We start from the raw sequence: 72089 nt of genomic DNA on the forward strand, positions 1-72089 counted from the left end.
TGTTATCTGACATTTACATATCAGGGAGGTACGACCATTTGCAGATGCCCCACCTACTCAGTTTTTAGCCTACATGTAATGTATACATTATTCTTGATTGACAGCAAGTACAAAAAATATCCGTCAAGCGGTTTAGTTTTAATGCCCTTCGGAAGAGAGCGGTCTACAAAATGAGTGATAGTCACTAAAAGTGCATTCGATTTACACAGGGAATTTCGCAGGCCATGCCGTGCCCTTCCTTACTAAAACAAAAAAGTACGAATATTTCCAAACATCTATATTAGCTAAAAATGTAGGACATGTTACAAAACTATATCTTCTAGAATTTCAGACAGTACAAAAAATATTGGCCGGTTAGGTTTTACACAGTGACGTTAACTAGGCAATGCCCTATACTTCTAACATACACTGTTTGTAGAGGTCACACGTCAATGGTGAGAGCACTGTGTATTGTGTATAGGAAAATGGACAGTAACTGCAGTATGTTACAGGTTGTCGCTGACCACTACGGCCCACATCATTCCATAAACCATTAAACAATAACACAGGGACTTGCAGCTAAGAAGCACGCACCATAGGTATTCCACAATACATTAAACACACACATTCCACTAGACATTCGCAGCCAGGATCAACTCCCCGAGTTTGGTACGTGTTACAATGGCACAATTGGCAGTAAGCATGGTAAGTTTCTTGTTCAGGGGAATGTCAAGCTATGGTCAAGCTAACTCAATTTTTACACGAGAGCGTACTAACCACCGCAGGGTTCCAACCCGCAACCTCTCGAATATTTCATATCGGCATTATGCTATTGGCCCCTGGCAACATGGGGGGAAATTATAGCTATGTAAATAATGAAAGAAATGGTCAAAATTGGAGTATCATTTTTTCGCTAAACTGAACGCAAGGAATGGTCCCAAGATTAGCTCAAAGTCATTTTGCTCGCTATATTTGAGCATTTTAGAGCACTGCACATGGGAATTCTATTAGAAGGGAGAGGGGTAAGCTCCAAATAAATACTAAACTGTTGAGTAAAAAGGGAACAGAGCAACAAAATGAGTGAATTGAACTCAATATTGAGTAAAGTGAACTCATATTGAGTAAAACATTTTATCATTATCGAGTTCCATTTGACTCATTTTGTTGCTCTTTTCTCATTTTTACTCAACATTGAGTAATTGTTACTATATTTTATTTAGAGTGTAGAAGTTGTTGTCATACACCTACGCATGCATTATATACTCTGGTATATATCCACACACACAATACATAACCAAACAAAATAGATCTGAAAAGCAACACTGATGGTACTGTAGGTTTTCCCAAATTCTTTAAAAGCATTTTTTCTCTCTTGAAACCCTTGAAGCCTAAATATCCATTTCATAAACTAGAGTGTCAAATGGTTAACGTTTGGCCATCCATAGTAATAAATCAAATACTTTGTAAGTGTCACTAGAAACTAAAAAATATAAAGACAAGTCAAACATTTTTGTCAAAATTTTGCTACCTGTCCGTTGCTCAAACTTTATTTTACTTGAAATTGGCCAAATAGAATAAAAAGTAGCCTAGAGCGTTAAATATGATCAGAATGTTATGTATCCCTTGAGAAGTTGATATCGGATGGCTGAGACTTCGATTAATCTAGACGAGTGTGATAACAGTTTCCAGAATATTGAATCTAAGTCATCCGATATTAAAAGCCTTCAGGAAAACGGCTTATTTATATTAAATAATTCATTTTTTAATAGTTGCATGATGAAATGATAAATGTCTCCAAAGATTTCAAGGCCACCGTACTCAAGTCGTCGCTAGGCTACGTGATATCATGAACATGGTAATTAAGAGGTATTTCATGATTATCACTTATATAAATATAATTCAATACAAAGCCTCTTTCTTAGAACTTGTAAAAATAAAATTCAGGTATAGTCAGCATCTCTATCTCATATCAATGGAAATGGCGTCTCTGAAACGAAACGTTTTCATTTCAACTACTCTTGACATTTTGATGACAATTTCAGATTATGTAGATAACATAACAATGACCTTTAGAATTTAACCTGTTCAAATGCTCATTGTCTTGTTTTAAATACCCATTGTTTAGAATTAAACATCTTAAAAAACATTTTTTGTAGGCAAAGAAAGCGTATAATACTCATTGATCTGTAAGCTGAATGGCACCAATGTTCTGTTTTATTATAGGTACCGACTGAAAATTCACGGTGGAATGGTTGGCCTGACACTAAGTGGTATGGAAAGATGGAAATAATGGGCTCGAAAGGAGCTGATTCTAAGTTGGTTTTTCAATGCACTAAAGAAAGCTGTTTTTTATAGTAACTATATTATAGGTTGAGGAGTTGATTTACCTAGTAATCATGGTACATACGCCAATGTACTTGATTGGCATGTGTTATTGGATGCTTCTTCCTACATCGGTTAATATATATTTTGTGTAATTGGTTATCAGGGGCGTAGCTGCCCTCATTGTTCTAGGTGGACAGGGCTATCACAATTTCCTCAAAAATGGATACTTTGAATCCTTATTCTTTCCACCTCCTTACTTTCTTTTTCATTTTCTTCCCCATTTTCATCTTCTCTATTTTGATTTTCTTCCTTTTTTGTCATTTTCCCCTTCCTTGTGATGATTAAGCATGAGGATAAGTATTTCGATTACGGGGCGATTCCATAGATGTGTATAAAAAATCAATAAATGAATTGTATTTGTGTGCTGATTGAAATTAAATTATCATTGTATTGTTCATGTATCATGTGGCTTTGGCTATAATGCCTATCTGCCACATTAAAAAGGTTATTATTTCAACGTAATAAGTCAATATTCTAAAAGATTGTTCCATGTCGTGATTTTTCAACATTATTGTGACATCCCTTGACTTGAATTTGGGAATTTGGGAACACAGAGAATGGAAATTATATCAACAATTCCCTAGATGTCACATTCAATAAACAACCGTAAAGAAACCCACGAAAAGAAATAGAGTAAAAGTCTGCTCCTACTTGGCCTATTTCCATGTGCCGGAAGAATTCTCAAAACTCCGGATTGCGAACATTGAAAGCGGAAGAGAAGGATAGTATCTTAAGAGTTGCCGGCACACAGAAAGACTATTGAGTGATGCTTGTCACCGATTCACAGGTTCCTGGTATAAAATGGCGCGTTTTCTTTGTCAGTGAAAGTTATACTTTGGCAAACACGTCTCAAGCTCAGGGCAATACGATGTGGTTGGAGATGTCTCTGATTTATTCATACATCATTCAATGTAACAAATCTTCAATGTGAAATAAATATCCGAGTTGTGGAAAACCTGCATAATAAAACTAGTGAATAAAACCAAAAGTGTTAGACAATGTTCCTTTTGTTAAATATCTTAAAAAATTGAAATTGAATTGCCACGGTTGTTTAAAATAAGTAAACATTATTGTTTCACCTGTAAACAAGATACATAATATTATCTCATAACTATGTTTATCTAGTAAAGCTATAAAGGGTGGAATAAGCCTCCGTCCGATGTTGTATTAAAATGAATGTTACGTTTATTTACATAGCTACATAAGAATCGTAAAATAAAAATATTATACAATTTGTAGGATTTCTAGTTATTCACAAATTGTATTTCATTGTTTTGTGCTCCGTGATAATAAAAAAAAGCCACCCAGAGGCATGCTATGTGTATACGAGCGTGTATGGATATGCTGGGAGGGTGGGAGCGTCCCCTACCTGTTTACTACTAAGGTGTTTTCTATTTGTTATTATTTTGTATAAAAAAAATTCTACTTTGGCCCAAAAAAGCTTGAAATACTATCCAAGAATAATCAAGTCAGGTTAATCAAGGCTGGTTGAATTGAGCAGAATAAAGCCGTTGAAAAAGTGCATAGAACAGAGAAACCTGAATGGTTATAATGGACCATGCATATTGGGCGGATAAAATTCTATCTTTAAAATTCCATCAATTATAACAAGCAAAAGTAGAGCAAATTTGGTCTATGGGATGCTCTCATAAGCTTTTTAATCCTTACGCTATATGTTGATATAACCACAAAAAAATTAATTAAAGATTTCAGAATCTACTTTAACATTTTCATGTTTGATTGTTACAGCTTTTAAAGTCGCTTCCCAAGTGGTTATAATTACATGTAGTTTCCCATTATACCCACACAGTCATGCATAAAGCATAATAAGAAACACAAAGTTAACAATTCACAAGATTGTTAGCGTATTTGAAATATTACTATTATCATTAAGCATTTTACTTTGATTATGAATTATTGCATATCAAATATTCCTTCTGATAGACCAAATGACAAGAATGAAATTGCCTTTAAAACTAGGTTTCGGTAAATTGACAGGGCATCTGAAAGTTCAATTACATTTGTTAAAAATTTGTACCAATTGATTGTAAAATGTTGGGCGGATAAAATCTTTAAAATTCCATCAATTATAACAAGCAAAAGTAGAGCAAATTTGGTCTAAGGGATGCTCTCATAAGCTTTTTAATCCTTACGCTATATGTTGATATAACCACAAAAAAATTAATTAAAGATTTCAGAATCTGTAAAATGTATTAGATGTTTGAATTTATTTGAAAACACTAGGAGACATTTATCCGTAAAAATCTTTGACTGGTTGAAAAATCTGTGTTAGATGACAGATTTTCCTCGGATTTTTGTCTCCTAGTGAGAAATAAAATAACAGATCGTCGTTATGGAAGATAAGCACTATCATCGTAGGTAACATTATGAAGCAATAATGATTATGCTAGCAGATTATAACTGAAACAACATAAAATGTGTAGCCAAATATCAGGATAACCACTTATTAAAAAAATGCACTTTATCTTTAATAACTTATCCCAGTAGTTTGCTGGAAATTGACCAAATAGAATAAAAGGTAACCAAGAGCGTCATGATTTAGAGGTTCGACTAAACGGTTGTTTATGAGACCCTGTTCAAACATACCAGAACATTTTGTTAACTTAGACTTATAAAACTGATCAACTGGACTCAATGAAAGCAAGTTCACTACAGAGAGAAAACTGCGGAGCACAATGAAAATAAGTAGCATCACAGGACAATAGGGTATTGTCCTAATTGACAGGATGTAAATGTTAAGAGAGCTTGTAATCAATAGAAGAGGAAGAGAATAAGCGGACTGATGTCACTCAAACTTTAAAGATATAATTAGCAAAGTCATGAAAAATACAAAACAATTTTTGCCGGTCTACAAAATACATGTGTTAAGAAAAGAAAAAAATAAGCCACAAGAAAAGGCGAAGAAGGCCTCAAATATTTAACATGTATAACGTTCTCTCATTATTCACCCTGACACGTCTGCCAATGTCAGAGTTATAAGTTATAATTCAGAATTTTTCAGGGTGAAAGAAGTGAAAACAAACGAAGGTAGGTATTGGTGAGAGAGTGTTGGGCGCACGGGGTGTATGTGCTATGTGTCCGTGTTCGTCTATGTCGGGGTGTGTTTATGTTCGTTGGGTAGGATTGTTGTTCTTGTGACGTAGTCCTGAGACAGTAAAGTCCACATTGCTATCACAATTGCTTTTACACACACATGAAATGGGCTGTGACATGTCCAGGAAGCTGTTCCATGTCAATGCATTTTGCTGTTGCGCAACTGTTTGGTTACTGGATGTGTTTAGAGTAGAGTATTAAAGTAATCTTATGTGTAATTTTGTTTCATTTTGATGAACAGGATTTTAAGATATGACCTTGTGAAATATTATAAGTTTCTTTTTGAGTCCAGTTATATGACATTTTATAGTAATACGAGATCCTTTGAGTTTTGCCGAATAATAGGGTGGGGCATATCAACATTTATGCCACACTGTTACTGTAAATAATTATGCATGTGTCAATTAGCTTTAACATATAAAATGTCATTTATACAAACTGTCAGTGAACATTTTATGTCCCATTTGGGTCAATTTAGATCAGAATACACTCCAGGCATTGCAATTAGGACAGCGATTCATAATGCATGTAATACAACATTTGATTATAAATAATGTATAATACTTCGTCATAATGTTTAATATCAAGTGTAGCATAACATACGTTGTGTAATGTAATACTGATTATAATAATCAATTTTGGTGGAAACATTTTAATATTTTCGGTAGCTTAAATGGGCGACATGACATAGCTCATACGTAATCCGATAGCAAACTTGTATTTTATCATTTAATTCATACACTACACTGAATATACATGGAAATTAGTATATTTTGGATAAACATAATAAGAGAAGCGACGTTTTGCACATTGTGGAAATTACGATTGTTAAGATAATAGTAGAAGTTCGTATAAAAGCCCTCTCCGCAAGTCGGGTTTGTGATTGTGCGATTCTTGTAAAATGTGTTATATTATCATTATAGCGTAACCATTTCCTTTTATATATTAATTCCAGTGCACTCACCGAAAAGATATGTGTTCAGTGTACTTTTTCCCTTCAATAACTCCATAAGATCACTCAGGCAAATTACTACTGCCTTCCTCTGTCATAAGTGTTTAAGAGCCTATTGAAAAGTATGATAAATAAATAAAATATATTCCCGTTATGCTCATTGCACTGGAACAAACAAGAGTGAATATGTTCCTTCCAGTAATAAACCATCTCTTTCATCTCTTCGTGCCGAGTTACCGTACTTTGCTATCGTAAAATAAATCAAACCCTCATAACATGATTTCATCATTAGATTATAGATGAACATGGTAAATAAATTGTACAATCATAGTAAATAGCTATTCAACAACTGTTATTAACCCAAATACAAACTGTAATCATATTATAAACAAGTGTTGGAGAGACTGCAAGAAAGCGTGCCAACGAGTGACGAAGACTGAGGAAGAGAGAGAGAGAGATATGGAGAGGGAGGAAGGGAGGAAGGAAGGAATGGAGGGAAGGAGGGAGGAAGGGAGGAAGGGAGGGAGGAAAGGATGGAGGGAAGGAGGGAGGGGTATATTGAGATGATGGAGAGGGGGAAGAGATTAAGAGAGGAGGAATCAAATGGATAAATATCGGAATAAACTAATAGTATCTCGTGAATATACTAGTAAGTATTGTATTTAATTTGTAATCAATCGATGCATTTACAATATCACGTACGGCCTTTGACAGGTTTTCTTTGACATTGAAAGTACAACGTTGAAATGTATGTGCATACCATCATTACCATGAGAGGACGCGTGAATCGACTCCTCAATAATAAGACTGTAAAAGTTGGTGCATAACGTGTTGCTAAAAACTCAAAGCATCTGAATTAATCGTCTCGCTTATGTATTTTTCAAGTCTTTATTATTTCTATGAATTGTACATTCATTTTATTGCTCTACATGCAATGACATGAGAACAAAAGGACGACAATTCAAACGTTAAAACACAATTTTTTCGTAAACAACATGCATTAGTATTGATGTTGCATTATCTTATTTTATTATTACATATTTACATTATTACATAATTTATCATTTACGGCCATTAGAGGCTTTTCCAACGGCCTGAATGAGTTCAATAATGTGCAGCTAGCTTAGGGAAATAGGGCAAATAGATGCGTAATTCTAGTTTAATTGGCCGAAAATAGGATCTAAGGGTTGAACTTAAAAATGCTTATCTTATTCTTTAATACTTGGTATTAGCTGTATCAACTAATGCCTTTACACCGCGCATATATATGTAAGAATATAAGTCTTAAATAAATATACTTTAATATGCAAACGTGCCTTTTGATTATGATGAAGCAAATGCCTCTTGTAGCAGTACGACGGCAACTTCGTGACCTCTTTTGTTCGACAGAAAATTTATACGGGTTGGTGAACACGAGTTACGTAACGCAATGTTGAAATTTTAGCCGGCAAACACGTTTTATCAAAATAGCTCCAGAAATGGAAGACACGGGTCGTATATTGCTCCATTTATGTACCCTAACCACAGATAAGATATCAAACATTGTGTAAAGCAACAAATAACTTGTAAAAGTTGAATTAAATGGACAATAAAGAAGCTTGAACATGTCCAAAGTAGCTCGGAAAATGAGAAAAATTGCATGTCACGAACACAAAAATGTTCATATCATCAAGCAAGAAAAAGCGCCGGAATCAAAATTGGGTGTCATGTTATAGAATAACTAAAGTGAGCTTGCCTGAAAATTTCATCAATTTTGGTTGGGGTATATTCCGAGTCGTATATTGAACATGTTGAAATGTTTATCTTTGTGCGTGACTACTGTTATGTCACGCGATATATTGTAAGGCCGATGTTTTTCCTGCAAAGAAACTTGCATTGTCAATTGTTCGTTGTTGGTTATTTACCTTGAAAATAATACTCCCAACGTTTAAACAATTTTAAAGTCACCATAAAGGTTTGTGTTACATTATTTGGACGGTGTTAATTCATTCCAGAAATAGAATATACGAGTGAGTCATGAGTGGGAATAACATTGCTATTATTACCGTATCTTTCAAATCATTGGTATGGCTTGGTGGTAAATACCGGGGGTAAATTAAATTTTTGGAAGTTCGATCTTGGTTCGAACCCCGCTAGCACCTCTCTTTGATTTTTGATTTTATTTTAACTAATTTTTTTTTAAATCCTAGTTTTCATATTTTTTATTAAATTTGAAGTTTTGTAATTCCAAAAATTATAACAATAGGCTATTTATAATATTAATAAATAACTGTCAGGAAGGTTTTCACATTAGGCCTACATTTGAAGCAGGAGTAGCGAGATAAAAATGAAAGAAAACACCTAATGGGGGATTAAATAAAACATCAAAGCTCTATCTGGAAAACGAACTTCTGCTGATTCCAATTAGGTGTAATCCGAGGTGTAAGTTAGACATTGTGTAAAAATGACAAATATGCCAAAATATTAGGTTTGAAATTCGTGCATCTCGTGATTTAATATGAATGCATAAAAGCTCATAAAATATGTTGTCGATGGGGAGGGGTCTAGTCCAATTAAAAAATCGTGAAAATCTGTGTTGATGTTCCTTTATTTGATAGGCCTATATATAATATTGAACTAAAAATTACTTAAGTTTGACATGCTTTATTTGAAATTATTTCATGAAAGCTACTGAACTTAAATGCAATTTAAAAAAAGATCAAATCGAATGTAGGATTAGGCCTAAATATGAAATACTTAGCAACAAGAAATAAATCATGAAAAAGGTGGGCCTTCAAGCTGCATTCATTAGGCCTATATTATTAAAGACAAAAGGAGAGAAAAAAAGAAAGAAAAAACAAACTGAAAAATTCTAAGAATAACATGATGGGAATCGAACTCTCAACCTTCCGCACTGCAGACCTTCGCTCTGTCCACTAAGCCATCGCATCTTGTTCTTGCAACGGGTACTATTTTGCTATCTTATTTCTCGTTCAACATGTTCAAGTATCTCACTCATCATTTTAAAACTGCGTGTACTTCAGTTAAATGAGATGATACTACCTTCTTTGACGACTACAATATTTTGTTACACAATAGAGTATTTTGCATTAATAAAATATATAACAATAGACGTTTTTAATTGCTATATTGATCAATATAACATGCATAATAGACAGCGCCGGCTGGGATCCATTTCGTGAAGCATCGTGACACTTGCAACGTGCGCTACGACACGAGAACTCAAAGAACACAACTTTTCAACCTACGAAAATTTAATACAAGCTCTGGTTAATTAATGTTTATCATAACAGAAAAGCATTAGACCGGCGTTTCCTCCAAGCTGTAGATATAACCATTTTAGTGATCGTGACATGCATTTTCTCTCATTTTTTAGGCTAATTCGCGCACCAAAAGCATTCATTTTTCCACAATAATTCAACTTTTACACGTTATTCTTTGCCTTATACTCATGTTTCATATCTTATCTATGGGCTCAATATGGAAAGGAAAGGAGGAACGACTCCTGTATTCCATTTTTTTGATGTTTTCTGAAAACCCGTATTTGCCACCTGATTTTCAACATTGCGTTACGTAACAGCAGAGGTCACGCCGGTAAAAATTACCGGAAGTGAGCTAAGTTGCTGTCGTACTGGTAGGAAACATTTCAAGTATCACTGCATTTCCCCGGGCATATTTCACTCAATGTCAACAGGTTTGTGGACTATTATTGTGGCTGTAGGTTATGTGACTCTTGAACCGTGTAAGAAATACTTGAAGTTAATAGGCAAAATGGCATAACATAACATTTTCAACATAAGGAACTATAACAAGTCCTTTGCTTTTTTCTATGGAATTCTTGTTCTTACTGGGCTTTGTTGCCTGTTGTTTACTATCCATCTTGCGTTTGACATGATTAAACGTCCACTCGGGATAGCCACATTGTTTAAGTGCGTGCTTGATTTTGTCTTCTTCCTGATCTTTGTCCTCCTTTTCAGATATAACACTATTCATTCTGTCCAATAATGTGCGGATCACGCCCAACTTGTGGTGAATAGGGTGATGTGAAGCAAAATTTAAATACTGGTCTGTGTGTGTAGCTTTCCTGTAGACCAGTAGCTTAACCGAACCATCGGGTTTGCGCACAATCAAAGTATCAAGAAACGGTATGGATCCTTCTCGCTCTTTCTCATACGTAAATTTGATGCTGTCCGTGGGGTCCGTTTGATTGAGATGTGTGGTGAGATTTTCCACTTGGTCTTCCTTTATAATTTCTAAAATGTCATCCACGTAACGTTTCCATAAGCGCGGTTTACAATCCAAGGGGGCTGTTGCTATAGCTTGTTGCTCCAGAAACTCCAGATACAAGTTCGCGACAACCGGGGACACCGGGCTCCCCATGGCTGCACCAAAACGCTGCTTATATATTTTTCCACGAAACAGAAAATATGTGGTGGTTAACACAAATTTAAGGAGATCAATGATGTCATCTACCGCGAGAAGAGTCCGTTTACTCAGAGTCTTGTCATGTTCTAATCTGGCTTTGATGACATTAAGCGATTCATCAATTGGCGTGTTTGTAAAAAGTGAGACGACGTCATGCGAGTTGAAGATTTCCCCCTCCTCTATCATGACTTCTGCTAGACTTTCCGCTAAATGCTTAGAGTTAGTGACATGGTGTTCAGTTCCTCCCACCAAAGGTGACAGAATGTCCGCTAAGGCTCTAGATGTTTGATAGCCTATAGTCCCTGTATAGTCTACTATTGGTCTCACTTTATTACCAGGTTTGTGTATCTTAGGTGTGCCGTAAATTCTTGGTATGTTCTCCGCCGTTGGGAACAGAAGATCATATTGATATTTTTCGATCTTCTTATCTTTTTTCAACCTACTAAGAATGGCTACCAGTTCTCTTTTGTAGCGTTGAGTGGGATCAGATGGCAACTGTTCATATGTGCGTTCATCCGACAGCATTTCATGAATTTTGTCCTCATACTCAGTGGTGTCCATAAGCACCGTTGCTTTGCCTTTGTCTGCTGGTAAGATAAGAATAGATTCTTCCTTCTTGAGATCTTGAATAGCACGTCGTTCCTCAGGTCAGTAAAACAAATTGGTTTTGTCAAGATGAAATATTGTATTTGAGTTTCTACAAACCTAATGAACCTCTTCAAGAATTTTAATGTCAATGTTCATAAGTGTACAAGTTAACATACACAAATAATATGCAAGAAAAAATACGTCATTATCTGATGTTTAGTGAGTGTTACATATCATATTTTGATTGGATGGAGATGATTTTTTAAGAGTTCCAAAGAGCAGCTAATATTAATATGGAAATGAAGAATCAGAGCGTTTGAAGATGTTTTGTGAACCTAATTTTCGTTCTACCACTTGATAAGGAGCCAATAAATCAGATTTTTGTGAAGAAAGTATTAGTTTTACAAACGCGCTCCAGGAATTATTACCGACGTCAAATGGGAAGTCCGTCTCCTCGACGTAGTGTGCAGACCAAGTATTACACGTCTAGGCTAAAATGAGGACGGGTCAGTGGGGATTTACTTCAATAAATGGACTGTTCAATATGCCTATTTATTGCGAATTTGGCTGCTTTACTGTTGAGGCAAACGTCTGTCAGTTCGAGTTGAAAGTCTATGACACCTTAATGAATCCAATCGTAAAGATGGCCTTGCTTGGTAATCCCCAACATGCATTTTTCTAATGTGTTGTGCTACTCGCAGTTGTTGCTCCATCTGTGTCATGGACCAGGTCTCTGCACCAGACACTTCAAAACTTTATGAGAAATAATGGTATATTGCTTTGCATCGTCTAGTTCATTTCCCGAAGTGTGCTCTTTGATGGACGTAGATGATGTCGTCAGAAACTCTCAGGTTATTCAGTTTCTCCCCATTGATGTTAATCCCATTATTACGGATAATAAATGCTTCCAAAGCGGAATTTTAAAGTTTGGGGGACATTGTGTTCCACTGTCTTACTCCTCTGCCAATACTGGATAGTGGCTGTGCCCTTGCAGCTATAGATTACTGATGATGTTGATGTAATTGTGTCAATTGCCTGGTCGATCAAGGCTGGGAGTATAGCTGATATTTCTCGGGTTTTTCTAGTACTGCTATTTTCAGCTTTGTAGCTCGTATAACTATTTTCCTCCTTTTCTTACTTCGTTGAACCCAACTATTATGCAAATAAGTATGCTCCAAATGTACTAAAAAACATACGCTGTTCTGTCTGGCCCTAAAAGATCACATTAATATTATTGTAGTTATGAGGCACTAAAGGTCGGGAATATGGTTCGCTAGTCCGAAAAAAGGTTTCGATAGTCATAAACATAAAAAGGATTTACTAGTCTGAAAGTGAGGCTAGAGGTTATGGTAAGGTTTAGGGGTAGGTTAGGGTACTAACAAATTTTTCAGACCAGCGAACCTTTAAAAAAGAAAAGAAAAGCGTAGTGATTTATACTGCGCTACGTACAGGCACAACGTTAGTCGTTGATTTATACGCCTCTGCACACTTCATAGTGCAGTTATGCTGCACAGCAAACATGATTCGACTTTTGCAGTACTTAAACCTGGTTAACTCCAGCAAAATCAATCGATAAAGTCTAGTCCATCCTCCACATTGAATGGTGGGCTGCACTTATGCCTAGATACGTCACTTGCCAATCAATAATCACCCACTTGAAATCCCCTGACTCTGTCCACTGACCAAAGTTATGGACAGATTTTGGAGTTGTTTTTGCTGTTATTTGACATTTACATATCAGGGAGGTACGATCATTTGCAGATGCCCCACCTACTCAGTTTTTAGCCTACATGTAATGTATATATTATTCTTGATTGACAGCAAGTACAAAAAGTATCCGTCAAGTGGTTTAGTTTTAATGCCCTTCGGAAGAGAGCGGCCACAAAATGAGTGATAGTCACTAAAAGTTACATTCAATTTACACAGGGAATTTCGCAAGCCATGCCGTGCCCTTCCTTACTAAAACACAAAAGTATGAATATTTCCAAACATCAAAATTAGCTAAAAATTTAGGACATGTTACAAAACTATATTTTCTAGAATTTCATAGAGTACAGAAAATATTGCCCTATACCTCTAACATACACTGTTTGTAGAGGTCACACGTCAATGGTGAGAGCACTGTGTATTGTGTATAGGAAACTGGACAGTAACTGCAGTATGTTACAGGTTGTCGCTGACCACTAAGGGCCACATCATTCCATAAACCATTAAACAACAACACAGGGACTTGCAGCTAAGAAGCACGCACCATAGGTATTTCACAATACATTGAACACACACATTCCACTAGACATTTGTAGCCAGGATCAACTCCCCGAGTTCTGTACGTGTTACAATGACACAATTGGCAGTAGGCTCCTTGTACAGGAGAATGTCAAGCCATCGTAACGCTAACTCAATTTTTGCACGAGAGCGTACTAAACACCTCAGGTTCGAACCCGCAACCTCTCAAACCATCGAATAAGCTACTTGACTACAAGGACTATCGCACATTAGGATCAATGCACCTTAGGATTTTCGCATTAATAGGGTGACAACAATTATATACTATACATTTCATATCGGCATTATGCTATTGGCCCCTGAAAACATGGGGAAATTATAGCTATGTAAATACAGAACGAAATGGCCAAAATTGGAATGTCATTTTGTCCTCGCTATATTTGAGCATTTTAGAGCACTGCACATGGGAATTCTATTAGAAGGAAGAGGGGTACACTCCTAAAACTGTTGAGTAAAAAGGGAACAGAGCAACAAAATAAGTTGACTGAATTGAACTCAATATTGAATAAATTGAACTCATATTGAGTAAAACATTTTATCATTATCGAGTTCCATTTGACTCATTTTGTTGCTCTTTTCTCACTTTTACTCAACATTGAGTAATTGTTACTATTTAAAAAAAAATTTAGAGTGTAGAAGTACAACGAATTACTAAAACTTGCAAGAACATAAGGATGGCTGTATATTGGTGTCGTACACCTACGCATGCATCATACATTCTGCTACCCCTATTTATATCCACACACAAAATGCATAACCAAACAAAATAGATCTGAAAAGCAACACTGATGGTACTGTAGGTTTTCTCAAATTCTTTAAAAGCATTTTTTCGCCCTTGAAACCCTTCAAGCCTAAATATCCATTTCATGAACTAAAATGTCAAATGGTTAACGTTTGGCCATCCATAGTAATAAATCAAATACTTTGTTAGTGCCACTGGAAACTAAAAAATAGAAAGACACAAACATTTTCGTCAAAATCTTGCTACCTGTCCGTTGCTCAAACTTTATTTTACTTAAAATTGGCCAAATAGAATAAAAAGTAGCCTAGAGCGTTAAATATGATCAGAATGTTATGTATCCCTTGAGAAGTTGATATCGGATGGCTGAGACTTCGATAATCTAGACGAGTGTGATAACAGTTTCCAGAATATTGAATCTAAGTCATCCGATATTAAAAGCCTTCAGGAAAACGGCTTATTTTTATTAAATAATTCATATTTTAATAGTTGCATGATGAAATGATAAATGTCTCCAAAGATTTCAAGGACACCGTACTCAAGTCGTCGCTAGGCTACGTGATATCATGAACATGGCAATTAAGAAGTATTTCATGATTATCACTTATATAAATTTAATTCAATACAAAGCCTCTTTCTTAGAAGTTTTAAAAATAAAATTCAGGTATAGTCACTCAGCGGGTCTGTATCATATCAATGGAAATGGCGTCTGTAAAACGAAACGTTTACATTTCAACAACTTTTGACATTTTGATGACAATTTCAGAATTATGTAGATAACAATGACCTTTAGAATTTAACCTGTTCAAATGCTCATTGTCTTGTTTTGCATACCCATTGATTAGAATTAAACCTGTTAAAAAACCTTTTTACAAAAACTTAAGGCAATGTAGGTAAAGAAAGCGTAGAATACTCATTCATCTGTAAGCTGAATGGCACCAATGTTCTGTTTTATTATAGGTACCAACTGAAAATTCACGGTGAAATGGTTGGCCTGACACTAAGTGTTATGGAAAGATGGAAATAATGGGTTCGAAAGGAGTCTAAGTTGGTTTTTCAATGCACTAAAGAAAGCTGTTTTTTATAGTAACTATATTATAGGTTGAGGAGTTGATTTACCTATATAGTAATCATGGTACATACGCCAATGTACTTGATTGGCATGTGTTATTGGATGCTTCTTCCTACATCGGTTAATATATTCTTATATATTTTGTTTAATTGGTTATCAGTGCTCTAGGTGGACAGGGCTATCACAATTTCCTCAAAAATGGATACTTTAAAATCCTTATTCTTTCCACCTCCTTACTTTCTTTTTTCATTTTTTTGCCTATTTTCATCTTCTCTTTCTTGATTTTTTTCCTTTTTTGTCATTTTCCCCTTTCTTGCGATGATTAAGCATGAGGATAAGTATTTGGTTTACGGGACGATTCCATAGACGTGTATAAAAACTCAATAAATGAATTGTATTTGTGTGCTGATTGAAATTAAATTATTATTGTATTGTTCATGTATCATATGGCTTTGGCTATAATGCCTATCTGCCACATTAAAAAGGTTATTATTTCAACGTAATAAGTCGATATTCTAAAAGATCGTTCCATGTCGTGATTTTTCAACAATATTGTGACGTCCCTTGACTTGAATTTGTTTAACGGGAACACAGAGAATGGAAATTATATCAACAATTCCCTAGATGTCACATTCAATAAACAACCGTAAAGAAACCCACGAAAAGAAATAGAGTAAAAGTCTGCTCCTACTTGGCCTATTTCCATGTGCCGGAAGAATTCTCAAAACTCCGGATTGCGAACATTGAAAGCGGAAGAGAAGGATAGTATCTTAAGAGTTGCCGGCACACAGAAGGACTATTGAGTGATGCTTGTCACCGATTCACAGGTTCCTGGTATAAAATGGCGCGTTTTCTTTGTCAGTGAAAGTTATACTTTGGCAAACACGTCTCAAGCTCAGGGCAATACGATGTGGTTGGAGATGTCTCTGATTTATTCATACATCATTCAATGTAACAAATCTTCAATGTGAAATAAATATCCGAGTTGTGGAAAACCTGCATAATAAAACTAGTGAATAAAACCAAAAGTGTTAGACAATGTTCCTTTTGTTAAATATCTTAAAAAATTGAAATTGAATTGCCACGGTTGTTTAAAATAAGTAAACATTATTGTTTCACCTGTAAACAAGATACATAATATTATCTCATAACTATGTTTATCTAGTAAAGCTATAAAGGGTGGAATAAGCCTCCGTCCGATGTTGTATTAAAATGAATGTTACGTTTATTTACATAGCTACATAAGAATCGTAAAATAAAAATATTATACAATTTGTAGGATTTCTAGTTATTCACAAATTGTATTTCATTGTTTTGTGCTCCGTGATAATAAAAAAAAGCCACCCAGAGGCATGCTATGTGTATACGAGCGTGTATGGATATGCTGGGAGGGTGGGAGCGTCCCCTACCTGTTTAATACTAAGGTGTTTTCTATTTGTTATTATTTTGTATAAAAAAAATTCTACTTTGGCCCAAAAAAGCTTGAAACACTATCCAAGAATAATCAAGTCAGGTTAATCAAGGCTGGTTGAATTGAGCAGAATAAAGCCGTTGAAAAAGTGCATAGAACAGAGAAACCTGAATGGTTATAATGGACCATGCATATTGGGCGGATAAAATTCTATCTTTAAAATTCCATCAATTATAACAAGCAAAAGTAGAGCAAATTTGGTCTAAGGGATGCTCTCATAAGCTTTTTAATCCTTACGCTATATGTTGATATAACCACAAAAAATTAATTAAAGATTTCAGAATCTACTTTAACATTTTCATGTTTGATTGTTACAGCTTTTAAAGTCGCTTCCCAAGTGGTTATAATTACATGTAGTTTCCCATTATACCCACACAGTCATGCATAAAGCATAATAAGAAACACAAAGTTAGCAATTCACAAGATTGTTAGCGTATTTGAAATATTACTATTATCATTAAGCATTTTACTTTGATTATGAATTATTGCATATCAAATATTCCTTCTGATAGACCAAATGACAAGAATGAAATTGCCTTTAAAACTAGGTGTCGGTAAATTGACAGGGCATCTGAAAGTTCAATTACATTTGTTAAAAATTTGTACCAATTGATTGTAAAATGTATTAGATGTTTGAATTTATTTGAAAACACTAGGAGACATTTATCCGTGAAAAATCTTTGACTGGTTGGAAAATCTGTGTTAGATGACAGATTTTCCTCGGATTTTTGTCTCCTAGTGAGAAATAAAATAACAGATCGTCGTTATGGAAGATAAGCACTATCATCGTAGGTAACATTATGAACCAATAATGATTATGCTAGCAGATTATAACTGAAACAACATAAAATGTGTAGCCAAATATCAGGATAACCACTTATTAAAAAAATGCACTTTATCTTTAATAACTTATCCCAGTAGTTTGCTGGAAATTGACCAAATAGAATAAAAGGTAACCAAGAGCGTCATGATTTAGAGGTTCGACTAAACGGTTGTTTATGGGACCCTGTTCAAACATACCAGAACATTTTGTTAACTTAGACTTATAAAACTGATCAACTGGACTCAATGAAAGCAAGTTCACAACAGAGAGAAAACTGTGGAGCAATATGTAAATAGGCAGCATCACATGACAATAAGGTATTGTCCTAATTGACAGGATGTAAATGTTAAGAGAACTTGTAATCAATAGAAGAGGAAGAGAATGAATAGATATAGAATAAGCGGACTGATGTCACTCAAACTTTAAAGATATAATTAGCAAAGTCATGAAAAATACAAAACAATTTTTGCCGGTCTACAAAATACATGTGTTAAGAAAAGAAAAAAATAAGCCACAAGAAAAGGCGAAGAAGGCCTCAAATATTTAACATGTATAACTTAATATTTATCGTTCTCTCATTATTCACCCTGAAACGTCTGCCAATGTCAGAGTTATAAGTTATAATTCAGAATTTTTCAGGGTGAAAGAAGTGAAAACAAACGAAGGTAGGTATTGGTGAGAGAGTGTTGGGGCGCACGGGGTGTATGTGCTATGTGTCCGTGTTCGTCTATGTCGGGGTGTGTTTATGTTCGTTGGGTAGGATTGTTGTTCTTGTGACGTAGTCCTGAGACAGTAAAGTCCACATTGCTATCACAATTGCTTTTACACACACATGAAATGGGCTGTGACATGTCCAGGAAGCTGTTCCATGTCAATGCATTTTGCTGTTGCGCAACTGTTTGGTTACTGAATGTGTTTAGAGTAGAGTATTAAAGTAATCTTATGTGTAATTTTGTTTCATTTTGATGAACAGGATTTTAAGATATGACCTTATGAAAAATTATAAGTTTCTTTTTGAGCCCAGTTATATGACATTTTATAGTAATACGAGATCCTTTGAGTTTTGCCGAATAATAGGGTGGGGCCTATCAACATTTATGTCACACTGTTACTGTAAATAATTATGCACGTGTCAATTAGGTTTAACATATAAAATGTAATTTATAAAAAAATGTCAGTCAACATTTTATGTCCCATTTGGGTCAAAAATAGATCAAAATACACTCCAGGCATTGCAATTAGGACATCGATTCATAATGCATACATTTGATTATAAATAATGTCGTCATAATGTTTAATATCAAGTGTAGCATAACATACGTTGTGTAATGTAATACTGATTGTAATAATCAATTTTGGTGGAGAACAGTTTAATATTTTCGGTAGCTTAAAGGGCCGACATGACATACCGTAGCTCATACGTAATCCGATGTCAAACTTGCATTTTATCATTTAATTCATACACTACACTGAATATACATGTAAATTAGTATACTTTGGATAAACATAATAAGAGAAGCGATGTTTTGCACATTTTGGAAATTACGATTGTTAAGATAATAGTAGAAGTTCGTATAAAAGCCCTCTCCGCTAGTCGGGTTTGTGATTGTGCGATTCTTGTAAAATATGTTATATTATCATTATAGCGTAACCATTTCCTTTTATATATTAATTCCAGTGCACTCACCGAAAAGACATGTGTTCAGTGTACTTTTCCCTTCAATAATTCCATAAGATCACTCAGGCAAATTACTACTGCCTTCCTCTGTGATAAGTGTTTAAGCACCTATTGAAAAGTATGATAAATAAAGAAGATATTTTCCCGTTATGTTCATTGCACTGGAACAAACCAGAGTGAATACGGTATGTTCTTTCCAGTAATAAACCATCTCTTTCATCTCTTCGTGCCGAGTTACCGTACTTTGCTATCGTAAAATAAATCAAACCCTCATAACATGATTTCATCATTAGATTATAGATGAACATGGTAAATAAACTGTACAATCTAGTAAATAGCTATTCAACAACTGTTATTAACCCAAATACAAACTGTAATCATATTATAAACAAGTGTTGGAGAGACTGTAAGAAGGCGTGCCAACGAGTGACGGAGACTGAGGAAGAGAGGGAGATAGGGAGAAGGAGGAAGGGTGTAAGGAAGAAATGGAGGGAGGAAGGAAGGAAGGAAGGGAGGGAGGGAAGGAGGGGGGGGGGTGGAATATATTGAGATGATGGAGAGGGGAAGAGATTAATAGAGGAGGAAGCAAATGGATAAACATCGGAATAAACTAATAGTAGCTCTTGGATATACTAGTAAGTATTTCACTTAATTTGTAATCAATCGATGCATTTGCAATATCATGTACGGCCTTTGACAAGTTTTCTGTGACATTGAAAGTACAATGTTAAAATGTATGTGCATACCATCATTACCATGAGAGGACGCGTGATTCGACTCCTCAATAACAAGACTGTAAAAGTTGGTGCATAACGTGTTGCTAAAAACTCAAAGCATCTGAATTAATCGTTTCGCTTATGTATTTTTCAAGTCTTTATTATTTCTATGAACTGTACATTAATTTTATTGCTCCACATGCAATGACATGAGAACAAAAGGACGACAATTCAAACGTTAAAACACAATTATTTTTTCGTAAACAACATGCATTAGCATTGATGTTGCATTATTATTACATATTTACATTATTACATAATTTATCATTTACGGCCATTAGAGGCTTTTCCAACGGCCTGAACGAGTTCAATAATGAATTAATGTACAGTCTAGGGAAATAGGGCAAATAGTTGCGTAATTCTAGGTTAATTGGCCGAAAATAGGATTTACCATATGGGTTGAACTTAAAAATGCTTATCTTATTCTTTAATACTTGGTATTAGCTGTATCAACTAATGCCTTTACATCGCTCAAATATGTAAGAATATATACTTTAATATGCAAACATACTTTTTGATTATGATGAAAAAAAAAAAGCTCGTGTAGGAAACATTTCTAGTATCACTGCATATTTCGCCGGGCATATTTCACTCAATATCAATAGGTTTGTGGACTATTCTTGTGGCTGTAGGTTATGGAACTCTTGAACTGTGTAAGAAATACTTGAAGTTAGGCAAAATGACAAACTTAACCACCATGGTGCTCAACAAAGAGCAGCTGTTTACATCATCACGTACCTCGGTTATTATTATCATTATATTAGCATCAAGATTCTCTACCATTCATTGTAACAAACTTAATTCCATCAATGCCGTATACCTTCACCACAGGATAGATCAATATCTCAGCTCTTCATATTCAAATAGCAAATACTGCAGCAGGCACATCGCATATTACGCAAATCACACCGCTAGTTTCCAATTACTACTTTTGTCAGGGGACATTCATCAAAACCCTGGACCTCAGTCAAATATAAACTCCAGCTTTTCATCAAATACGGTACTTCAAATGAGGAAAGGGTGCCTCACTGTTCCCAGAGTATTTCTGGTATTTTTTGAATACCCGCAGTGTTAAAACAAACTGTTGGATTTGCAGACTTATGTTTATACCCGTGGATTTCAAATTGTTGGTATAGCCGAAACATGGTTAGACTCTCATATACCCAGCTCATCTGTACTTAATGACTATATTATTTTTAGAAATGACAGAAACACTAATGGCGGTGGGGTTCTGCTAGCCCTCTCTCCTAATTTGGATCCCGTTGAATTAACATCTCGGCACAGTTACCCGAACACTTCATCACAATCTGTTTGGGCTTCAATCTGCATAGCAAATAAACGATGGCTGTGTGGGGCTTTTTATCGCCCGCAACCCAGGGATATGGAAGCTCTCGATTGTCTTGAAGAAACTATTGCAAACCTTTATCCTGAACGTTTTGCCGGTACCTTGCTTCTTGGTGATTTCAATGTAAATTTTGGACCTAATCGCATTCCCAATAGCAATTTCTATGAGAAGCTCACTGCCATCTCTGACATTTTTGGTCTTCATCAGCTGGTCAACGATTACACACGCACGCCAGAAAATGGTCCTCCCTCGATGCTCGACCTTGTGTTCGCTTCAAGATCTGATCAAGTGTTTGATGTTCAAGTAACTGAGAAACTTGCTACTTCGGACCATCATATGGTAACTCTTAAAATTAGAGGGAAACCGCGGGGTTTACCCAGCCTTCGCAGAACATTTTATCAATACGATCGCGCTGATGTAGAGCAATTAAATTATCTGGTTTCAAATACTGACTGGTACAATGTTTTCAAAGATGACTGGCCCATTGATCGGGTCTTGGACTCCTTCACAGAGACTTTTTCTCTTATATAGATAAATGTATACCTAAGGTTACTAAAAACGTAAATTTAAACCATGGTTTTCTCATGATCTGAAGCGTATGAGTACTAAAAAACAGAAAGCTTATCATAAAGCTAAACGTAGTGACAGACAAGCTGATTGGGAAACTTATCGTAAGTTGAATAATGAATTTACCTATGCTAAGAAACAGGCTTACAATTCTCACTGGGAAGTCAAGTTTGCCAAAAATGATAACTTAAAAAGTTTCTGGTCATTTGTTCGCTCTAAACGTGCTGAGCCAGATTCTTGTTCTTTTGTCATTGATGGTATTCAATCATCCAACCCGTCTGAAATTGCAAATGGTTTCAATCACTTATTTGCCAGTTATTTTACCAATTCCAGTCATGTCAGGGAGGTAACTTCTCCTGTTCTTGATGTCCCCACCATAAGTCATATTAGAGGGCACGGTGGCTCAGTGGTTACGGCCTTGGACTCATAATCTGAGAGCTTGCTCGACGTGCGTGGGTTCGATTCCCCGTCCCACCACCGTGTTGTGCCCTTGGGCAAGGCGCTTTGCCTCGCTTGGCTCCCCCCACCCAGGTGCAATGGGAAGCTGTTAGGGGTAGTCACAGTCGTTGTACTGATGGACCCTGCGCCACTTGTAGGCTGCAAACGTGGTTCCGACATATTCTAATGACGGCGGAATAAATGTAAAGCGCTTAGAAGCTGTTTACGGCATAAAGCGCTATATAAATGTCTACATTTTTTTATTTTTTTATATTAAAATATCTGATGACATGGTTTTCAAAAAACTCAGGAGTCTCTCCCCTGACAAGGCAGTTGGTCCTGATGAAATCTCATGTCGTATGCTCAAATTGTGTGCAAACCTCATCTGCCCTGTTCTCACTCGCATTTGTAACATATCCATTTCAACTGGTAATCTTCCTTCATGTTGGAAGACCGCTAATATTGTTTCTGTGTATAAAAAAGGTGATCGGAGTGATTTCAAAAATTATCGTCCAATTGCACTTACATCAATTATTGTCAAAATGTTGGAGAGTATTGTTTCTGACCACATCCGTAATCATCTTTTGTATAGATCAAGTACCAACTTGGCTTCTTAAGGAGAACTCAACTCTCTTCATTCCGGTTCTGACTAATATGATTAATGTGTCTTTTACGGCTGGAGTGTTTCCGACTTCCCTTAAACAGGCGATTATTTCTCCAATAATAAAGAAACCAACATTGGACGCAAATACATTACAGAACTATCGGCCAGTGTCGAACATAAAAGCTGTGGCAAAAATCATGGAAATGGCAGCGGCAACTCGCTTAAATGAACATATCAACAGAAACAATCTTTCTGAAAAGTTTCAATCCGCTTATAAACCAGCTCATTCAACTGAAACCGCTCTCCTCCGGGTAAAAAGCGACATAACGTCTGCTATTGACAAACAACATGCTGTTCTTCTTGTAATGCTCGACCTTTCGGCGGCGTTTGACACGCTTGATCATGTCATTTTTATCAATAGACTTCGTGAGACCTTTCATATCAAAGGTAACGCCTTGAACTGGTTTGATACATATCTCAGGAATCGCTCAAGCAGAGTTTGCCTATCTGGTACATTTTCTGACAATCATATCATGGAATTTGGAGTGCCACAGGGATCCATATTGGGACCGTTGGGATACAATGCCTACACTCACCCGATTGGAGAACTTCTTCGTGCAAACGGTGTCTGCTTTCACATTTACGCCGACGACACACAGATTTACATAAGCTTTGATCCGAGAGTAGACGGAGCGTGTCAACTTGCCTTGAAGAAACTACAATCCTGCGTGTCTGAAATCAAGCAGTGGATGACTTTAAACAAATTGCAGCTAAACGAGGCTAAAACCGAGTTCTTTGTTGCTGTTTCTTCAGGGTTTGCTGCCCGACTCAATAACATCACTCTGACTCTTGGTAATGTAACAATAACACCTACTAAGTCTTTGCGGAACCTTGGCATCGTATTCGACCCTCCGTTGAGTATGAAAGTCCAAATTTCTTCCATCATTAAATGTGTTAGCTATCATCTCCGGAATTTGTCACGCATCCGCCGTTACTTAACACAAGATGCTTGTAAACTTGCTGTTCAGTCGCTCATTTTCTCCCGGATTGACTATGGTAATGCTTTGCTCTATGGTGCCAATGAAGGTGACTTAACGCGTTTGCAACGCCTTCAGAACAGGGCCGCCAGATTAATTATGCTTGTTGGCCGAGACCATCCCAGTGCTCCTTTACTACGTCTCCTTCATTGGCTACCAGTTCGCGAACGTATCAAGTTTAAACTACTGGTCTACGTGTTCAAATGCCTCCATTCACAATCTCCATCATATCTTCAAGAACTGATCTCGGTTAAAACATCTGCTTATGCCACACGTTCGTCAAAGGACAAAACACTTCTATCTCAGCCAAAAACCAAGACACGTACCGGTGATCATTCATTTGAATCATGTGCACCCCGGATATGGAACACTCTACCTCGTGACATCAGGGAAGCTGGTACACTCCAGCTTTTCAAAGCAAATCTGAAAACATACCTATTCAAGTAGTTTTTATCATGCTCTTATCCAATTGTCTTGACATATATTATGCTTTGTATTGTTTGTATTAGTTTCATGTAGCTGTATATATTCTTTTGTAAAGCGCTCCGTTCTTTGTGGGGCGCTCAATAAATGCCTATTATGTTATGTTATGTTATGTTATGTTATAACGGTCTTCTTTACACTGACCAGCATGGATTTTCTCCTGGGAAATCATGTACCACTGCTTTAAATGAAGCTGTTTGTGAGTGGAACAAAATTTTGGATCGTCGTACATCCCCGACACCGCGTATTGACTTAGTTTCAGTTGATTACAGTCGCGCTTTCGACTCTATCTCGCATGCAGTTCTTTTGGCAAAGCTGCATCGCACTTATGGTTTTAGGGGTCCACTCCTCAGCTGGATCTCTTCCTTCATTACCAACCGCAAGCAGAGGGTTGTTTTCCGTGGTCAAATGTCCAATTTTGTTTCTGTCCTCTCAGGTGTGCCCCAAGGGTCGGTGTTGGGGCCACTGCTTTTTAATATTTATGTCAATGACCTCCATCTTCACCTCTGCTCCAAGATTTTTCAATACGCTGATGATACCTTTTTATTTCGCACAATTACCAATGATTCTGATATTGAAATTCTTCAGAATGATCTTACTACGCTTCACTGGTGGTCAGAGAATAATGCTCTCCAACTAAATCCCCAAAAGTGTCAGGTTATGTGTATTACCCGTCGTAAAAATAAGCCTTCTCCAATTTATCTTGTGTCCAATACTAAGCTTTCTGAAGCGAACAGTCTTCGTCTTCTTGGGGTTCAGATTTCTTCTGACCTCACATGGAATGTACATGTATCTTATGTAACCAAAAAGTGCAATAGATTGTTAGGTTTTCTTAGAACTGTGGTTGGAAATCAAAAACAAAATATTCTCCTTACACTGTATCGTTCACTTGTTTTACCTATTATTGATTTCTGTTCCCCAGTTTGGTTTGTTTATCGCAAAAATCACATTAGCACCCTGAAACTATTCAACGTCGTGCCACCAGGTTCATATTGGGTCAACGGCGGGGGATCAATCATATGGGGAGCGTCTCAAACAACTCAACATCATGGATCTTAACAACAGAAGGAAATATTTGTCTATATGTTTTGCCTGTACTTGTATATTAAATTGTAACACTTTTGGTTTCAGCAATTGGTCTGTAAACACACGTCACTCAGAAAACTTAGTTTTTAATCATAATATCACACCCAAAACTGACAGTTTCAAATTTACCATTGCTGTAAATTTCCCTCGCCTGTGGGCTGGTTTGCCAAATTCTGTAAAGGATCATTTTATCTTGTACATGGGCACAAAGTCTTTTAAAAAACATTTGAAAACTTATTTAGTAAATAATAGTACTGAAGAGCAGGACTCTTAAATTTTGTTGTCTCGGTGTTCTGCTCAGTGACCTACTTTATCCGTCTTTATGGCCTGTGTTGGTCTGGTGGGTGGGAGTGGGGTGTTGCTGGGTGGGTTGGTTGGGTTCAGGTGGGCCGGGAGGAGGAGGGGGCGTAAAATCCATGTGTCTGATAGGTAGGGGTCACTGAGCAGATTTCCATCTTGTAATAATGTAATGATGTGTACATCCATATCGGGAGGGTGGGCTTGTCGGCTGCTGCATGTGTCTCTTTTCATTTGTTGGCCTTGGGTGGATGCCGGACTCGTCCCGGGTCCCGGTCGCTTGGAGTCGTCACCGGGTTGCCTGGTTTGGGAATGTTTTCTGTATTCCTTCATGTAGGCAATGTGGCTTTGGGATGATTTGGAGTGGCCTCCACGTGGCATGGGTCTGGTTTTTGTTCCTGGCTGGTGGGTGGGGGAGACACATGTGGTGGCTGGCGGGTGCATCCTTGTAATGTGGATGTACACACAATGTGTTTAAACAGTGCAATAGTATATCTTTTTATGTAATTGCCCCAATGGGTTGGAGGAGTCACACCTTTTGGTGACAGTGTCTTGATGCTTCTGACTCTTCCTGGCTAGCCCATTGGGTCTATTTTTACTTTTGTTTCCTTTTGTATGTATTGCGTAATTTTACTTTGGTTTTTGATGTATTTTTAGCCGAATTTGTAAAATAAAATAAAAATAAAAACTTACCCAATGTTCTTACACAACGACCACTTAAGACATTTGTACGTCATTATCAGATGTTTAGTGAGTGTTACATATCATATTTTGAAATGAAGAATCTGAGCATTTGAAGATGGTAATTTTTGTGAACATAATAAATCAGATTTTTGTACAGGAAGTATTGGTTTTACAAACGCGCTCCAGGAATTATTACCGACGTCAAATGGGAAGTCCGTCTCCTCGTCGTACGGTGTGCAGACCAAGTATTACACGTCTAGGCTAAAATGAGGACGGGTCAGCGGGGATTTTCTTTAATAAAAGGACTGTTCAATATGCCTATTTATTGCGAATTTGGCTGCTTTATTGTTGAGGCAAACGTCTGTCAGTTCGAGTTGAAAGTCTATGACACCTTAATGAATCCAATCGTAAAGATGGCCTTGCTTGATAATCCCCAACATGCATTTTCTAATGTGTTTTGCTACTCTCAGTTGTTGCTCCATCTGTGTCATGGACCAGGTCTCTGCACCAGACAGTTCAAAACATTTGAGAAATAATGGCATATTGCTTTGCATCGTCTACTTCATTTCCCCAAGTGTGCTCTTTGATGGACGTAGATGATGTCGTCAGAAACTCGCAGGTAATTCAGTTTCTCCCCATTGATGTTAATCCCATTATTTTCAGAGATTAGCTTACGGATAATAATTGCTTCCAAACAGGAATTTTAAAGTTTAGGGACATGGTGTTCCACTGTCTTACTCCTCTTCCAATACGTATCTTTTTCCATCGCTTTATGAAACTGGATAGTGGCTGTGCCCTTCCAGCTATAGATTACTGATGGTGTTGATGAAATTGTGTCAATTGCCTGGTCGATCAAGGCTTGGAGTATAGCTGATATTTCTCGAGATTTTCTGGTACTGCTATTTTCAGCTCTGTAGCACGTATAACTATTTTCCTCCTTTTCTTACTTCGCTGAACCCAACTATTATGCAAATAAGTATGCTCCAAATGTACTCAAAAACCATTAGCTTTTCTGTCTGGCCCTAAAATATCACATTAATATTATTGTACACGTTATGTAGTTATGAGGCACTAAAAAGTGGGGAAAAAAGTCATAAACATAAAAAGGGTTTACTAGTCCGAAAGTGAGGCTAGAGGTTATGATAAGGTTTAGGGGTAGGTTAGGGTACTAACAAACTTTTCAGACCAGCGAACCTTAAAAAAAGAAAAAAAAAGCGTAGTGATTTATAGTGTGCTACACAGTGACGTTAACTAGGCAATGCCCTATACCTCTAACATACACTGTTTGTAGAGGTCACACGTTAATGGTGAGAGCACTGTGTATTGTGTATAGGAAAATGGACAGTAACTGCAGTATGTTACAGGTTGTCACTGACCACTACGGCCCGCATCATTCCATAAACCATTAAACAAGAACACAGGAACTTGCAGCTAAGAAGCACACACCATAGGTATTCCACAATACATTAAACACACACATTCCACTAGACATTCGCAGCCAGGATCAACTCTCCGAGTTTTGTACGTGTTACAATGACACAATTGGCAGTAAGTTCCTTGTTCAGGGAATGTCAAGCCATGGTCAAGCTAACTCAATTTTTGCACGAGAGCGTACTAACCACCGCAGGGTTCGAACCCGCAACCTCTCGAACCATCGAATAAGCTAACTTGACTACAAGGACTATCGCACATTAGGATTAATGCACCTAAAGATTTTCACATTAATAGGATGACAACAATTATATGCTATACATTTCATATCGGCATTATGCTATTGGCCCCTGGCAACATGGGGGAATTATAACGAGGCCTATGTAAATATAGAACGAAATGGCCAAAATTGGAATTTCATTTTTGGTCCCAAGTTTAGCTCAAAGTCATTTTGCTCGCTATATTTGAGCATTTTAGAGCACTGCATATAGGAATTCTATTAGAAGGGAGAGGAGTACACTTAATACTAAACTGTTGAGTAAAAAGGGAACAGAGCAACATAATGAGTGAATTTAACTCAATATTAATTAAATTGAACTCATATTGAGTAAAACATTTTATCATTATCGAGTTCCATTTGACTTATTTTGTTGCTCTTTTCTCACTTTTACTCAACATTGAGTAATTGTTACTATTTTTTATTTAGAGTGTAGAAGTAAAAAAATTACTGAAACTTGCAAGAACATAAGGATGGCTGTATATTGGTGTGACTGTGTCATACACCTACGCATGCATTATATATACTCTGCTACCTCTATTTATATCCACACACACATTACATAACCAAACAAAATAGATCTGAAAAGCAACACTGAGGGTACTGTAGGTTTTCTCAAATTCTTTAAAAGCATTTTTTCTCCCTTGAAACCCTTGGAGCCTAAATATCCATTTCATGAACTAGAGTGTCAAATGGTTAACGTTTGGCCATCCATAGTAATAAATCAAATACTTTGTAAGTGTCACTAGAAACTACAAAATATAAAGACACAAACATTTTTGTCAAAATGTTGCTACCTGTCCGTTGCTCAAACTTTATTTTACTTGAAATTGGCCAAATAGAATAAAAAGTAGCCTAGAGCGTTAAATATGATCAGAATGTTATGTATCCCTTGAGAAGTTGATATCGGATGGCTGAGACTTCGATAATCTAGACGAGTGTGATAACAGTTTCCAGAATATTGAATCTAAGTCATCCGATATTAAAAGCCTTCAGGAAAACGGCTTATTTATATTAAATAATTCATTCATTTTTTAATAGTTGCATGATGAAATGATAAATGTCTCCAAAGATTTCAAGGACACCGTACTCAAGTCGTCGCTAGGCTACGTGATATCATGAACATAGCAATTAAGAGGTATTTCATGATTATCACTTATATAAATATAATTCAATACAAAGCCTCTTTCTTAGAAGTTGTAAAAATTAAATTCAGGTATAGTCTATATCATATCAATGGAAATAGCGTCTGTGAAACGAAACGTTTTCATTTCAACAACTCTTGACATTTTGATGACAATTTCAGATTATGTAGATAACAATGACCTTTAGAATTTAACCTATTCAAATACTCATTGTCTTGTTTTAAATACCCATTGTTTAGAATTAAACATCTTAAAAAACCCTTTTTACAAAAAATTAAGGCAATGTAGTTTAAGAAAGCGTAGAATACTCATTCATCTGTAAGCTGAATGGCACCAATGTTCTGTTTTATTATATGTACCAACTGAAAATTCACGGTGGAATGGTTGGCCTGACACTAAGTGGTATGGAAAGATGGAAATAATGGGCTCGAAAGGAGTCTAAGTTGGTTTTTCTATGTACTAAAGAAAGCTGTTTTTATAGTAACTATATTATAGGTTGAGGAGTTGATTTACCTAGTAATCATGGTACATACGCCAATGTACTTGACTGGTATGTGTTATTGGATGCTTCTTCCTACATCGCTTAATATATTCTTATATATTTTGTTCAATTGGTTATCAGTGCTCTAGGTGGACAGGGCTATCACAATTTCCTCAAAAATAGATACTTTAAAATCCTTATTCTTTCCACCTCCTCACTTTCTTTTTTCATTTTCTTCCCCATTTTCATCTTCCCTTTCTTGATTTTCTCCTTTTTGTCATTTTCCTCTTTCTTGTGATGATTAAGCATGAGTATAAGTATTTCGTTTACGGGGTGATTCCATAGACGTGTATAAAAACTCAATAAATGAATTGTATTTGTGTGCTGATTGAAATTAAATTATTATTTATTGTTCATGTATCATATGGCTTTGGCTATAATGCCTATCTGCCACATTAAAAAGGTTATTATTTCAACGTAATAAGTCGATATTCTAAAAGATTGTTCCATGTCGTGATTTTTCAACAATATTGTGACATCCCATGACTTGAATTTGTTTAACGGGAACACAGAGAATGGAAATTATATCAACAATTCCCTAGATGTCACATTCAATAAACAACCGTAAAGAAACCCACGAAAAGAAATAGAGTAAAAGTCTGCTCCTACTTGGCCTATTTCCATGTGCCGGAAGAATTCTCAAAACTCCGGATTGCGAACATTAAAAGCGGAAGAGAAGGATAGTATCTTAAGAGTTGCCGGCATACAGAAGGACTATTGAGTGATGCTTGTCACCAATTCACAGGTTCCTGGTATAAAATGGCGCGTTTTCTTTGTCAGTGAAAGTTATACTTTGGCAAACACGTCTCAAGCTTAGGGCAATACGATGTGGTTGGAGATGTCTCTGATTTATTCATAGTATATCATTCAACATGTTCAATGTAACAAATCTTCAATGTGAAATAAATATTCGAGTTGTGGAAAACCTCCATAATAAAACTAGTGAATAAAACCAAAAGTGTTAGCCAATGTTCCTTTTGTTAAATATCTTGAAAAATTGAAATTGAATTGAAACGGTTGTTTAAAATAAGCAAACATTATTGTTTCACCTGAAAACAAGATACTTAATATTATCCCCTAACAATGTTTATTTAGTAAAGCTTTAAAAGATGGAATAAGCCTCCGTCCAATGTTGTATTCAAATGGATGTTACGTTTATTTACATAGCTACTATAAGAATCGCAAAATAAAAATATTATACAATTTGTAGGATTTCTAGCTATTCACATATTGCATTTCATTGTTTTGTGTTCCGTAATAAAACAAAATAGCCACCCAGAGGCATGCTATGTGTATACGAGCGTGTATGGATATGCTGGGAGGGTGGGAGCGTCCCCTACTTGTTTACTACTAAGGTGCTTTCTATTTGCTATTATTTTGTATAAAAATATCTACTTTGGCCAAAAATAGCTTGAAATACTATCCATGAATAATCAAGTACGGTTAATCAAGGCTGGTTGAATTGAGCAGAATAAAGCCGTTGAAAAAGTGTAAAGAACAGAGAAACCTGAATAGTTATAATGGACCATGCATATTGGGCGGATAAAATTCTTCCATCAATTATAACAATCAAAAGTAGAGCAGATTCGGTCTATAAAGGGATATGCTCTCATAAGCGTGATTAAAATCCTTACTTAGTTAGGGGAAAAAGTTCACTTTGGTGACCACTCTCTGGCTAGTAAGGTTTGACGATTGATTCGACTTCTATGGACCATTTAGAGAAAAATAGCCACCATGTCCCTCGCGAAAATCCCGGCATTTTTTGCTAGAGGCCAAAATCCAAAATGGCCGCCGCCACCATTTTGAAAATTTAAGTTTTGAACCAGAGCACCTATAATCATGCACAAAGACACTTTTTCGGATATGTCGACTACAAGGATTGCGATTCTGACATTAGTTTGACATTACGGCATCATTTTCCCCCAGAAATCCAAGATGGTGGCCGGCACCATCTTGAAAAATTTAGTTTTGAACAAGAGGACCTTAAAAAGTTTTGAACCAGATTACCTAAAATCGTGTACAAAGACACTTTTTCCGGTAAGTCTACCCCAAGAAATCCGAATCTGACATTAATTTGACGTTACAAAATAATTTTGCCCAGAAATCCAAGATGGCCCCATTTGGTAGAGCGTAAATGTGATTTTTGAATGAGAGCAGAAGCATAAGTGTGTCATTTCCGCCTTATCTGGGGTTCATGTCTCTTATATGGGGTTTCAACTGCCTTATCTTGGGTTTACATCCCTTATCTAGGGATAAGGCGCCTTATCTGTGGTTTAGACAGCCTTATCCTGGGTTTACGTTCCTTACCTGTGGCTAAGATGCCTTAACCTTAGCATATCGCAGTCTAAACCCAGATAAGGCATATAAACCCCAGATAATGCGCCGTAACCCCAGATAAGCGACGTAGACCCCAGATAAAGCAGTCTAAACCCCAAATAAGGCGCCTTAACCCTAAATAAGGAACATAAACCCCAGAAAAGGCATCTAAACCCCACATAAGGTGCCTTAACTCTAGATAAGGGTTGTTAACCCCAGATAAGGGTCGTAAACCTCAGATAAGGCATCTAAACCCAAGATAAGGTGCCTTAACCCCAGATAAGAGACGTAAACTCAGATATGGCAGTCTAAACCCCAGATAAGGCGCCGTCTGGTTTTTACTTCTCTTATATTAGGTTTATGTTCCTTATTTATGATTAAGGCGCCTTATTTGGGGTTGGGACTGGTTTATCTGAGGTGTACGTCCCTTATCTGGGGTTATGGCGCCTTATCGGGGGTTTAAACTGTCATATCTGAGTTTACGTCTCTTATCTGGGGTTAAGGCGCCTTATCTTGGGTTTAGATGTCTTAGCTGAGGTTTACGACCCTTATCTGGGGTTAACGACCCGTATCTAGAGTTTGGGCACCTTATGTGGGGTTTAGATGCCTTATCTTAGGTTTATGTTCCTCATTTAGGGTTAAAGCGCCTTATTTGGGGTTTAGACTGCTTTATCGGCTGTCTACGTCCCTTATCTGGGGTTACGGCGCATTATCTGGGGTTTAGATGCCTTATCTGGGTTTAGACTGCGATATGCTAAGGTTAAGGCATCTTAGCCACAGGTAAGAACGTAAACCCAGGATAAGGCCGTCTAAACCACAGGTAAGGCGCCTTATCCCTAGGTAAGGGATGTAAACCCACGATAAGACAGTTTAATCCCCATATAATGGACATGAACCCCAGATAAGGAGGAAATGACACACTTATGCTTCTGCTCCCATTCAAAAATCACATTTGTGACTGGACACGGCGAATCAGCCGTAAAGTCGGCCCCGGTCAATTTTGTTTTATTTCGTATAACTTACAAAATATATATCATAAGCTTTAAAGCTTTGACTTCAAACGATATCCAGAAGCGGGGTTATGAGGTGCTGAACTCTGAGACACCTATGAATACGACCTTCACACATATTTTACACTTAACTCAGAATACAATTTGCCGAGTTTACGGCTTATTCGTAGTGTCCACTCACATTTAGCCTACGCTCTACCAAATGGGGGCCATCTTGGATTTCTGGGCAAAATTATTTCGTAACGTCAAATTAATGTCAGATTAGGATTTCTTGGGGTCGACTTACCGGAAAAAGTGTCTTTGTACACGATTTTAGGTAATTTGGTTCAAAACTTATTTTTTTCAAGATGGCGCCGGCGGCCACTATCTTGGATTTCTGGGTAAATATGAGTTCGTAATATCAAAGTAATGTCAAATTTGAAATCCTTGTGGTCGACTTATCCAAAAAAGTGTCTTTGTACACGATTTAAGGTCTTCTTGTTCAAAACTAAATTTTTCAAGATGGTGCCGGCCACCATCTTGGATTTCTGGGTGAAAATGATGCCGTAATGTCAAACTAATGTCAGAATCGGAATCCTTGTACTCGACATATCCGGATTTTGGATTTTGGCCTCTAGCGAAAAATGCCGGGATTTTCGCGAGGGACATGGTGGCTATTTTTTTTTTCTAAATGGTCCATAGAAGTCGAATCAATCGTCAAACCTTACTAGCCAGAGAGTGGTCACCAAAGTGAACTTTTTCCCCTAACTATACTTGTCCCATTTTGAACTCTATGTTGATATAACCACAAAAAATAATTAAAGATTTCAGAATCTACTTTAACCTTTTTATGTTTGACTGTTACAGCTTTTAAAATCACTTCTCAATTACATGCAGTTTCCCATTATACTACACAGTCATGAATAAAACATAATAAGAAACTCAAAGCTAGTAATTCACAAGATTGTTCGCGTATTTGAAATATTACTATTATCATTAAGCATTTTACTTTGATTATGAATTATTGCATATCAAATATTCCTTCTGATAGACCGAATGACAAGAATGAAATTACCTTTAAAACTAGGTTTCGGTAAATTGATAGGGCATCTGAAAGTTCAATTACATTTGTTAAAAATTTGTACCAATTGATTGTAAAATGGATTAGATATTTGAATTTTTGATTTATATGAAGATACTAGGAGACATTTTTCCGTGACAAAATCTGTGACTGGTTGAAAAGTCCGTGAAAAATCTGTGTTGGATTACAGATTGTTCACGGATTTTTGTCTGCTAGTGAGAGAAAAATAACAGATCGTCGTAAATGGAAGATACGCACTACATATCCTCAGCGTCGTCAACATTATGAAGCAATAATAATATATCTTTCAATACAAATTCACATCTGATTATGTTTTCCATATAAAGTAAAAAATAACAGTGAAAATACATCGAATCAAGTGATGCATAATCTAAATGGGGTAACATGAAGCCATTTTGGAACATTTTCATAAAAAGTAGTATTTCTTTTCCACAAAATGCTTTTACTGTCAGATATATCCCCTTTTAATTTAAACAGAACAACTGAAGTAAAACAAAGAAAATTGGAATTTACTACCAGCGCGAATGTTGCCAATCCGTGTCATTCCATCGGTCGTGCTACGGCACAATCCTTTGATGTGCGTATGACCGTCCCGCACGCCATCTACGCATTGTGTTGTGAACATGGACTACGCGTTCGTCTAATATTTCCATCGTAATAATAAAACGACGGTTCCTGCGCTTTATTCAAAATCTCGGATTTTGACAAAGCTACAGCACCTCAAGTCTTGATTTCTGCAGAGTATATTAATTTAATTAAATACATTACAATCGTGTAAAAAGCAGAATTTTGAAAAATATTGAGGGCGTCCTCCTCAGCAAATGTTACAATATTGCTGGTATGGTATGAATTTTGGGAATTAGCATCAAAACATGTATAACAATGGGTCATGGTGCACTGTTGAGATAATAATAAAAATAATAATGGAGGGTTCTTAGTAGGCGCACAATCTTCAAAAGAACTCAAGGCGCACAAACGATAAAGACAAACAAGTTACATATGTGAATCCGGAAAAGCACGAAGAAAAAGATGCGTTTTTTAAAAGCAGCTTAAAAGCTGCTTTTTGAATGAGTAAGCGAATGTATGTTATGGAGGCTGTTTGGAAGCGAATTCCAAACAGCCGGAGCAGCGAAATGAAAGGAGCGCTCACCAGCCGATTTAAGATTAACACGGGGAGATTTCAATAATCTTTCAGTAGAAGATCGAAGTGATCGAGCTGGTTTGTACGTGCAGAGCGTAGCAGACAGATAGGTTGGTAATGTATCTTCAAAGTGCCGAAAAGCAAGAACAGCTAACTTATACTGAATCCGAAATTCTAAAGGCAGCCAGTGAAGCTCATATATGACGGGGGTGATATGCTTATACTTCCTTTTCTTCATGATTAAACGGGCAGCGCAATTTTGTATTCTTTGAAGTCTGTTAAGTTGGTCGGTGGTGATACCAGTCAAGGACGAGTTACAGAAGTCAAGACGAGATGTTATAATTGAATTGACAAGACATGATGTAGCTCTATCAGACAGATCAGCCGAATACACCCAATACGTCTTAAAGACAAAAATGATGAACGGCAAACTTCACTGATGTGACTGGACATGGATAACGTTTGGTCCAATCTCACCCCAAGGTACTTAACAGACTCCTGTATTTATGATATCAGAATTCAAAATTGTGATGGAATTACTAGCAACCTGCTTAACACGAGAAAGTGGTGCCCACAATCATAACCTCGGTCTTATCCGTGTTTAGCATTAGCTTATTGCTGTCCATCCAACATAAAATGTCACTGATACATTCCAGAATTGCAATCTTAACTATAGGCCTACCTCAAACTTCTCAGGTGGACCACTTTGAAATACAACGGTATCATCGGCATACTTATGGAAAGAGCGATTGTGAAGGTTAATGACATCTGAGAGGGATTGGGAATATAATGTAAACAAAACTGGCCCCAATACAGAGCCCTGTGGAACCTCGTACCAAAGTGGGCACGGATTTGATGTAGAGCCATTAACAATGACAGATTGGAATCTTTGCGACACATATGAATGAAACCATTTGAGAACATTGCCACTGGTATGCAAGCATTGGAGGGGATGAGGCTACCATGCATTTGTCTATACAATTCAAAGGAAGGTACGTTTTATGATTTTAAAAAATCCTATCCCTTTGTCCCAAATAATTTTGGGACTTGAAGTGCATTTTTTCAACCTATTCTGCAGTATAAACTTTAATGTAGAGGTTGTGGGTTATTATTTATTCTTTTATTTCATCTGTCATATCCTGGTGACGCTGGATTCAATCTCTGTTCATCTTTCTGTCGATATGCCTATCAAAAAAAGCGCAGTGATTTATAGTGCGCTACGCACAGGCACAACGCCAAGACGTTGATCCAGAAGCCTTGGCACACTTTTGTCGCTGACCACTACGGCCCCACATCATTCCATAAACCATCAAACATACCATTCACATGCTGAATGCTTGGCTAGAATGAACATAGATTACACGTCATATTTACAAGGTACTATATTGCCAGCGATGTAGGTAAGCCATCAAATTTACACAGGAGGGCAAGTAGATGTCCCATGGGGAGCTGTTTCTCCTCCTTGGCTACCGCTACTGCACCCACCACCTGTCCACTTCCAATGCCCGTCATCTCCTCCTCCCTAACCCCTCTCTTGCCAGGCGCAACCTCTGACATGTTATAAAAAGATATTATGCACTTGCTATACTCTTCCAGAAGTATGCTACACTGTTCGCTCCAGTAAAATCAGGCCATTTAAACGGGAATTTAATCACCTTGCAGTGGAAGTCATGACAAAAATGACACAAGCTGAATTTGTGTAAGTCATGAGCACACACAAAAGTATATACCAAGCGTGACGTTTGGAACAAAAAATTATTTTAATCTAATTCAATCAGTAATTTTCAACAGCATATGGCATGTTTTTTACCCAAACCAAATTAGTTTTCTAATAATTGGTCCTTTAACTAAATAATACATAAAAGGTAAGATGTAGTCTATGAGAAAATTCTGAAACTATATTGTTCTTAAATTTTTCATCCACAATTTACGGCTCACTGTAGATTTTCGCGTTAACTTCTACTTCCAGAGGCTTTAATGGCAGCGTGGTTTTGAATACATAATCCTCTATAATCCTCTAGACGTTGAAGTTTCTGCTTTTGAACTGCATTTCGCAAACTCTCTATTGTATGGAAAAACCGCATGTGCATTGTGGAAATTGATAGCTATGTTGCTTTGGAATTGATAATAGAACTATTTTGAAACGAAACTGAACAACCCAATGCAAAGTAGTAAGTTTTCAAAATATTCTATAGGGGGGGGGGCTCACTAAATTAAATGTTTACATAATACACTTTGACATTTTTGCTTATTGTATTTTAGCTAGAGCGCCATGTGTCGAATTCATCATGTGTGTCCGATTTGAGCGTAGACTGTGGAACTCAGTCTTCAATGAATAGCTAGTGATTATCTTTTTAGTCTCTTTTCATGGCCACTGAACCAAGGACGCTCACGAGATTGAGAGACGGATGGCAACAATTGAATGTCAAAGGTCATAAAACACAAATTTTGCGTACTTCTGCTAGAAGATGAGGCTACCCCCTTTCTGTTCATACTATAGCCGAATCCATTTTCACGCATTCCTGCACCTTAATGGCAGCCATAGCTGGGTCCCCCTTAGGTCTATTCAACCTAAAACGTGAAATGATGTGGCCTTGGCGGTGATATTAAACTGCATTCCGTCACCCGTGTTACACTTAGACATCGATTTTTAAGCGGATTTAATCCACCCAATTGGGCAGTTTGGTGCAGACGGGACCCAGTAATGGCCGACTGAATTCTGACCATGACTTGGCTCGTTGGATTCGTCTATATAAAGCATATGCGGCATTAGCCTGGGGTGTGGGAGCGGAACACTCCTCCCTAATTTTTTGCAAGAGGGACGTCCCCCCTAAAATCATAATAGAAGAAATATTTAAGTAATAATTGCCCTGTACGAAAACACCATGTTTTGGGCCCAAAAAGGGTTAATTTGCATATCAATTTGTAAGCACTCTTTAACTTTTTTCTAATAATTTCCTATAAAATGTGTATTATATCGCGATTTTTTTAAAATCTAAATTATTTGATATCAAAATGCAATTTGGTATCTCTGCTGTGCTCTCAAGTCCCACAAAAAATAATGTGCAAACATCAAAATCTGATCCCTTAAATAAATGGCTAAAACTGAAAAAAATATCATCCCACTCGCTTTAATTTTGTGATCAAATTAATATCTAAGAATTCTTCTGTTTAGGTAATATAAAGCATAAAAGTACGCATGCTCATTAAATTGGAACTATCCATCAATGAGTACACAGTCGAGTGTTTATTAACACCACCAAGCGAGTACAGCAAAAAGGCGCGACATTTGTCTCTTTGCTTGCGTAATAAGAATGATGAGCCGTCTTGACTTGAACAATATACTCTTACACCCTCAGAAAAACTCTCAGCCGCACTTTCACAACCTTAAGTAGACAGTAAGAGAGGTCTGTCTATCTGTCTGTCGGTGGGGAATCCTTGTATCTGACTGCGGCGCAGAGCCAAGAAGCTTATTACATATTTGGATCAACCAGTATACAATATAACATCGGGTAAGTACTGATTCTTATCAATTGTCAATTGTTAACTTGAGCTCTTTACGGACTCACATAGATTTTTTCGAGTCCGTATATTGACAAGAAAATTCGTTTTTCTTTTGAGAAAGTCAGTAACATTTTACAATGCTTTTGGGTTCAAAGTAAATTTTCGAGCTGTTTATTATAAATGTCATTGTTGTTCATTGGATATTGATCATTTTGTGTGATAAATCCGCAAATTTCGCCATCCAGACTGATGGCTTGATCACAAGTGATGTAATCCACTTGGTTTCCCTGGTCGGATGTACTCTCACTCCTCGGGATCAAAGTTGTTTACAGTAGTGGGTCAGATACGAGTAACGATAAAATGTACCATCATCGCGGTTGATTGCTTTGGCCCCTTCTTGCCTATTTGTCTCGCCTTTCTTATTTTTCTTGACATTATATTTGACTATTTGTCAACGATGTTTGCCCTCTCCTAATTGATGACATGACTTTCCTGTGAGTATGCATGTTCTGGCCGTTCTTTGAAATGAACGTCGAATTGCCTTCCTGTTTCACCAATATACGACTGATCGCAGCCTTTGCATTGGGGATGCCGTATACTGCATCACTAGTTTCCAGGATGTCTTTCTTGTATTTTGGATTATTTTTGAGCGTGTTGGTTAGACGTATTGACGTGCGGATATTCTATGTTTTTGAAAAGCCCTTTGTGTACCTTTTCTGCCTCTTTTTGCACATACAGAATCACAACCATGCCTCCTGATGGAGTTCCGTCTGCTGTCCTTGATTTCTTTTGTTGTTGAGGTTTGTCTTCATCTGTTGTTTCATCAGAAGTCTGTGAAAACATTCCTGATCTTACTCTTCTCTTTTTTGTCCACTTCTTTTGTCACTGTGTTTTATTTTTGTTGAAAAGAGTTCTGATGACTCCCGGCTTTCGATGGAGTGGATGGGTTGGAAGTTAAGATATATCCGTATGAGCTTTCTTACGATAAATTAACAACAGATCCATCCTCAATGCGCAATTAAGGTGTCTAAGATTTAATGTGATTTTTCATTGACGTTCTTGGGTGAACGTAATGCTCGTATTGGATTAATGCTTTTCGAATGCTGATTTCCAACACATCATTCACATATCTCCACCAAACTCTTGGCAGCAGGGCTTTCATGGTCAGTGGCCTCGTTCTTAATCAGCCATTCATTAACAAGATTGGCGACTTCCCATGGTCGCACCAAATATATCTGGCAATATGTTATTTTGTCCACAAATGTTTGGAATACGTTTTAGTAAGGATGATATCCTCAGTGTCCAGTTCTGTCCTATCTTTGAGGGATTTGTCGTCTTCTAGACGTCTGATGAATGTGATGCCCAGATATGTTTCAAATGTAGTGTTGGTGAACAGCGAAACGAAGTTGCGTGAATTAACAATATCACTTGTGATCAGCCTGGATGGCAAACTAACAGTCTTATGATCTACAATCCTTTTGATAAATATGTTAATGGTGTTCATTCCATTGCTCTATTATCATTAATTTGGTGAAAATATTGTGATAAGTTCATGATTCTCAATCTTTTTGATGCAACTCTATTTCTTAAAAGTCATTCGCGACCTCATGTCAAAGGTTTGCATTGATATATATATGACCCCCATTATGGGTTATTGGTTGGTGGTTAATTATGGCCGTACACTACGAATGAGCCGTTAAGCCGGCAAATTGTATTCTGAGTTACAGTGTAAAATGTGTGTGAAAGTTGTATTCATAGTACCTCAATTTGGTGTGACATGTATCTCATTTGATGGCGCCAGTCAAACACCGTTTAAACCAATAAATAAATCTATTGCTGAAGAGGATAATAAGCTTCTATACCTATTTCTATAGAATCTTTTAATAGCTCTAGTTTTTGTTTGATTTGGCTAAATTTTGTTCAAGTGGTGGGTTACAAAGCATTGTATTTTGTCTAGGTATGTATAACCAACAATGAGAGGATATTCCTGAACCTCATTGACTTGGGGGAAGATTTGAAATGACCGCCAATTATGACTGTTTGATATTTATTAGCATCAATGTGGGAAAAAACATTTTGTTGAAGGAGCAGAGTTCAACAAACCATAATCCCGCTTCTGGATATCGTTTGAAGTCAAACGATATAACATTTTAAAGCTTATGATTTATATTTTCTAATCACGAAATAAAACAAAATTGACCGGGCCGACTTTACCGCTGATTCGTGGTGTACGGTCACAATTATGAATCTTGGTGTTACAGTATAGTTGCCTCCAATTGTTAGATATTGAAAGTTACCGATTTTGTTAAAGATGTACATTGTAGCAAGGTGAGTCATTCGGTTTATGAAGTAAATCGAAATCTTGAAAATATAAGCACTCATCGTGATAGCCTTAAACATATTGAATTCGAAGCTTGTACATTAGTCAAGTACAAGATATTTGACTTATTAGTCAGATAAATAATAGTTTAATATATTTGACTTATATTAGGCATTCTGCAAATACTCTTTGACATCCTTATAATATTTTTTCTTAAAACATGATATGTAATTTAGAAGCTCCATCTTGATTACTGCTGCTGAGTAAAGGTTAGTCGTAGCCGTAGGGGTACTTTTATTTACCCTGAAGGTTTTTAATTCAAAAGAAGTAATCATCGTCTCTTACATTGAGATTACAATTTCGATTTTATCTTCCTTATCTCTTTCTTTTGCTTGTATGATCTAAAACGTAAATATACGTATATCTAATAGTTTTCATTTGTTAGGAGAAGATCACAGTGATAAGAACACACAAATACATTTCCTTGTTAAGATTCAAATATGATTGATCTGGCACTAATTGGCTACAGATTTATCTTTGAATCAAATTGATAAATGTAGTAGCTCATACTCCATTGCCTGAAGACACAATAAAGAGAATGGAAATGGAGAGAGGCAGAGAGACAAAGTGGTAGAGATGGAGAGAGACGGAAGAGGATTGAAAAGTGAGTTACAGATGCACAAAGAAAGTGAACATGCGTTTTGTTTTGAACAGTTTTGTAGAATCGTGGTTGGCTATATTCGTAGGTTTAATACATGTTTTTGTGATGTGAGGTCGTAGCACCGAGAGAGTTATCAGATAATTGAACTGTATAAATACAGTCTACAGTCCATAAACCAGGGGTAATGACACCTTGACTGTTAATTAGCAGATTTGTTGTCCTTATTGTCCTTAGTTGTCCTTATTGAAATGTTTTTTGTATTGCATAACAATACTTCCAGATTTTGTTTTCTGACTTCTGTCATCAGCCCCAAAACTTATGAGTTATGAACTACACTTCAGATCAATCTATGCGATCTTGTTTCCATTTGATGGAGTCAACTTCTCTATTTTGAATGGTTAGATCAGGCTTCCTCAAATAGATTTGTTGAAGCGCCACAAGAAATAAAAAAAACCCTGCAGAGCGCCACTCATTCACTCAATGGCTGCGAATTCGTGGGGGGGAGTTAGAGGGGGTTTCCCCCTCTGAAGCTATTGATTTTTTAAATTTGAGATGCAAATGTCGCCATTTGGTGAAACATTTTGTACTATTTTAGCCTGTCTTTACAAGGATAACATGGGAATCGCATTGTTTAATTATTTATTTTTTAATCTAAACGGCGCCGCTATTTGCGGAGCCCTGGGTTAGATGTTATGCATATGAAAAGGTTTGGCTACAAAACGATTCTCTTATAAATGCATCTAAGCACAGTTTCAACCTCGATACACCCGAGTACACAGATATTTCCAAGCACAGCGAGTCTAGTCTCTACTCAGTCTGTGTTTATACTATACGGTTGAGTGCATAGCATCATAATAGCTGTGTGAGATCTAGTGGAAAATAGGCATCTGTGCCTGGTTTTACTCAAAACCTCTAGTTTTCCCTTCATCCAATCACAATATCGAACGAAAGCTAACACTTCCCCTAAAAACACTTTTTTTCATTACGTCAACAGAGTAAACACAATTCAATGTTTATATATTCAATGTTTATAGCAAGGCCAGTATTGCATAGCTCTGTATGTGCAACACTTTTGTCCGTTTTTCATTTATACTGTATGTGATGTGGTCGAGGACTAGTGGGTGACGTTTATTTCCAAAAAATATCCCATGCAAATCAAATGGTGCCCCCCTTGTCCTGATAACATAGAAGTATCCAATGTTTACAAAAGAATCAATTCACAATAGCATAGTAATAATAATAATAATAATATAAGATAAGACACGACCTTTTATGTAATGCGCAGTATTATTATTATTTTGTTTATTATTATTGTAGTAATAATCTTCAACATCCTAATCATTATCATGTCAATTGTTACTTTGACAATATTTATTTGTGTAGACCTATTTCCATGAGGCAATAGACAATCTATGAAATCGCGTGGTGCCAGCGGAATGTGCACTTACACAAAATATTTGAAGAAAGCAATCGGGGAAAATTTACCTTCAGGCTAAATGTTTCTTATGATCACGGGAGAATCGAGGGGCAAGGAAAGGGCACAACAAACAATGCAAAAAGTGTGTACATATGCTATACGGAATATCCCTAGTATCCCTTATTGAAATGTAGACAATACCATAACAACATATTAACATACATATCGCTCTACCATGTTTACTAAGAAGTAGAGAAAGGCAACTGAATAACAAATTAAATGAAAACAAATCTTACGCTACACAGCTAAAGATAATAATGCAGAAATCAACCAGGTGACAAATGTGCTTCAAGTATGGAGCTTTTGTTTTGGTGAGTGTGTTCCATAACACAAACCATGCTAGAAAATATTGTTTAGATAAATATCTTCTCTCACGTTTTCAAAATTCAGTTATACGAAGTCAGATGCAGGATGATTGAATAGGTGATCAAAATATAAGCACAGTAACACCAGTGAGAATCATAACATAAGAGGTGCACAATTGATATGTAAAAACGTCTGATCAAAACTACAAAGGTATCAATATTTTATACTTCTGACTGACTTACGCACAAGTGTAATATATAAAAAAGGCACTGAGTAAGTTTTGTATTGTATATTATTAATTGGCCAAAACCAGAATCTCATAATTCAAACGAAACCTTTCAGTAGACAGCAGAATTAGATAACAGATAACAGCGCCAACAACACACAATCTTTGCAATCAAATGTCAGATCAAATTTTGACCCGCGATTGATTGTTCCCTTTCATAAATAACCAAAAATATCGCTTTCACTTCTTTACCCGCGTAAATTACTTATATTGCGATGCCGCAAGTCACAGTAAAAGTAAGCAGTCTTCGAATCAGAGAAACATACATATGGAAGGATGGAGGAAAGAGCACCAAAGTAAATGTAATTTTGTTTACCAGTTATATTCCAGCAGCATTAAAATCGCTATAGAAAGAAAATCAATTTCATACAAGTGCAAACGCTACATGTTTTTGTTGTGTTCACATAGTTACTCATTAAAACAAAACAGTACAAACGCAAAGTTTATTATTATATTAGTGACAAAGATGAGTATGGACCATTGATCTTTGAAGCTAGTCATCGATCTTCACATTGTATTGCATTGTAGTATAGAACATATCTGGTTAACAATATTGTAGCAATATTAAGGCTACATGCTCTTTTTGGTTGAAATTTTTGGCGGGAAATAATCCCGCCAAAATATTAAAGTAATCTTTTCCCACAACTAAATATTATAGTCAGGAAATTAATGATGCATCTGGTAGCTTAGATCATAACTTTCATATACTTAGTTGCAATTATCCCAGATAATTCTTGAATTGTCGAGGTTACGTCACTCGGTGTATTTTAAAACTCGAGGCTATAACTCTTTAACAATAACAATATTTCTAGGGTGAGAATTTTGACCTGTCAATCCCTTTTCGGATTTCCCATTCGAATTCATTAATATGTGATATTTTGACTAAATAATGAGTACGCTTACCTTTCTGCAACTTCCCACTGACAGCCAACATTTTGGCTGAAAACAGTCCCTTCCTATCATTTGTGAACAAAATATGTCTCAAAATTACGTGTATATATTGGCACAGTGAGGAAATGAAGAGAGCTATTTACGGTGGGCTATCTATTGTAAGCTATTATGATATAGTATATCTTCCCGCAAGTGACCAGATATGTCAAGCACATGCATATATAAGGGCGGTATATTCAAATGCTATTGTCTGGGTCATTGAAGTCTCATTGATTATCGATCACGCAGTAGGCCTATACATATATGTATGCGTTGTAGCTCCCCAGGTTTTGACATAAATTACAATGGCGTCGTGAATGACCCAGCGTTTTTATCTTATTATTAGAAAATTAATCGTCGTTAATTACGAGTCCTAATTAATTTGTATTAAATGAAAAACAAACATACATGTTGAGTCCTATCTCTTACTATGTCTCCCCGGGATATGACTGTATTCCTACCAAAATCTGCTTTTCAATACACTACAAACGTGTTGATATGTATATCTTTGAAAATCGCCAGACATTAACCACAGGCACCGTGACATCGTCGCCTGTCACTTTTGTAGCATTCATAGTAGTCTAGAGGAAAACCTCAAAATTGTGCTTGTATAAACTTGTTGAAGCATGTTTGAGTAAAAGTAGGTATTTTTAATAATTTAGACCAAAAAATACGCTGAGCAAGCATATTATTTTGAGTCTATGGCCATCAAAATGACCCCAGAAATGACCCCATAGGGTTATACAGGGAACAAAATTTAAACATGCTCCGATTTCATTCATCAGCATATCAAATTATTCGTCTGGTTGCATGTGCAGCCCATGGTTGCGAAGTTATGTGCCAAAAAGGGTCGAAAGTCAATTGTCAATTTCTACAGGGGTCAATAATTTAAATTGCTCCGATTTTCATGAAATTTGTACCAATTGTTTGTCTAGCTTCAGGCAGTGAGAAAAAGAGAGGTTTCCACCATCTGTGATGTATAGTTACATGGGTAGCAATGATAAATCGATTTAACAGGACAACTGCCACTATAGAACCTAGTATAGACCAATAACTTTTTTCCACATACCATTTTAACTGTACATCACAGATAGTGAAAACCTATCTTTTTCTAAGAGCCTGTAGCTAGACAAACAAGTTGGTACGAGTTTCATGAAAATCGAATTCCGAAGCAACTTTAATTTTGACAACTTGAAAAATAAAACAAATAAAGAAACGCTGCAAGGAGGCCAGAGAGACCTGGCTGAATAGTGAATGTGCCAAAATTGAGAGTCAATTTGGAGAAAATCAGAATGTGTACCAGAGGATAAATGAGATCTCAGGCAGAAAATCAGGCTGTTCAAGCTCTGGGTGCATCAAGGCAAAGAATGGTACTATGCTGGTAGGGAAAGACGAGGTAATGAAAAGATGGAATGAATATGTTGGCGAGTTATTTTACGAAACCTGAATTATTGAAATTTTGTCTAGCCTATAGTGCCTTGCAGTGGTTCGAACCCTGGTGTGAATTTTATTATTTTTTAGTCTGCGCTGTGCCGTTTTTCAAACACGCCCCTGAATGAAATTGATGGCCAAATACTCTTAAACATGTAACGAAAGATACACGTTCGTGTTGGTATGTTGACACTAAGGCATGTTAGTAAAAGTGAAGTTAAATTAATTTTGTCAAGGTAATCTGGAATTATGGGTGATTCCAGTTGCATGTGCTCCCTTACTTGTTTCTTAATAACATTCACTTGAAGTAGTGCTTACAGTACTGGGGAGTACGTTGTGGTAACCAACCATACTACCATCCGTTACGAAATGGTTTGTGCTATTGTCTACTGAATATGATGTCACATTCAGTCATTTTTCAATATACAGACTTGACATTTAATATGAAATATTTTTTCGCAAAATTCCAAGACTGGTCTGGAAGGGGTCTGCATAAACCGCCCGGGCTAAATATTAATTGAGGTGTATCGGGAGATCGTGTAAAATAATTAATTGATAGAAAATGTGCTTTCCATAAGTTTACATTATGGTGCTCATAATGTAGCAAATATGCCTAAAATGGCGGATTTAGGGAGGGTGAATTTCAGCTTTGTGGGGGGGGGGGGGGGGGGGACACAATTTCGGACTTTATTCAACATTGTTCTGTTATTATCAAATTTATAGTGGTTTGAGGTTCGTCAGCAATTGGCATTCATTACAGCTGAACTACACTTGGAATGTATCAATTTATTTAACATAGAAGGAGCTTAAAAATAGGGCTTTTAAAACTGGTACGTACTCAGAAAGTTTAAATGCCACCCCCCCGGGTCAAATGTTACGGTACAAAAACAACTGCGCGGATTCCTGGTTGTTCAATGAACTCACCCTGTGTCTTTGTGTACAGTAAGTTTATAACATTTGACCCCAGGAGAACATTTAAACTTTCCGAGTGCGTACCACTTTTTTTAAAGCTCCTCCCACTTTCAAAACTGGTAGATTACAAGTGTGGTTCAGTAAATATCGCCTTAAACCTCAATAAATTTGATAATATCAGAATAATGTTGCTCAAATTCAGAAATTTTATCCCCACAAATATCAAATTCAGTCTCCTTAAATCCGCCATTTTAGGCTAATTTACTACATTATGAGCGCCATAATGTAAACTAATGAAAATCACATTTTCTGTCAAACAATTATTTTACACCATCTCCCGACACACCCCAATTAATATTTAGCCCGTGCGGTTTATGTACACTCCTTCCAGACAAGCCTTGGAATTTTGCGAAAAAATATTCCATATTAAATGTCAAGTCTGTACCTCAACAAGAACCGTAAAACCTACCGATTTGTTTTCGTGAAATTTGAAATTCTCAGAACTGCGACTTCGTTTGATTTTTCCGCCTATTAGGGGAGAGCAAACAGATAAAATGGGCTTGTGTCCTGATGGAAATATAAAATTGACAAAGCTAACGTTTACTGGAATAATAATTGAGCTTTTATTATAATAATCCGGGACAATAATATAGGCATATCACAAGAATATTTAATTGAAACATGTTTGACCTACCTTGACCTAAGGCGTCGGCACGGATGCTGATGCACTCTGCCTTGCCATCTGATCCATGGTGAATCCATGCCATCCCAGATAACACACGGACGTCGGTCCGACGTCGGATATAAGGAGCTAGCAAAGTCGACCGGACGTCGGGATTCGTGTCGGGTGCTCATCGGGGGTGCATCCTGCCGTCGACACGTAAAAGACGTTGTTCCAACGCTGGGCCGTCGTTTTGCCTACTGTCATGCCGATTTTATTCCGATGTTTAAAAAGGGTTGTCCCGACGTGGGACCAACTTTTTCATGTCGACTTGAAAAGGACGTCGTTCCGACTTAGGGGACAATGTTTTGCCGGCTACGGACCTTACTTATGCCGACGAGAAAAGTACGTTGGATTGTTTTAGGGCCAACTCTTTGCCTACGCTAGTGCCGATGGTATACCAACATAAAAAGTACGTTGGTTTTACTTACACTTTTTGCCACTGCTGATTGTATACGACATGATGGTCCGACTTCGTAAAGTACGGCAACGGAAGTTGTGAAGGCATTGTAGTGAGGAGAATCCTAGTTGTAAACACATAAAACCATGACGTAGTCATACACCGACCATGATAAAGTAAAGTACATCATGTAGTAAATGTATGACCCCGTGGTTAAACATGTTTCTGTTGACCGTTTTCTTTCACAAATATCAGTAAACGTCAGTGCCTACCTGTTTCGAGATTTAAAAAAGATCTAATATAGCAATAGGCCTACATTAGGCCCTAACTGGTTAAACATGAGTGAATTTGATGTATATAGTTTAATAGGTTTACACGTTAAAAATTCAAATTGGAAGAAAAATATTTAGAAAATACTTACTTGAACCTGCATATAGGCCTAAGCTAGATCCTTCTACTTCTACGCAAGTGCTTCTCAAAGCCTGCTCGGCAACTAGACAACACTTTAATCTCCTCATCACTCTTCAATGAATACGAGCAGCAATCATATAAACAGTATAATGTACAGCCAAAAAGATATACTATTATCCATAACTTCCAAAAATATTAACGATATAGCGATTGTCTCTTTGTGCCATTTGAATTTCAACTGCCACGCACTGCTGTATGTAATTCTACAGCGTGCATTGGCTGTACATGTTTACGGCAACGGAGGCCAAAAGTTCACTTCCAACACTGGGCAACAGGGGTTAAGAGCAGTTCAAATGTTATAACGGTTTTGTATAGTCTCATCACCCGTGAGCTGCCTACTCATTTCAAAACAAACATCGTCATGATAATAGCTAGCCTATGACTGGGTCATCATTTCAACTCTAAAATCGAGATTATAATATTGCTAGTAGGCCTAGGCATGTGCCTATTTTTTTTTGGGGGGAATCTTTTTGTTTTGCGTTAGTCATTTACACAGGTTATTATTATTATGACGTGAGTTTTAAAATTGTTCAACACATTTAGTATATCACTTTCGACCAGGTAATGTAGGCCTATACAGAACAGGTATAAAGATGAGCCATTGCCGGGGGGCTATGAATTAAGTAATTAATAGGCCTACCCCATTCCAGGCAAAGAAATGTTTAACCCAATTTTGCAATTTAAATTATGCAAATAAAGATCGTCCTATACGTATATAGGCCTATACGGTTCACTGTCGTTGGACCAACGTTTTACCGACTACCCATAAAAGACGTCGTTACTCGACCGTAGGTCCGACTTTTTCCGACTATGCATGAAAGACGCCGGCTGACTGTTGTTGGCCCGACGTCCTTCCAACTATCTGAAGAAGACGTCGTTACATTGCCGTAGGCCCGACGCCGTTCCGTAGAAGCAAGGGCGACTCCGACGTGTTCCCACCATGTCCAACCCATTGCCAACGTAGGCCCGACGTACCGGTGTTTACTGGGATACCACTCGGTATTTGGCCATTCTTCCTGCTGCTGCTATGGAGGTGATATTTTTAGCCAAGCAGTCTGTTTTGATAGTGTCCATCCATCTTTTGGGAGGTCTTCCACGTGGTCTTTTTCCATGTACATTGCCCTCTATCACAATTTTGGGGTATCTGTCATTTCGCATTCGCTGAATGTGACCAAAGAAACATGTTTAGAAGTATAATATTAGCGTATAGCTCATAACATAGGCCTAATTCCCATTGCATTGGTCATCGCCTAGAGATGTAATCCATGTTTATTCAAACTAAGCGCCTATTGTAATAAGTGTTACCAACAAACCACTTCAGCAAACAAAAGGGAGAAATTTGTTGCAGTCGCTTTTACACACCCTTCTTTTGATCACCCATTGATACACTTCCCCTAGTTTAAACAACAAGACGCTGTTGGTACAGAAACCAATCTGACGTTCGCGTTGAAGTGAATTTGAGCAAGAAATCGAATCGATATTTTTGAAGTTGCCGTTAAAGTTCCAGTAACTTCATTCCGCAAAGTCTCTATTATCGAAAGAGCAACGTCCCCGAGTAATAGTATGGGTGGTGTCACGTGGTTGTGTATGTGATCGGTTGATCATTGATAGATGCTAAGCACCCAATCCAAACACAACGCTGTCTATAATTATTCAATTCTGCTACCAATGTCATCTGTCTAGGTTAGGAATCAAGTACATGAGGTCACAAAACATGCTACTTTTCTGATTTTGATTCATTTTTACCAAAGGAACAATTTGAGACCAGTTGGAATAAAATTGGAGCATTTTCAACTGTAGACGCATGTGGACCCCAAAATTTTACCTCTGACCTTTTTGCCTATAACTCGTGAACTGTATGTCTGAGGCAGGTCAAACTTTTTCTGAATCCTTATGATGAGAGCAATACATTAGTAATTTCTCCCCCTGTATAAGCGGCCATTTTGTATTTATGCAAATTAAGCACTCTTCCACCACTCGGATTTTCGGAGACTTTTAAAATATACTTTCTGAAATGAATGGTAATTTATTTAATTATATTTAAATTCCCGTGATTCTAATGTTAGATTATTTATGAAAGACCCTCTTTCGGAAGGGGAGATTTTCGACCACTGGGCTGTCCCAATGTTTTCCGCTTGGTTGTTCATTAGGTGACCGTCAGATCAGCCTGGCTATTTGGGTACACCATTTGCTACCATGTTTCTTTGCACTGTCAGCATGATGAAGCACAAATAAAAGTCATGATTTGATAAAGAAAATAACGAGGTGGCTATGTACCTGTTTATAACGGCAATGTCATTAAAAGTCTTTCTTTCTTCATAATTATGCAATTTAATGTAGGTCAAATCGTTTTGTGAACATTAATCACGACCGTAGAATAATGCCTGAATATAAAACGGAGAATGTGAATTGCTATTAATGTAATGATATTCGACATAATACAGGACATTTAGTATTAGAAGAGACATATTAAGATTATGAGATATCAAACAAAACACTTCAAATGCAACGGTTGTTAAAATACAATTAAATGTATACTGTCACTACCACTGTGAACAAGATGAAAAGTAACGATTAAAGACAAAGATATTGAACTATAAATTAAACAAGATAATTAGGTCATCTTTTCACGGGTAAGTGACCTCCTCCGTAGTTTATGTGTAAATACCTTTAATGATTTGCAAATAATCATAACCAGAGCAACTGTTTACAATGCGTCAAGTATCATACTGTTTTCATTAGACAGGAAGCAATTGCACACTTGCGTATGTAAAATAAATGAAATGAGATAGATAAATATCTTCTCTCACGTTTTCAAAATCCAGTTATACAAAGCCAGACGCCGGATGATTGAATAGGTGATCAAGATTTTAAGCACAGCAACAGCAGTGAGAATCATAACATGAGAGGTGCACAATTTATATGTGATTTAATGTGATAATGTCTGATCAAAACTACAAAGGTATCGATATTCTCTATTTCTGACTGACTTACGCAAAAGTGTAATAAAGTATGCACTGAGTGAGCTTATATTTTTCATTTATTGGCACAAACCAGAATCTCATATTCAAACGAAACCTTTCACTACACATCAGAATAACAAACAACAGCGCCAACAGCACACAATCTTTGCAATCAAGCGGTAGATCAAGTTTTGGCGCGCGATTGATTTTTCCCTTTGAAAAATAACCAAAAATATCGCTTTCATTTCTGCACCCGCGTAAATTACTTATACGATTGCGATGCTGTAAGTCACAGGACAAGTAAGTAGTATTTTCAGATCAGATAAACATTAACGCATGGAAGGATGCAGGAAAGAGCACCAAAGTAAACGTAATTTTATTTACCAGTTATAATCATAATCCATCAGCATCAATATCGCTATAGAAAATGGTTGAGAAAATCAATTTCATACAAGTGCAACGCTAAATGTTTTTGTTGTGTTCACATAATTACTCAGCAAAACAAAACAGTAAAAACACAAACTGAGTTTATTCTTTAGATTAGTGGCGAAGATGAAATCTGGAGACCCCTGACCTTTCAATTGAAATTATTGTTAGTCATCTATCTTCAAATTGCATTGGTTAACAATAATGTAGCAATAAAATAAACGAAAGGTACTCGTTCATGTTGACAGGCAAGAAGCGTTAGTAACAGGGAAGTTCAATTAATTATGGGAAGGGAATCTGGAATTATGGGTAATTCTAATTGCCTATATAAGTTACCTTGGCTCGCTTACTTCTTTACATTTCCTCGTTTCTTAATAACATTCACATGAAGTAAGTCCCGTATCATGGTATGTCTTATGGTACTGAACTGAGAAGTGCGTAATTGTGGTAACCAATCGCACCCTCCGTTACGAAATCGTTTAGCACTGTTTAAGTTGTGTTATTTTCAACTGAATATGAATTCACATTCAATCATTTCTCAATATGGATCGTAAAACCTACCAAATTGTTAAATTTCTTTTTGAAATTTAAAGATGCATGTCTTATTTTTCACAAAATGTTTTTGATTATTTGATAGAAATTAGACAAATGAGCCACAGGCGGACCAAAAACTCTCCATCGCGTGACGCATTACGTACGTGTGTGTATTAAATCAACCTGTAAGGTGCTACACAAACTGGTCAAAAGTATTGCAAAATCAATGAAAAAAGAAGAATTCTACAAGCTGTAAGTTGAACATTCATCCAATATTCAGGCTAGTTAGCTCTATTTCACATAGATCGCAATGTTCTTTGTATGAAATAAATAAAATCAGGCTAATCAATGGGATGGAAGGTGTCCACTGCATGGTGACATGCGCGTATTCCATTACTTCCACTGGCTGAATAATGGAAATCCATTTCAACGCATCTGCGAAACTTAAGTCTCCAAAATATCCTGATGCATTTAGAGCGGTCGCCAAACAGTTTAATTGGTTTCTGCAAGGTATCATGAAAATGTTCGCGGAATGTTACACGGGAAGTGGTACTTAGACGAAACTAAGAACGATGGCTGGTACTTAGACGAAAATATTAAAGATGACCGATGTTTTGCAAGCGTTTAGGGACTCAGAAATTTCAATTATTATAAGGACACGTAGTTACTCCATAAAGGACACAATTACATTTAAACACTAAATACGTGATTCAAGGTCATCCGGTGCCTAATGGGGTAGCCACTTGACATTTCGTTTTTATGATTTCTTCATACATTGCCTTTGTCTTCTAAGGACATTTTTTAACTAAAGCGTCTTAGTCTCCGCATGCAACTGCATTCTCCGCATGCAAATGCATTGTTTTGCTTCCAGGCAGACTCGTGAGTTAGTTTAAAAATTGACAACCCAGTCATTAGCTAATCGGCTTTGGCTAAATTAGCTTTGGGAGGGACAGCCCGCACACCGTCATCATCCCTATATCTTCGTGTCAAAAATTGCCGTGATAGTACGGCGAATCCTCTCGTTTTTCAATAGCTACGCATGGCGATTTTGTTCGAGATAGGCCGAGCGACTCAGGCTAAGCATAGTACGACTATCATATGAGATACCATCAAGCCCGGGCCATCAAGTTCTATTCTACACATTATTACGATTTGCGCATGCTCTAGTATCCCATATGGTGTTCCTATTACAAGGAAATTCGATTTGTTTTGAGGTAAAACCAAGGTTTTGTTTTAAATACACTAACATGAAATTAAATACACTAATTAGCGGCCATCATTGTTTGCTCTGGATACATTTTTACTGCATTTTTGGCGTAACGATTTTTAAATCGAAAGTTAAAGTTGTGATATATTTAATTTTGAGAATTACAATTATATAAAGGAACACATTTATGATCCAGGTGCGTGTATAATAGAAAATTCGATCACACGTGTATATCACAATGCATATGTAAACTTTCTTTATCTGTGTCAACAATAGAATATTGATCACCAACGGAGGATGAAGCGTTATGAAAAAAATATTTATAGCGTGTTGACACTGTGGCCCGTCAAGGGCTATTATAATATTAATGGAGTAGATCCATATTTTGTAACACCAATCCAGAATTTTGAAGCATTGTTGTGAATGTTGTCAAGACACATCAGTTGGGAGTTTAGTCATAAGTGGCTCCGGCGCACCTACAACAAGTAACCGAAATACGTAAACTTTGATGACTTGAAGAAGGACAGTGTAAAATGTATGTGCCAATTGTTTGGTGGTAGCGTATTTCTACATTATTCCAGTCAACATACTTCCTGATCAGAGATATAGACATGTCTATATAAATATGCCGGGCTGTAACATCCTCCATGTACAAGAAAAAATAATGTAGACTATGTTAATAATAAGATGTTATTACAAACAGAAAAAAAATAGATTATTGCACTGAGCTATTGTACGTTGTTTACAATTTTGTGTTGGATAAATTGCTTTTACGATTAAATCACGTAGTTATTACCGTCTTGTAATCAACTGTAGCTAACCAGCTATCATGCTATTTGAAAGGTGATGAAATCTTCTAACGCCAACCTTAGTGAATCGGTCGCTCTGTCTTGGGGGTATTTTGAGATCATTTTAAAATCAGATAAGATTATTTTTGTTAGACTTGCTTCTTTGTACGCTGGATTAGATAGATGTTCCTCAGTAGATAATGTACATTTTTAACGATTTCAGCAATAAATTAGTTATGAAAGACGAAAGATATATCTTTATCTTACATTTACCAATAGCTGTTTACCAACATTACATTCCCCGAGTACACTACTGTGATATTTTGCCCACGCGATCTACACGTGTGATACACTAAAGAGAAAGCTCTAAAAGCCAGAGAAAAACTACGGAGTGTGAAACGGTCTGATTTACATAAGGCACAACTTTTTGAGAGCCAATGCCCCTTTACCCTTTATTCGCTGTAGAAGTAGTGATATAACAGGATTAATTACCATAGCAATAGGCGAGAACAATTTTTGAATGGATTGCCCTACACTAGACGTACGCTGTAACTCTACATAGCATCATTGATTATCAAAGAATAGGCACAAAGAACTGGATCAAAATTCTATGAAAATTTCACATTATGTAGAATCAATTTACGTTTCACTCGCACTTGTACGATACACACCGTCATCGTCCCTATATCTTCGTGTTAAAATTGCCGTGATAGTACGATGAATCCTCACGTTTTCAACAACTACGCATGGTGATTTTGTTCGAGATAGGCCGTGCGACTCAGGCTACGCATACAATTTGAGATTTTGAGAGCCTGCCACACTGTTTCTATTCTATGTTTTACGATTTTCGCATGATCAATATATGGCTGGCCGTAACCGCCACAACGTGGAGCTGCTACGCGTAGCTTACTTTTCGCTTCGCGGAGCTAAATTGACCAATCATGTTAGATCTTTTCATTACGCGGAGCCAGTGGATGCATCCTCGTTCCAGAGAGAGAAAACTCTTGCCAATTAATGTTTACTATGGGGATTTTGAATGAATCGATTGTAAATAAACCACGACCAGTTGTACAGGATCAATACCATTGTTTAATTAGTGTATAGTCAATGTTACCTTGCATGCATGTGTCATGTGTGTGGCGTGTTTGTTTGTTTGTTTGTTTGTCTACTGTGTCAGGCCAGGATCACTGACACCCACGGTACTGATACTCTCATACTATCACGGTGATCATATTGTTGAATGTTGTTGACTTTAAAATAATCATGATGCAGTCATGTCTACAGTAGAATTCACCACGACCTTTGAAGGACTTAAACCCTATTAAAAGCTATTAAACCAAGATAACACTCAATGAAAACAGCTCAACTATGTTACATCAGATCTTCTCTGGTTAAATACACACTGCACTTGTGTCTGTTTTACTTGTGCAATGAGCAATGAGCTGGTATTATAGTTTCAGTTGGGTGAACGATTATAAAGCGAACGCAAGGTAACAATACTGTGGGCTTTTGTTTACGAAATGAGACAATAGTCTGCTTATTGTTAACCAGCGTTCTTGAAAATGAGAAGCTTAATGACTTAACACGGTTTAGAAATAATTTCTTCATATTTTTTGGTGTTATCTGTCGTTTACATATCCTTCCTAAAACACTAAAGTACCAATATTTCCAAACACCTAAATTAGCTAAAAATTTAGGACATGTTACAAAACTATATTTTCTAGAATTTCAGAGAATACTTTAAATATTGGCCGGTTATTTTTTACACAGTGACGTCAACTAGGCAATGGCCTATACTTCTAACATACACTATTTGTAGAGGTCACGCGTCAATGGTGAGCGCACTGAGTATTGTGTATAGGAAAACGGACAGTAACTACAGTATGTATGGCCTACTACTAGTATATAAAGTAAATCCGAACTGGTTTACAGTTTGCTGAAGGTCGAATTCCGCAGGGACACCGCGCAAGTTATACAAATTAGCTCCTGGCGATACACTGCAGATCGCAGAACTGTGTGCATAGTTTACCACCACTCTGCCTAGCTATATAGTTATGTACAATACTGTATGAGTTTCTTATGAGTGCATGTCTATCTTAATAATAGGTCAGTTCGTACTTTTCATAAACTACATTTTGAATCATAACTTTCGTGACCGAGGATATCTTGCAACTACGTGACGTCGTCTGGCAAATTCTTAATGAATAAATTCGCTTCACGTAATGAGTAAAGTCGTACTTAATTAGTCAGTTTTACCTCCGAGTAATGAAAAACTCTAACATGATCATGATTGGTCAATTTGGCTCCACGGAGCAAAAAGTCAGCTACGCGTAGCAGCTCCACGTTGTGGCGGTTGCGGCCTACCATATCAGTATCCCATATGATATTTCTATTGCAAGAAAATTTTATTTGTTGTCAGGTTTTATCTTAAATACACTAACTGGAAATTAAATACACTAATTAGTGAGGACCGGTATTTTGCTGTGGATATGTTTAACTGCAATTTGCGGGTAAAAAATTTGAAATCCTGAGTAAAAATTTTGATCATATTTAACTCTTTGAGAAAAAATTTATATAAAAGAATGCATGTAAAATCCAGCTGCAATACAATGTACATTATTGACACACTATCACTCTCTTTATCTACGTCAATAATATAATATCGATTTCAATCGAATTGAATACGATGCTCAGTTTTGAGTTTGTAGTTGACTACTAAGCGACCTAAGCGATCGATTGCTAACCAATCAGATAGAACTCCTTTTCTTGCGTTCGGTGAAATACTAGTCGCCCGTCGCTCACCAACGGAGTATTAAATTTATATTTATCGTATAGGAAGTCGACACTGTGCGATAGTGCCTTTGAAAAGAGCGGTATTGTATTCAATCTATGATTGCACACATTCACAAACATGACTGATGATGAGTGTGTCGTACTGATAGTGTAGGGCAATACATTGTTGTGGTAATTAATAGTAATCAATCCTGTTGCATCACTAGCGAGTTAATATCCTTTTTATCATGTTTATATAACGCCCTTCACGGAATACCGTATGTCTCTCCAAAGCAAATAGGTATTATCGGTTAAAATGAAAGATAAAAGCAAAATGAAAGAAGTGCGCCATTACAAGGTGACCAGACGAAGACGTGTAATTTACTTACAGGTGTTTTGAAACACCGAGATTGATTTGTATATTACTCATGATATCCGGTCAGTAAAGAAGCTGTCATTAAAGTAAAAAATGTACATGTACGGGCCAGATGGGTCTGTTATAACATTTTGTCGCGATGTCACCTTGTCAAGAAGCGCTAACTTTGTTATACGTTTGTACATTCTCTAAAATGATTTTATAGACACGTTGATATTATTATTTTCAAAATTTGCACCTGCAGTATACTTTCGCTTTAATGCACTTAATGTTAACGTTAAGTGATAGCCCGAACAAATTGACCTCAAACTTTACACCCGTCGATTTAATATTTTACGATCTGTTGGATTATGCTAGTCCTTTTGGTAATGTCTTTTGGAGATATGTTGTCACGTGTTCTTTAGAGGTTCCTGTACTGTCGATATTAATTAAATGTGCCCAAATGTAGTGCCATTCGACGATGGGTCGTAGAAAGAAAAAGAGGCTTGTTGTAAAAACTTCGACACCAGTATGGCCACCTGATCGTTGACAATCGTATGCATCATGGCAGCTTTCCTTCGAAGTTGAAGGCTGTCCTGTTGCAGGTGGATTAGTGTCTTGGTGACACTGCTTTGTGCACGTGACTTATCTTCGCAGACAAATTTTGCAGCATATTTTGAACTCGAGGTATGTGTTGATCTACTAATGTTACATGCTGTGGATTCCAAATCAGTGGGGCAGAAATGAAATGCGGACAACACTTTTAAGTCTCGGTTTTTTTTAAGTGTTGTCCGCACTCCGCAGGACAGCACTCTGTGGGTACGGCATAATTAATCTGCTTAAGTCAAAGAAAGAGTGATATTCTTTGAGAATAGATTGAAGCTGCTGAAGGGTTGCTATCAACGAACCGACCTGCGTTTGACCCCCACCACTTCATTAGACGATAGATAAATTCCGTTTGTTTAAAAAATAAACTTCAGTGTGTAATATTTTCCGGATCGTGTAAAATTTTCTTTTCTTTTTTCTGTTAGAACTGTTTATATTGTCGATACAAAAGCTGGAACCTAATCTATTAATTGAGATTCTTTTTTTGAGTTGTCGACAGTTTTATTGATAAAATTCCAATTTATTCGCTGACCAAAAGAATTGTTCATTCATGTCCTGTCATATTATGGAACAGCGCTTAATTACACAATAATGCACAATGTAGCAATTGGCAGTTTGGCACTTAAGAATAAATCGAGCAAAATGGTATGCCTGTAAGCATTCTTTATTATATACCATACTGCAGACATTATTATTTCACTGTTCCGAGTGGTTCACTTTCCAAGCACATAAAGCTTATCGAAATTTATAAGTTAAATGATGAAAAATTCATCGTTTGATATTACATGGTTTTGTGTAAATAAATATGTCTGGCTTATTCCTCAATTGATGAAAAGTTTGTTTGTGCAACCTTGATGCTGCTACGTCTTACTTGCCATTTTACTCATTTTTATGGAAAAATCTTAGTACTTTTAGTAAAAAAAATATTAATATAAATATAGGAACAACACAATAACGCCACAAAGCAGTGGTTCCCAACTTTTTTTGGGGTGAGGGGTGGGGTTGGTGACCTCTTTCAAAAGTGGTCGCGGGACATGCCGGGAAAAATACAGTCTCTGTGCATCGTACAGGATACCGTCGTATTTGTAATGTAACCGCATGTGTATTACGAAGTTCGAGTAATAAAGTGAGATATACCTTCAAAAAATTGGATGGATCAGCCCCAACCCGTAACCATGAACTGCTTGAGGAATGAAAGAAATATTTTAGCTCGCTCCTTAATAACGACAGCGGCACATCAGAACTTCCTACACCAGCTGTTGAAGATCTTCCTAATATCATTGAGTTCCCAACTCGTGAAGAAGCAATAGCAGCCATGAAGGTCAACAAGGCAGCAGCATTAGACTGTGCTGTAACTGCTGAAGCACTTTAGGGAGGAGGGGATAGCATGATTGATATGATTCTCAGATTCTGTATGGAAATATTCTCAACGCTGACACGGCCACGTCAATGGGTCATAATGTAATCATTCCTCTACCAAAGAAAGGCGACCACTCTCTTTCATGACAAACTACCGTGGTATTTCGCTTATGTTTATTGCTGCAAAAGTGTACAACAAGATTCTGCTGGACAGGATTGGACCTCACATTGATCCTTTACTAAGTAGCGACCAGGCTGCCTTTAGATCAGGACACATTTTGAGGAGGATCGTGGAAGGATTCAAGAAGTACTCAAGAAGTACTTTCGGAAAAGCCTTCGATTCCATCAACAGGTCCGTCATGTTTTCAGTGCTGCGGCATTATGGAATACCAAAGATTGTGGTCAATGCCATTTAGGTGCTCTACAAGGACTCCAATAGTGTCGTCACAGTAGATGAAAGTATCTCCGAGCCTTTCGAAGTAACAACTGGAGTGCTTCAGGGTGATGTGTTGGCATCATTCCTGTTCATTGTCCTGGTAGACTACCTTCTAAAGAAATTCACTTCTGGAATTCTCGCGATTCACAATACAATGCGCCGCCAACAATTGCTCTTGCTGTTCCAATTTTTGACCTCCAGGATCGACATCGCCTGTTTAGCCACCGTTGGAATTTTCCTCGAGTGTGATAACAAGGATTCTCGAGTACTAATATACTATAGGATAAGCCACTCGTTTGCGCAAATGAAGTCAGTCACACAGCCAATGCGCGATCATGCATGTGATGGCACGCGCTGTGTAGGAGTGTATTTTCTGTGGAAGAGTTGATGCATGTTTACGTCATCGTTTCAAAAAAAATTAAATGGCGAAAAACGGCGAACAATTGGTCGTTTCTTTCCATTACTATCATATTTTGAAAAACCAAGTAGCTGAAGAGTTACCTCAATATGCTAGGAAAATGTTCTCTTCGATGACCCCATGACGAGACTGGCTAAATAAGCTGTATTCTTGCCGGAAAGGGTCCGAATAATTGGCAGTCGATATGCGCCATCTTGGAAAAATAGCTCGAAATAGACTTCCTCGACAGTCGTTCAAGATTGAGGAGATTTTAGCCTGACGATGTTAGATTTGATCAAGACGGAGTGTCGTTTGCACTGTATCGGTCTAAATGTGCACATTTCATACATAAAATTAGCTCGAAATTCAATAAAACCAGTAAAATATGGGTCTAATATTATCTCTACTAATATAAAATTTGATGAAAATGGTTTTTCTTTCTGAAGGGATGCTGCAGCCAAACAAAATTGTTTCACTACATGTAGCCCAATATCGTAACAGTTGAATGAAACTTGTAGTGCTCCGCAGCCGACTGATGATGATGATGATACCCTTAATGTCATATCGTATTTCCATGTGGTATCATGCATTGCTGGTATTCGATATGTTGGTATTCCTTTTCCGTGGAAATATAGAACAATACTACTTTTTTAAAGATCATGGCCGATACTAAAAATATATATTTAATCCACTATTTCTACTCAGTGCTTACTACTATTACTACTACTATAACCACTACTTTTTTTACTGGAACTAATCTGTAAGCTGTAGAAAAACCTGTTAACCTTTTCTCATTGAACTTGAAAGCCTAGTGATTAAAATCACCGTACCTTCAGACTCATTTATTTCGATCATGTTCTTTATAGTTAAGAGGACAAAATAGATTTGATAACCTCGAAAAAATCAAACATTTATATACTGATACTGATATTGATGGTTATGATAGCCAACATGTTTCTGTTAACCTTTCAAAGATTCAGAAGTCTGGGCCTAGTCAAATTTGATATTATGAGGTGCAAATGAATGCTTTGTTATAATGTGGCATTAGCATTGTATCTCAATTAAAGGAAGATGTAGATCCTGATGATATTATATCTCTTCCTGCTAGGCAAATGTGCAGATAGCAATTAGCAATGATGTCTTTTCGGGCACAGGGCGGCACTCTATTATCACACCGTGTAACAATTTCCGTATCACACAGAATAGAAGGATTTATCGGGATTTGTGTGTGAATGCGCTTTTTCAGTTATAGCTGAATTCTGGAAGTTTAAAATAATTAAACCTGTCTTGGTCAGTATTATATTTTACAACTTTTAAGTTGTAAAATATTAAAATACGTTTGTGTATGTAAATAACATAAATATTCTGTTCTATGGATGTTATTCGTTAAGCCAACAAATTATTCTTGATAAACTAGTATCATACATCTGATACATTTATTGTAGGATTAAAGTTTAAGAGTTTTGATCCAAGCACAAGAAAGCTATCCCTACATGTACCTCTCGGAATTTTCAGATGGTTACGCCATCTTTCATCAACGAGACCAAGACTTTGATGTAGATTATCACGTCGTGGCCTTTTTTTTTATATCTAAGACTTAAAGCAATATTATAACATTTTCAAACAAAATAGATTAGCATTTCTTTGCCATAAAATGTTAGCTTTTACTGTCAGATATATCCCCTTTTATTTTTGAGCCGAACAACTACTTCAAAGCAAAGAAAATTGGAATTTACTACCAGCGCACATGTCGCCAATACGTACCACTCCTTCGGTCATGTTGTGGTACGACCCTTTGTTAATGTATATCACCGTCGCGCACGCCGCGTAGTACTGTGTGTTATGAACATCGTGTATGCATTCGACTAACAATTCCATCGTAATAATAAAGGGCTGAATCAGCCTTTTATTCAAAATCTCTGATTTTGACAAAACTACAGCACCTAGAGTCTTGATTTTTGCAGGCTATATTGGTTTAATAAAGTACAATTTCATCGTGTAAAAATGAATTAAAAAATTCAGTGAGGGCGTCCTCCTCAGCAAATGTTATAATATGGCTTTAATCACAGTGTCGTAGACTCCTGGAAGTGTGAGCCTGACCCGTCGTTGATGGGTGTCTACGAGACTTTGATTATGTCTAAGGTCACAAAGGACACAACCTGATGATCAACATCACAGTCTCAGTCTCACTGATGAAAACCAAAATTAGGAGAGGTAGGAATAATTTTCTATTGGCTGCTACACATATCTCTTTATTTATATAGGATATACAGGGTAAAAATAACCTTAATTTTTGCTGTATGTTTACATGACATGCAATTACTTAACAATTATAAACCTACATCAAGATTTCAATAAGAAAATACCGATCCTAAAAATCAGAAATAATTCAGGTATGAATTTTGCTGAACATAAATTTATTGTTTTAAAGGTAATTACTTGTGGAAAGTACTTTATTCTTATGGCGGTTATCAAAACTGGAAATTTCAATTATTTCGAATGCTTCTCACTTCAAGTGTTTTCTTCTTCGTCATCATCATCATCAGTCGGCTGCGGAGCAGGCTACAAGCTTTCCCCAACTATTGCGATCTTGGGCAAGTGAAACAATTTTGTTTGGCTGCAGCGTTTTTCTTAAAAGATGTCACAACATGTTCAATCTGTATCATCTACGAAAATACTTTTGTAGAATCGTATGAGAATCGTATTCCTGTACTTTTAACAATAGGCAGCTTTACCTCTTCTTGGAAATCATTCTGCACTGATACCGAATATATATTGTGCTTATGTAGGTACTATAAGGGTAATATCGTAAGCTCTGAGGATAAGGAATTGCGCAGTGTGATTTAAGGTGTAACCGAGAGAAACGGAAGTGGTATATAGAATAGCCGAGACGGACTGTGTGTACCTTAAAGTAAAGGAAGTTGTATTGACAGATTGCCTTATCTATGAGATATACAAAAACGACGGACCAACTTCAATGTCGTACTTAAATATTAAGGAATATGTGACTCGAAATCAGACGAATATTGTACATTGAGCTTATAACCTTGTAATTGTATTATACATTTGTTTGGGATAAAAATAATGTGAAAGGTTGGGGTTTCATATTATGTTTGTAAAGTGGCATTAACAATAACTTGCCGCTTCGTTTCTGTGATTTAATGGCAAACATTTTTGTAACATATTTTGTCAACATTTGTTATTTTATATGTTTTGAAGCAACTTTACAAAATGGAATTTTACCCTTTAGATAACCCGACATTAAAACGTGTTTGCTAGGCTAATATTACTTTACAAGATGAACTACTTACATGGCAAAGTGTAATGCATATTAATGTCCCGTGCAGCTAACATATATTACCAGTGCCCGATTTAAAATTATTATCTTCCATTTGGGACATAAAAGGATAAAAATAAATTATTAGATAGATTTGACACAATAAAACTATGGGTGAAATCTCAAATGGTATGACAGAATTCCCATGATCATCGGTAAAAATAACAAAAAGACGCGCGGGAAAATAATGGCTAAACGAGAATACGACAGATTGGATTGGTTTGACTATGTATATAATTAAAGACAGAGATATAAAGAATTTATCGCGTCTGATGTCACTGTCAATTACGATCCTTGATTGGTTTACACAGGTTAATCAGCGCGTAAAAGGAAGACCGATCTATCTGGTGCTGATCGGTGAAAAGGAATAGCAGCAAATGGCGAAAAAATTACGTACTTTTACAAGGCAAAAAGCAGCTTTTCTAGGCATTGTGGACATGGTGCCTTCGGTTAAGAAAGTTTCCTACTATAAAGACCTAACTTTTGAGATGGTTTGCATGTCGAAAGGTGCAAAATTAACAATAAGGCGCCCGGTTATAAATCCGCGTTCAGCAAGTCATCATCACGACACTTGTAAACAAACCGTGCTCGAGTTTGATTGACAGATGACGTCAGACGCGATAAATTCTCTTTATCTTTGTCTTTCATTATAGCATCATGTTTCCCTCATGGGAGTCCAACGGATGTATGTTATACGTTATTAGCCTAACTGCCTAATGTTTCATTCATATTGTCTTGAGAAGTATGCTTCTATGTTGTAATTAATTTCTCCTCTCCTCTCCTCTCCTCTCCTCTCCTCTCCTCTCCTCTCCTCTCCTCTCCTCTCTCTCTCTCCTCTCCTCTCCTCTCTCTCTCCTCTCCTCTCCTCTCCTCTCCTCTCCTCTCCTCTCCTCTCCTCTCCTCTCCTCTCCTCTCCTCTCCTCTCCTCTCCTCTCCTCTATGAGATATACAAAAACGACGGACCAACTTCAATGTCGTACTTAAATATTAAGGAATATGTGACTCGAAATCAGACGAATATTGTACATTGAGCTTATAACCTGGTAATTGTATTATACATTTGTTTGGGATATAGAATAATGTGAAAGGTTGGGGTTTCATATTATGTTTGTAAAGTGGCATTAACAATAACTTGCATCAAATCGTTGATATTGGGCCAACGTTATTTGACCAACGTTGATCCAACCATTAGCCAACGTTGATCCTACCATTGGCAAACAAGCCCAATAAGAAAAAAACCAGTTACTTGTGTATACTGTGCTTACTTTAAGTCTTAAATTACCTGGCTCTCTATTTTACAACGAAGACAAATTAACTACCTTAAATTTACACAAGTCACTTACCTTAGTACCTACCGGGATTCGAACCAGGGACCTTCGGTTTAAAAGCCTGATGCTCTACCAATTGAGCTAACTGGGATTACATAGTTGAATAAGTGTTTGAAGTTAATATTAGCTATATTTTCATGACTAAACCTGCCAAAGTGCATCTTTTTAGGGATATTGATCAAATTTACTGTGAATATTGATAACATTTGCTATAAATGTTGATTTAAAAAAATATATAAAAATATAATTCTTATTGTTGATTTAATTCCAAAGCAATATTGTTATTACATGTATTATAATTACATACCTAGTAGGGTATAAGCATTATCATTATTATCATCATCATTATTATTATCATTGTCATTATTATTCATTAGGCCTATAATTATTATTATTATTATTATTATTATTATTATTATTATTATTATTATTATTATTATTATTATTATTATTATTAGTGTTATTATTATTATTATTATTTGATATTATTTAATATTATTATAAGTTTATCTAGTGGGGCTTTTATAGTCTTTATTTAATGTCACTCTTTAATACGCCTTAGTAGTAAAAAGAAAATAATTATAAACATGATCATTTCCATGACTTGAACAACAGTTCATACCATCGTTGGTCCAATGTCGCCAATACGTACCACTCCTTCGGTCATGTTGTGGTACGACCCTTTGTTGTGTATATCACCGTCGCGCACGCCGCGTAGTACTGTGTGTTATGAACATCGTGTATGCATTCGACTAACAATTCCATCGTAATAATAAAGGGCTGAATCAGCCTTTTATTCAAAATCTCTGATTTTGACAAAACTACAGCACCTAGAGTCTTGATTTTTGCAGGCTATATTGGTTTAATAAAGTACAATTTCATCGTGTAAAAAATGAATTAAAAAAAAAAAAAATTCAGTGAGGGCGTCCTCCTCAGCAAATGTTATAATATGGCTTTAATCACAGTGTCGTAGACTCCTGGAAGTGTGAGCCTGACCCGTCGTTGATGGGTGTCTACGAGACTTTGATTATGTCTAAGGTCACAAAGGACACAACCTGATGATCAACATCACAGTCTCAGTCTCACTGATGAAAACCAAAATTAGGAGAGGTAGGAATAATTTTCTATTGGCTGCTACACATATCTCTTTATTTATATAGGATATACAGGGGTAAAAATAACCTTAATTTTTGCTGTATGTTTACATGACATGCAATTACTTAACAATTATAAACCTACATCAAGATTTCAATAAGAAAATACCGATCCTAAAAATCAGAAATAATTCAGGTATGAATTTTGCTGAACATAAATTTATTGTTTTAAAGGTAATTACTTGTGGAAAGTACTTTATTCTTATGGCGGTTATCAAAACTGGAAATTTCAATTATTTCGAATGCTTCTCACTTCAAGTGTTTTTCTTCTTCGTCATCATCATCATCAGTCGGCTGCGGAGCAGGCTACAAGCTTTCCCCAACTATTGCGATCTTGGGCAAGTGAAACAATTTTGTTTGGCTGCAGCGTTTTTCTTAAAAGATGTCACAACATGTTCAATCTGTATCATCTACGAAAATACTTTTGTAGAATCGTATGAGAATCGTATTCCTGTACTTTTAACAATAGGCAGCTTTACCTCTTCTTGGAAATCATTCTGCACTAATACCGAATATATATTGTGCTTATGTAGGTACTATATAGGGTAATATCGTAAGCTCTGAGGATAAGGAATTGCGCAGTGTGATTTAAGGTGTAACTCGAGAGAAACGGAAGTGGTATATAGAATAGCCGAGACGGACTGTGTGTACCTTAAAGTAAAGGAAGTTGTATTGACAGATTGCCTTATCTATGAGATATACAAAACGACGGACCAACTTCAATGTCGTACTTAAATATTAAGGAATATGTGACTCGAAATCAGACGAATATTGTACATTGAGCTTATAACCTTGTAATTGTATTATACATTTGTTTGGGATAAAAAATAATGTGAAAGGTTGGGGTTTCATATTATGTTTGTAAAGTGGCATTAACAATAACTTGCCGCTTCGTTTCTGTGATTTAATGGCAAACATTTTTGTAACATATTTTGTCAACATTTGTTATTTTATATGTTTTGAAGCAACTTTACAAAAATGGAATTTTACCCTTTAGATAACCCGACATTAAAACGTGTTTGCTAGGCTAATATTACTTTACAAGATGAACTACTTACATGGCAAAGTGTAATGCATATTAATGTCCCGTGCAGCTAACATATATTACCAGTGCCCGATTTAAAATTATTATCTTCCATTTGGGACATAAAAGGATAAAAATAAATTATTAGATAGATTTGACACAATAAAACTATGGGTGAAATCTCAAATGGTATGACAGAATTCCCATGATCATCGGTAAAAATAACAAAAAGACGCGCGGGAAAATAATGGCTAAACGAGAATACGACAGATTGGATTGGTTTGACTATGTATATAATTAAAGACAGAGATATAAAGAATTTATCGCGTCTGATGTCACTGTCAATTACGATCCTTGATTGGTTTACACAGGTTAATCAGCGCGTAAAGGAAGACCGATCTATCTGGTGCTGATCGGTGAAAAGGAATAGCAGCAAATGGCGAAAAATTACGTACTTTTACAAGGCAAAAAGCAGCTTTTCTAGGCATTGTGGACATGGTGCCTTCGGTTAAGAAAGTTTCCTACTATAAAGACCTAACTTTTGAGATGGTTTGCATGTCGAAAGGTGCAAAATTAACAATAAGGCGCCCGGTTATAAATCCGCGTTCAGCAAGTCATCATCACGACACTTGTAAACAAACCGTGCTCGACTTTGATTGACAGATGACGTCAGACGCGATAAATTCTCTTTATCTTTGTCTTTCATTATAGCATCATGTTTCCCTCATGGGAGTCCAACGGATGTATGTTATACGTTATTAGCCTAACTGCCTAATGTTTCATTCATATTGTCTTGAGAAGTATGCTTCTATGTTGTAATTAATTTCTCCTCTCCTCTCCTCTCCTCTCCTCTCCTCTCCTCTCCTCTCCTCTCCTCTCCTCTCCTCTCTCTCCTCTCTCCTCTCTCTCTCCTCTCCTCTCCTCTCCTCTCCTCTCCTCTCCTCTCCCTCTCTCTCCTCTCCTCTCTCTCCTCTCCTCTCCTCTCCTCTATGAGATATACAAAAACGACGGACCAACTTCAATGTCGTACTTAAATATTAAGGAATATGTGACTCGAAATCAGACGAATATTGTACATTGAGCTTATAACCTGGTAATTGTATTATACATTTGTTTGGGATATAGAATAATGTGAAAGGTTGGGGTTTCATATTATGTTTGTAAAGTGGCATTAACAATAACTTGCATCAAATCGTTGATATTGGGCCAACGTTATTTGACCAACGTTGATACAACCATTAGCCAACGTTGATCCTACCATTGGCAAACAAGCCCAATAAGAAAAAAACCAGTTACTTGTGTATACTGTGCTTACTTTAAGTCTTAAATTACCTGGCTCTCTATTTTACAACGAAGACAAATTAACTACCTTAAATTTACACAAGTCACTTACCTTAGTACCTACCGGGATTCGAACCAGGGACCTTCGGTTTAAAAGCCTGATGCTCTACCAATTGAGCTAACTGGGATTACATAGTTGAATAAGTGTTTGAAGTTAATATTAGCTATATTTTCATGACTAAACCTGCCAAAGTGCATCTTTTTAGGGATATTGATCAAATTTACTGTGAATATTGATAACATTTGCTATAAATGTTGATTTAAAAAAAAATATATAAAAATATAATTCTTATTGTTGATTTAATTCCAAAGCAATATTGTTATTACATGTATTATAATTACATACCTAGTAGGGTATAAGCATTATCATTATTATCATCATCATTATTATTATCATTGTCATTATTATTCATTAGGCCTATAATAATTATTATTATTATTATTATTATTATTATTATTATTATTATTATTATTATTATTATTATTATTATTATTATTATTATTAGTGTTATTATTATTATTATTATTTGATATTATTTAATATTATTATAAGTTTATCTAGTGGGGCTTTTATAGTCTTTATTTAATGTCACTCTTTAATACGCCTTAGTAGTAAAAAGAAAATAATTATAAACATGATCATTTCCATGACTTGAACAACAGTTCATACCATCGTTGGTCCAATGTCGCCAATACGTACCACTCCTTCGGTCATGTTGTGGTACGACCCTTTGTTGTGTATATCACCGTCGCGCACGCCGCGTAGTACTGTGTGTTATGAACATCGTGTATGCATTCGACTAACAATTCCATCGTAATAATAAAGGGCTGAATCAGCCTTTTATTCAAAATCTCTGATTTTGACAAAACTACAGCACCTAGAGTCTTGATTTTTGCAGGCTATATTGGTTTAATAAAGTACAATTTCATCGTGTAAAAAATGAATTAAAAAAATTCAGTGAGGGCGTCCTCCTCAGCAAATGTTATAATATGGCTTTAATCACAGTGTCGTAGACTCCTGGAAGTGTGAGCCTGACCCGTCGTTGATGGGTGTCTACGAGACTTTGATTATGTCTAAGGTCACAAAGGACACAACCTGATGATCAACATCACAGTCTCAGTCTCACTGATGAAAACCAAAATTAGGAGAGGTAGGAATAATTTTCTATTGGCTGCTACACATATCTCTTTATTTATATAGGATATACAGGGGTAAAAATAACCTTAATTTTTGCTGTATGTTTACATGACATGCAATTACTTAACAATTATAAATCTACATCAAGATTTCAATAAGAAAATACCGATCCTAAAAATCAGAAATAATTCAGGTATGAATTTTGCTGAACAGAAATGTATTGTTTTGAAGGTAATTACTTGTGGAAAGTACCTTATTCTTATGGCGGTCATCAAAGCTGGAAATTTCAATTATTTCGAATGCTCCTCCTCACTTCAAGTGTTAAGATGTCGCAACATGTTCAATCTGCATCATCTACGAAAATACTTTTGTAGAATCGTATGAGAATCGTATTCCTTTACTTAAACTTAACAATAGGCAGCCTTACCTCTTCTTGGAAATCAATTCTGCACTGATACCGAATATATATTGTGCTTATGTAGGTACTATAAGGGTAATATCGTAAGCTCTGAGGATAAGGAATTGCGCAGTGTGATTTAAGGTGTAACCGAGAGAAACGGAAGTGGTATATAGAATAGCCGAGACGGACTGTGTGTACCTTAAAGTAAAGGAAGTTGTATTGACAGATTGCCTTATCTATGAGATAGGCCTATACAAAAACGACGGACCAACTTCAATGTCGTACTTAAATATTAAGGAATATGTGACTCGAAATCAGACGAATATTGTACATTGAGCTTATAACCTGGTAATTGTATTATACATTTGTTTGGGATAAAGAATAATGTGAAAGGTTGGGGTTTCATATTATGTTTGTAAAGTGGCATTAACAATAACTTGCCGCTTCGTTTCTGTGATTTAATGGCAAACATTTTTGTAACATATTTTTGTCAACATTTGTTATCTTAATACTAATCACAGAGTGTCCGTCCGCGCGCTATCGCGTTCTCGTGGTGCTTTCGCGCTGTGCGATATCGCATACGCGCGGTGCGATATCGCGTGCTCGCGGTGTGCTATCGCGGAGTATCAACTAGGTGTGCGCAGAGTACCGCATCGCGCATCGGAAAGCATTACAGTGTGACTAACAGGTGCATCTCATCGGACCAATAGGCCTATTTTCAAGACATGATTAACATAAAAACCATCAGTTATGGTAAGGCCTATATAACCCGTTTGCGTTCACAATTCTCCCGATTGAATAAACAGCCTACATCTAGACACTAGAATTTCGGGGTATTTTTGGGTCCTCCAATGTGGTAACAGGACAGGGCTTGGAAGAGGCGAACGATGGGTTACCAGATTATGGGTACCGAAGTAAGCGTCACAGCTACAAAACAGAGTTGATTAAGTTGTGTCTTAATCATTGAGAGACGTATATCGTAGTAGATTGGAAGGTCAGGACAATTATTATGGGTAACGGGTGTTGGGTAATTAGAGATAGGCCTAGGCCTATCACGAGAACCGCCTAACCCGAGAACCGCGAAATCTAGTTTTATATGTTTTGAAGCAACTTTACAAAAATGGAATTATACCCTTTAGATAACCCGACATTAAAACGTGTTTGCTAGGCTAATATTACTTTACAAGATGAACTACTTACGTGGCAAAGTGTAATGCATATTAATGTCCCGTGCAGCTAACATAGTGCCCGATTTAAAATTATTATCTTCCATTTGGGACATAAAAGGATAAAATAAATTATTAGATAGATTTGACATAATAAAACTATGGGTG

General features: G+C 36.7%; 1 protein-coding gene across 1 annotated transcript; it reads right to left on the reverse strand.

Moving 5' to 3' along the window:
* Window positions 1-10189: 10189 nt before the first annotated feature.
* LOC140154380 (uncharacterized) lies at window positions 10190-40118 on the reverse strand. The gene is made up of 2 exons (XM_072176947.1): window positions 39987-40118; window positions 10190-11497 (listed from the first exon to the last, which is right to left on the reverse strand). Exons 1-2 carry the CDS (start codon window positions 40116-40118, stop codon window positions 10190-10192), a joined length of 1440 nt encoding a protein of 479 aa, XP_072033048.1.
* Between the last annotated feature and the right edge of the window lie 31971 nt (window positions 40119-72089).

The sequence above is a fragment of the Amphiura filiformis genome, chromosome 6 (assembly GCF_039555335.1).
Source record: "Amphiura filiformis chromosome 6, Afil_fr2py, whole genome shotgun sequence".
Classification (NCBI taxonomy): Eukaryota; Metazoa; Echinodermata; class Ophiuroidea; order Amphilepidida; family Amphiuridae; genus Amphiura; species Amphiura filiformis.

Bases quoted from the DNA above. Each gene is read 5' to 3' on its own strand.
- LOC140154380 (XM_072176947.1), bottom strand. From the start codon at position 40,118: ATGTTTTCACAGACTTCTGATGAAACAACAGATGAAGACAAACCTCAA. The intron at 11,498-39,986 runs GTACACAAAGGG...TACTGACCTGAG, and splicing joins TGCAAAAAGAGGCAGAAAAG to GAACGACGTGCTATTCAAGA.